Source organism: Marmota flaviventris, chromosome 13 (assembly GCF_047511675.1).
Source record: "Marmota flaviventris isolate mMarFla1 chromosome 13, mMarFla1.hap1, whole genome shotgun sequence".
NCBI lineage: Eukaryota > Metazoa > Chordata > Mammalia > Rodentia > Sciuridae > Marmota > Marmota flaviventris.
In genome coordinates this window covers 41,094,603-41,165,017 of record NC_092510.1, presented here as the reverse complement: position 1 = coordinate 41,165,017, position 70,415 = coordinate 41,094,603, and the positions used below count along the sequence as shown (strand labels likewise).

Below are 70,415 nucleotides of genomic sequence, written 5' to 3'. Positions count from 1 at the left end.
TTAATTTTTAAACTTAAAAGTGGGGTAACATCAAATTATTGATGAAAAATGGAGTTTCCATTCCCTGTAATTCATGATTCAGACAATTTTGAGTTTAAAGGTTTTAACCACCTTTTTGATTCGAACAATCTCCCTTTCATTCTGAAATGAGAACTAACAGCTAAAAACCTTCTGTTCCCAGTCAAAAGTGTCATGGGGTTAAATGATAGAGTGCTAATCTCAATTTGTTTTTTCCTTAGAAGACTTAATTTGTGGTCAACAACATTCTGTGGAATATATGTACAAGTCAATGGGTTAGAGATATTGATAGATTGAAATATTATAGGGAGGTTTGTGTAAGTTGATTATGTAATTTTTGTCTTTCATTATGTTATTGTGATTAACACTTACTGATTTATGTATATTGAACCATCCTGAATCTGTGAATGACCTTTTGTATAGGCTTGTAGATTTGATTTGATTTTCTAGTATTTTGTTGAGATAAGGATGGGTATCAGGGATACTGGCCTATAGTTCTTTTTTGTTTGTTGTGTTCTCGTCTCCTATTGGTATCAGGGGGATGATGTTCTAGTATAATGAGTTTGGAAGGTTTTTCTTTGTTTTAATTTTTTGGAACTAAAAAATAGTTTGCGAAGAATGGGCATTCTTAAAATTTGGTTAAGGTGTTGTGGCACATGCCTATTATTTCAGTTTCTAGAGAGGCTGAGGCAGGAGGATTACAGGTTCAAGTCCAGCCTGAGCAAATTAGCAAGACATAGTTATCTCAGCAGAGGCATTAAATGCATTAGATAAAATTCAACATCTCTTCATGATAACATCCCTGAATAAATTAAATATAGAAAGAATGTACAACAACATAAGGAAGGCTATATATGACAAAATCATAGGCAACTACATAGTGAATGGGAAAAGCTGCAAGCCTTTCCTTTAAGATCAGGAAAAATACAAGGATGTCTACTCTCACTACTCTTAATCAATAGAGTACTGGAAGATTTAGCCAGAGCAATTGGAGTACAGAAAGAAATAAAAGAAATATGATTAGGAGGGCAGGAGGTTAAATTATCTATTGTGGATGATATGATATAGGTATGGAAAAACCTGAAGACTAAAAAACTACAAGAAGTGATAAACAATTTCAGTAAAGAATACAATATCAACAAAAATCAGTAGCATTTTTATAAACTGGTCACAAATTTGCTAATGAGAAATCATGAAAATGACCCCATTATGTCAGCAACAAAAATACAAAAACAAAACTAAAAGAACCTAGGAATCAATTTATCTAAGGAAACAAAAGTCTTCTACAACAAAAATTACTGATGAAAGAAAGTGAAGATACCAAAAAGAAAAAAAAAAAAGAAAGAAGAAAAAAGTGATAAGTCCACCTATGTTCATGGATTGGAGGAATTAATACTGTTAAAATGTCCATACTACACTAAATGATTTAAGGTTCAATGCAATCTTCATTAGAAAACCAGTGGCATTCTTCACAGAACTAGAGAAAACAATCCTAAAATTCATATGGAAGCACAAATAGCTAAAGCAATCTCAAAAAAAAAAAAAAAAAAGGACAAAGCTGGAGGCATTGTAGTATCTGATTTTAAGACATACTACAGAACCACAGTAACCAAAATAGCACAGTGTTTGCATGAAAACAGACACATAGACCAACTGAATAGAATATATATCCCAGAAATATATAACCACCTCTATGTACAACTGATTCTTGATAACAGTGCCAAGAACATACATTGGAAAACAGCCAGTCTCTTCAATAAATGTGCTGGGGAAACAACACAAGCTGAAGTTTTAAACTTGACCATTTTCTCACCTTCTTCAAAATTCAACTCAAAATGTATCAACTCCTAAGGCTGGGGATGTGGCTCAAGCGGTAGCACGCTTGCCTGGCATGCGTGGGGCCCAGGTTCGATCCTCAGCACCACATACAAACAAAGATGTTGTGTCCGCCGAAAACTAAAAAATAAATATTAAAAAATTTCTCTCAAAATGTATCAACTCCTAAAAATGAGACCAGTAACTATGAAACTACTATAAGAAAACATGGAGGGAATACTTCAAGACATTGGTATAATTAGTGATTTTTCAGATATGACCCCAAAACACAGGAAATAAAAGTAAAATAAACACATAATTATCAAACTAAGAAGCTTCTTTTCAGCAAAGGGAATACTCTTCACAGTTAAAAAAGAAGTAATAGAATGGGAAAATATTTTGCAAAGTATTCTTATGACCAGGGATTAATAGCCAGGAGACAAAGAAACTCAAAAAAGTCAGTACCAGTGAAACCATCCATTTAAAAATGGGCATGTGATCTGGATAAGTATTTCTCAAAATAAGAAATGCAAATGACCAGCAAATATATGAAAATGCCCAATATCATTAGTCATCAGAGAAATGGAGATAAAAACTACAATGAGATATCATCTTACCCCTGTCAGAATGGCAATGATCAAAAAGACAAACAAACAAACAAAAACCAAGAAAACAAAAACATAAATGCTGGCAAGGGTGTGAAGTAAAAGAACTCTTATACATTGTTGTTGGGAATGTAAATTATATCCAGAAAAGTATGGAGGGTCCTGAAATAACTAGAATTGGATCTACTGTATAATCCAGCTATCCCAAAAGAATAAAAAAGGAGAGGAGATCAGCATACCAAAAAGACTTCCAATCCAATGTTGACTGAGGGCCGATTTATAATAGCCTAGAAAAATCCTAACCTATGTGGCCACTGACTGATGAATGGACACACAGTAGAATATTTTTCCACCATAAAGATGAATGAAATCCTGTAATTTGTAGGAAACAGTGAGACTCGACAACCTCAATTTTTTTTTTTTTTGGTCCAGGGATTGAATTCAGGGACACTCAACCTCTGAGCTACATCCACAGCCATATTTTGCATTTTATTTAGAGACAGGGTCTCACTAAGTTGCTTAGTACTTTGGTGAACTCATGATCCTCCTGCCTCAGCCTCCCTAGCCGTTGAGATTTCAGGCATGTGACACTGTGCTGGCCTCCACACCATGAATTTTATTTAGTCAAGGATATACAGATTGAGGTTATACTCTCAGGTGAACTGTTCTGAGAGATAAAAATGAAAAAAAAAGAGCAAAAATTTTTTAGAATATTTTATATTTATTATTATATGATTTATATATATTGTATAATATTGATTTTAACATTATAATAACACATGTATAGGCTATTGATCACACATATTTATTAGCATTCTATATCTCTGAAGTATAGATTTCTTTTTTCAAATTAATTTTTTAAATTTATATATGACAGCAGAATGCATTATAATTTTTACTACACATATAGCACAATTTTTCATATCTCTGGTTGTATACAAAGTATATTCACACCAATTTGTGTCTTCATACATGAACTCTGAATAATAATGTCCATCATATTCCACCATCATTTCCAACCCCATGCCCCCCTCCCTTACCCTCCCACCCCTCTCCTCTATCTAGAGTTTGTGTATTCCTCCAATGCTCCCCCTCCCTACCCAACTACGAATCAGCCTCCTTATATCAGAGAAAACATTTGGTGTTTGTTTTTTGGGGGGATTGGCTAACTTCACTTAGCATTATCTTCTCTAATTCCATCCATTTACCTACAAATGCCATGATTTTATTCTCTTTTATTGCTGAGTAATATTCCATTGAGTATATATGCCACATGTTTTTTTATCCTTTCATCTATTGAAGGGCATCTAGGTTGGTTCCACAGTTTACCTATTGTGAATTGTGCTGCTATAAACATTGATGTGGCTGTGTCCCTGTAGTATGCTGTTTTTAAGTCCTTTGGGTATAGACTGAGGAGTGGGATAGCTTGGTCAAATGGTGGTTCCATTCCCAATTTTCCAAGAAATCTCCATACTGCTTTCCATATTGACTACACCAATTTTCAGTCCTACCAGCAATGTATGAGTGTACCTTTTCCCCCACATCCTAATAGACATATAAGAAGAGGATAAACAACTCAGTGTCATGTATGTCTGCAATCAGAATTTAAAGGGATTAAGATAGAAATTCCTATATTTCATGACTGATCCTAACAAAACCTCCAGGATTGGCTAACTCCTCTCACAGCTGTCTTGCACAGCTTCATAAATGGCTGTAAGACCATGAAATGCCTTGGACAAAGCCAGGGAGAGTGCTATCTAAAATGGCGCCTTCAACCTAAAAGAATGAGGACAATGCCAAGGAAACTTACAGGCCAGACAGAACAAAGGGCCACTACCCAGAAGTACATGTCTTCAGCCTTGTCCTGGTCCATGTCCTACATCTTGTCCTCCACACAATCCACGGAGGCAGTCTTCCTGGAATCAGTGTGTATTTACTGCTTCTCATGATATGGCCACTGTTCTTTTAATGTGATGCCTTCAATCTCTTTTATGTCCCACTTTGATTAGGCTCTTATAGGTAAAAAATATTTCCCACTACTTGAGTAATAATGCAAGTAAAATGACAAATGATAATTAATATTTTCTCTTTCCCCATCATCCTCCCTCCCCATATTCTCTTTCTTCTACTCTACTGATCTGTCTTTAATTTTGGTGAGATCCACCCCCAATTTTCTTTTCCACTTTATTTTCTAATTTCCACATTTCAGAAGTCATGTGACCCTGAACTTTCCAGTTATTTTAACATAATGTGTTCCATCCATTTTCCTGTAAATCATGTAATTTTAAAAAATTTTTGTCACATTTTATTTCATGATTCACTTTTTCTAGTCTGCTAATTTTGTTCTTTCTTTCTCACTCTTGGTTTTAAAAGTGTGATTTTAATTTATATAACTACAGTGTTTAGATTTGCCTCTATTCTATTTAGATACTAAGAGCTTAGAGAAACAGGAAATTTTTGAATGAAGATATCCTGAAATAATTATACTGGTGCTAGTTTTTATGTTTCCCCATAAACTTTCTCCAAGAAGGTAAATTAGTAAAATCAAATTATTATATCTAGCAATGAAATGATGTAGCTATAATTTGAGAGTGATGTCTTAGTTTAAGAAGTTCAGTTTTGTGAATATAGAAAACAATTTTATTTCCACATTATTTTATTCTAGAAGGTAGAGTTATCTCTTATGTTAGCTAATTGGTAGAAAATTCAGTTATAAATAAAATTATGTTTATTACTGCAAAGTATTTGATAGCCATAAAGCTATATTAAAATTATTTGAAGATTAATTATAACACTATTTTAGTAGGAAAGAAATTTAATGGATGATGTGGATTATTTTGATTTTCTAAGAAATTCTTTTTTTTCTATTTTTTTTCCATTGGTTCTTGTACATGGCAGTAGAATCAATTTTGATAAAATTATACAAGCATGGAATATATCACATTCTAATTAGGACCTCATTCTTGTCAGTAGACATGATGGTGGGATTCACTTAGGTATTTTCATATGTGTATATAGAAAAATTATGTTAGATTCATTCTACTGTCTTTCCTATTCTTTTCCTCCCATCCTTCCCTTTGTTATCCTTTGTGTAATCTACTGAACTTCTCTTCTTCCCCTCCCCTCTTATACTGTAGTTTAGCTTCCATGTCAACTTTTGTTTTTTTTGGGATTGGCTTATTTCACTTAGAAAGATAGTCTTCAGATCCATCCATTTACTGCAAAATTTCATAAAGTCGTTCTGCTTGTGGCTGAGTAATATTCTATTGTGTAAATATACCACAGTTTCTTCATCCATCCACCCATCTGTTAATGGGAATCTAGGATGGTTCCATATCTTAGCTTGTAGGGAAAACAAAAAGAGACACATAGACAAGATGCAGAGGCAGGAAAGATGGCTGAATGGCAGAATGGCCAAGCTGCCAGCTTTATTTATATCAATAGGTTACATTAGGTCATTGGTATCAGTAATACATTATAGTTCATTGTGCAATTAGGTATGTTACAGAGTTAGCAACATTATGCAGTTTATTCCTCAGTTACATACTATAGTTGCAATGTGTAATGTTAGGAGCTTTGTGTAGCTCTCAAGAAAGTCCATTGTTTAAAGTTACTATTACCTGAAGAGGTTCAGGAGCAGCAGAGCTTGTTGAAACATTGTGATTGTCTAACAAGAGTGTTTCTTTATTCTCAGGAACTGTGTGCCTGAGATTAAGGTCAAGGCTGATAAGACTCTAGCACAGAGCCTCCTCATGCAGGGAGGGCATTGCTACAGCAGCCTGGCATTTCCTATCAGCCAGGCATTCTGTGTCTTTGCACAGAAACTTCCTTAGCCACCAAGCATGCCACAGTCATGAAGCTATCAGAGACCCCAATCCCAAACACAGAACCCCTACATTAGCTATTGTAAATTGTGCTGCTATAAACGTTGATGTGCTGTGCCACTGTAATATGCTGATTTTAATATACTGAGAAGTGGGATAACTGGGTCAAATAATGGTCCAATTTCTGGATTTTGAGGAATCTCCATACTGATTTCCATAGTGGATGCACCAATTTGCAGTCCCACCAACAATGTATGAGTGTTCCCTTTTGTCCACATCATTGCCAACATTTGTTATTACTTGTATTCTTGATAGCTGCCATTCTGACTGGAGTGAGATGAACTCTCAGTGTAGTTTTAATGTGCATTTCTCTAATTGCTAGTGATGTTAAACATTTTTTATGTGTGTGTTGACCATTTGTATTTCTTCTTGAGAAGGATCTATTCAGTGGCTTTGCCTATTTATTGATTGGGCTATTTATTTATTCATTTTGTGTTAAGTTTTTTGAGTTGTTTATATATCCTGGAAATTAACACCCTGTCTGATGTGCAGGTGACAAAGATTTTCTCACATTCTGTGGGCTTTCTCTTTATACTCTTGATTGTTTCTTTTGCTAATAAGCTTTTTAGTTTGATGCCATTCCATTTATTGATTTTTAAATTTTATTTTTTTTGTACTTTAGGACTCTTGTTAAGAAAGTCAGTTCCTGAGCCAATATTTTGAAATGTTGGGCCTATATTTTCTTCTAGTATGTGTAGGGTTTCTGGTCTAAGTGCTAGGTCTTTGATCCATTTAGACATTATTTTTGTGCAGGGTGAGAGATGGTGGTTAAATTTTTACTCTATTACATATGAATTTCCAGTTTTCTCAGCACCATTTGAAGAGGCTATCTCGTATGTGTGTGTGCGCGCACGCACGCGTGCATGTCTTTATTCAGTATGAAGTAACTGAATTTATGTGGGTTTGTCTCTTGTCTTCTATTTTGTTCCAGGGATCTTCTTGCCTATTTTGGTGCCAATACCATGCTGTTTTTGTTACTATAGCTCTCTAGTATAATTTAAGGTCTGGTATTGTGATGAATCCTACTTCATTTTTCTCATTTAGGATTGCTTTAGTTTTTCTAGACCTCTTATTTTTCCAAATAAATATCATGACAGTTTTTCTATTTCTATGAAGAACATCATTGGAATTTTGATGGAAATTGCATTGAATCTGTATTGTGCTTTTGGTAGTATGGCCATTTTAACAATATTAATTCTGCCTATCCAAGAACATGGGTGATCTTTCCATCTTCTAAGGTCTTCTTCAATATCTTTTTTTAATGTTCTTTAGTTTTAATTGTAGGAAACCTTCCCCTCTTTTGTTAGATTAATTTCTAAGTACTTTTTTTGAGGCTAATGTGAATGGGATGGTTTTCCTAATTTCTCTTTCAACTGCTTCATCATTATAGTATAGGAATGCAATTGATTTATGAGTGTTAATTTTGTATCCTGCTACTATTCTTAATTCATTTATAAGTTCTGGAATTTTACTGGTGATGGAGTTTTTTGGGTCTTCTAAATATACAACTTTATTACCAGATAATAGGGGTAGTTTGAGCTCTTCTTTTCCTAATTGTATCCATTTAATTTCTTTCTTTTGACTAATTACTTTGGCTAAATTTTCAAGGAATATGTTGAAGGAAAGTGGTGAAAAAAGTCATCCCTGTCTTGTTCCTGTTTTTAGAGGGACTTCTTTCAATTTTTCTCTGTTTAGAATAATGTTGGCTTTGGGTTTATTATATATAGCTTTTACAATATTGAGGTATGTTCATTCTAAGATTTTCTAGTGTTTTGAATATGAACAGATGCTCTATTTTGTCAAATGCTTTTTTTGAATCTATTAAGATCATCATGTGCTTCTCATCTTTAAGTCTATTTATGTGATGTATTACATTTATTGATTTCCATACATTGAACCAACTTTGCATCTGTGGGATAAAACTCACTTGATCATGGTGCACTTTCTTTATAGTGTGTTTTGTATGTGATTTGCCAGTAATTTCACTCTCTTTATGACTGAATAAAACTCTATTGTGTATATATACTACATTTTCTTTATCCATACATCCATTGAAGGATATCTATGCTGGTTCCATAGTTTTGTTATTGTAAATTGTGCTCCTATAAACATGATGATTAATCATGATGATTAATTCTTTTAAGATATGTTGAACTTCAGTTGCTAATATTTTGTTGAAGATTTTTGCCTTTATGTTCACCAGGAATATTGGCCCACAATTTTCTTTTCTTGTAGTATCCTTGTCTGGCTTTGGGTGTTATTGTATTGCTATAGTATGCTGACCTTAGTTCTTTAATATACTGGGAAGTGATATATATTGGTAATATGGTGGTTCCATCCCTAGTCTTTTGAAAAGCTTTCATACTGATTCCCATAGTGCTTGTACTAATTTACAGTCCCACCAATAGTGTAAACATGTTACTTTTTCTCCATAAACTCTCCAGCATTTATTATCATTTGTGTTCTTGATGGCTCTCATTCTGACTGGAGTGAGATAAATCTTAGTGTAGTTTTGATTTGCATAGAAGAGATATTTGTACTATATTAACTCTTCCAATCTGGAAGATGGCTTGTCTTTCCATTTATCTATGTTTTCTTCAATCTCATCAGTGTTTTATTTAAGTAGATGGTTCCTTCTTAGTTATATGTACACCTCGGCACTTCATTTTTCTTGCTACTATAGAATTCGTTTTCAGATAGCTCATTATTAGTATATAGAAATGCTATGGATTTTTGTATTTTGCATTTCTATCCTCCAACTTTACTGAATTGGTTTATCAGTTCAACCAGTTGTCATCTTTTATTTTTGTTTTTGGTGGATTTCTTAGGGTTTTCTATAATTGGCACATCATGTCATCTGCATATAGGAACAATTTCATTCCTATTAAGGTGCCTTTTCTTTCTTTCTTTTTCATAAGTGTTCTGGCAAGGACTTCCAATACTGTGTTGAATAGAAGTGGTGAAGTGAACATCATCATCTTGCTCCTGATCTTAGAGAAAATGCTTTCAAGTTTTTGACATTGAGAATAATTTCAGCTATGGGTTTGTCATCTACAGCATTCATTGTATTGAGGCACAGCACCTCCATACCTAATTAGATGACAGTTTGTATCTTAAAAGCATGGTGAATTCTCTTAAATGATTTGCTGCATGTATTGGGATAATAGTATGATTTTTATCCTTCATTCTGTTAATGCAGTGTATCACATTTAACTATTAGTGTATGTTGAAACATTCTTACATCCCTGGGATAGAATCCACTTGATCATGATGATTTATTCTTTTAAGATATGTTGAACTTCAGTTGCTAATATTTTGTTGAAGATGTTTGCCTTTATGTTCACCAGGAATATTGGCCCACAATTTTATTTTCTTGTAGTGTCTTTGTCTGGCTTTGGGATCAGAATAATCCTGGCCTTATCTAAAGAGTTTAGATGTACTCCCTCCATTTTGTTTTTCTGTATGAGTTTGAGAATGACTGGCATTAGTTCTTTAAATGGTTTTTGAAGTAGCAGTGAGGCCATCTCTTCTGGGCTTTTCTTTGACAGGAGATATTTTATTACTGATTCAATCTCCTTACTCACTATTGTGTGTTCGTATTTTTCTATTTCTTCATTGTTTAAACTTGGTATATTGTATATAGCTAAGAATTTGTCCATTTCTCACAGATTATTCAATCTGTTGATATATAATTTTTCATAGTAGTCTCTTACAAACTTTTGTATTTCTGTGGTATTTGTGGTAATGTCTCTGTTAATTCCCGCTTTTATTTATTTAACTCTTTTTCTCTCACCCATTATTTTAGCTAACGCCTTGTCAATTTTATTTATCTTTTTAAAAACACAATTCCTGACTTTGTTGAATTTTTCTATAGTTTTCTAGCCTCTATTTTATTTATTGCAGTTATAATCTTTATTTTTCTTTTATTCTGCTTACTTTCAGCTTAGATTTCTTCCTATTTACTTGAAAGATAATGCTATGTTGTTAATTTGAGAACTTCATTCATTTATAATGTAGGTGTTTATTGCTGCTATTAAAAACTCTTGGAAATACTTTTGCTGCATCCCATAAAATGTTTCCATTTTTACTTTTCTCCAGTATTTTTTAAAATTTTAATATCCTCTGTTACCTTTTGGTCATTTGGAAGAATGTTTTGTAATTTGCACACATTTGTATGTTTTCCAAAATGTCAACTGTTATTGATTTATAGTTTCCACTGGAGTTCAAATAGATATTTAATATAATTTTAGTCCTCATATATTTAAGAGGAAGCATATGGTTGGATTTTGATTTTTAAATTTTTAAATCTGTTCAGACACTATAATTTTTGACTGAAAATTTTAAGACATATAAATGCAAGGTAATTGGTAGGTAAGTACATGATACTGCCATTTTTAAATTTATTTTTTGAATGTTTTATAGGTCATGTTTCTTTTTGTCTTGTGTTTATACTGTGTAATTCAATAGCTTTCTGTAGTAATATGCTTTAAATCCTTATACTTTATGTAACTTCTGTATGTTTATAGTTACCACAGATCTTACATTAAACATATTATCCTTTTAATAAGCCAGCTTAAACTAATAAAAACTTTACACACAAAATTCTACATCTTTATTGCCATCCCCCCAATTTTTATGATTTTCTTTTGAAAACTTGTAATTTTTCTAATTTGCAACCTTATCAATTTATTTATATGTTCCTATTTTTAATAGTTTTGTCCTTGTTATGGTTTATGTCTTTGTGGTATCCCCCAAAAAGCTCACATGTGAGACAATACAAAAAGGTTTGGAGGAAAGCTGATTGGGTCATAGGCTTAATCTAGTCAGTGAATTAATTCCTATGGGAGTAACTGAGTGGTAGCTGGAGGAAGGTGGGGTGTGGCTGGAGGAAGTGAATCACAGGAGGCATGGCTATGGAGTATGTATTTAATTCTGAAGAGTGGAGTCTCTCTTGGCCTCCTGATCACCATGAGAACTGCTTCTCTATTCCGTACTCTTCCACCTGCCTTACCTCCAGCCCCAAGGAATGGTGCCAGCTTTCTATGGACTAAGACCCCTGAAACTGTGAGCCCTCTAATACACTTTTCCTCCTCTGTAATTCTGCTGGTTGGATCTGTTAGTCACAGCAGTAAAATAGCTGACTGAAACAGTCTTCTAACCTTCATAGTTTGACAGCATTTCAATGCACATTACACTAAATATTGGAAGATTTCTGAATATGACTGTTATGACATATCTTTAAGGATTTTTTCTTTCATGTGGTTTGTGTTATTAACCTTTCATTTCAGTTTAAATATCTTCCGTCATCAATTCCTACAAAGCATTACCAGTGATGATGAATTCTTTTAGTTTTTATTTGTCTGGGAGAACTTTTATGCATTTCTCACTTCTGAAGAATAGCTTTGCTAGATAAAAGGTTCTTGGGTTGCAGTGTTTTGTTTGTTTGTTTATTTGCCTCAACATACTGAATATATCATCCTCTTCTCTCCTGGCCTGTAGTGTTTCTGATGAGAAATCTGCTGAAAGCCATAATAGAGTTCCCTTGAATGTGATGTTTTCTTTCCTTCTTGCTGCTTTCACTTGTCCTTCTTTGTCTTTGTTGGTAATTTGATTATGGAGTCTTTGGTGAACTGTTCTGTGGTTAAATTTCATTGGAGATCTTGTGGCTTACTTTACCTGGATATTGTTTTTCAGCAGATTTGGAGATTTTTTAAATTATTTTCTTAAATTTCTTTTGGAATGCTCCCTCACCCCATTCTTCTGGAACTTCAATTATGCAAAAATGTTTCATGTGCTTGATGACATATTATAAATTAATTATTTTTCATTCTTATTTTTTTTTGTGTGTGTGTGTTAGTTCCTTTGATAAGGTAATGTCACATGTCCAATGAATGAACCCACTGATTCTTTCTTCTACTTGTCAAGCCTGCTGTTCAAACTTGCTATTGAATTTTCATTTTGGTTATTACCTAATCTCCAATATTTCTTTTTCATTGTTTCTATTTCTTTGTTAAACTTCTCATTTTGTTCATGAACTGTTTTCCAATTTTTATTTAACTCTCTACCCATATTCTTTTTTTTGTTTGTTTGTTTTACCTAAATTCTTTCAAAAGATTATTCTGAATCCGTTGTTAATCATTTATAGATCCCTATTTCTTACAGGTCCATTATTGAAGCTTTGTTAGTTACTATAGTGATGCCATAGTTCCCTTATTTTTCACAATCCGTCTTTTGGTGCCTTTGCATTGAGGATATGACCATCTCTTTTGGTCTTTGAAAATGTTTTTGTCAGTGACAGATGCTAGATATTTACTCTAGCCTAGGATTCTGGATGGACCAGCTAGTATTGACCCCACACAGGTAGAACTTGGGTTAGGTTCTCTGATTCTACTGAGACTCTGTGCTCTGAGGTCAGAAGGTAATCCTACTTCTACTCTGAAGTCTGGAGATATCACTGACTAGACTCTGGACAGGCAGAGTTATTTACTGGTCTTTGTGATAATCTCAATCATCTCTCATTGTATAGTGTTGCACGTGTCTGCCCTAACTGGGCAATACTAACGTTTGGGTTCTGTGGTTGAGAAGTGCTGTGTGCTTCAAGGATGTGTGAGAACTGTGTGTCATTTATCAGCCACACAGTGCAGCCAGGGTCAGATGCTATACTCCACAGATATCTCCAGACCTAGGCTTGAGTTGTGCACAAGGATAAGCTTCAACAGTGTGCTGAGGCTTGAAAATTTGCCACTAGGCTACTGAGGTTGGGCTGGGCATGATGCTCCTTCCATTGGCAAACACAGAATAAAACTTGCCTCTTGGCCTGGGGTTAGTTTTATAAGAATACCAAGGCTTAGTTCAACAACCCTGGGTTTGGGAAAGGCCAGCTGCTCCCCTACAGGTTAATGTTGATCTCTACTTGTGTTCCTGCCTAGGGAAGGCTTAAGGAGAATTCTGAATCTAACTGGAAAGCTGCCTAGGGACTTTTGCCTGGCAGATTTATGAACCACCCTTCCTGCAGTACTATGTTATTAGCTGGTCTCTCTGGTGTTGTGCCCCCTATTAGACAAAATGCAGAGCAACCACCCAGATATGCATGGTACTCACTAAGAACCCCATCTTTGCTCTTTGCTTCTAACTGACCACAGGTGAGGAGGCCAAGGTTTTCCCATGAAATGAGACAAAAGAGAACTCCCTCCAAAGAGTACCAGAATGGTGGGGAACAAATGCCCTCTAGCTCTCTTTTTGGAAGGTAGGAACCATGGGCCCAGTAGACTCTACTGAGTGTGGCATTGTGCCCTCTTGTGATAGGGGTATACAGTTAAAAAGAAATCATTCCTCTTATCAGTCAAACATGTTTTTGTCAATTCTACTGTGTAACAGGTGCCTTAGCCTCAATTCTGAGTTCTGGGATATCAACAAAGATATTATTGGCTGTGAGTATTTGATACTTTGATTCTGTGGGTTAGGGGTAGTGGGACTATAGAACTATATCAACCTCATTACTTCTTGCTGACATCACTCTCCTGCTCCCCATTTGTTTGCATATCCCTTCTGAGATATATCTCTTTTCACATGCTTATTGGCCATCTTCTCTGGAGTAATTCTGGTTTAAATCACTTGCCTAGTTTTGAGTTGGCTTATTCATTTTTATGTTGTTAATAAGTAGTTTTGAATGTGTTCTCAATGTTAGTAGTTGGTATGGTATACAATTTTCAGCTAACTTCTTCCATTTTTGGATTTGAATTTCCCCTCTCTTGACAGTGTGTCTTTTGATGCTCCAAAGGTTTTCATTTTGATGTAGTAAAATTTACCTATATTTTCTGTCTGCTGGGATTTTTGGTGCCTTATTCAAGAAGTCATTACCAAATTCATTCAGCAAACTTTCCCCTGTGTTTCTTTATAAATTTCCTCTAAAGTTTTATAGTTTTAGAAACAGATTAAAGTTTAAGTTTTCCTGCCCTGGGCTTGCTCCAGCAGCAGGTTTTTGTTCCTGGACTTTTGTTCCAGTTTTCTGAGATTCACTTTATCTTCTTATCTATCCAACTTGAGGAAGCTGTCTTTTCTTGGACTTCAATTCTCTAATGAATCTAAAGGGTTGTTGGTTTTTCAGGTACTCAGTCAATATTTTGTTGTGAGAATTGGAAAGGCAACTTGGCAGCTCCTTATATGTCTTCACAGAAGGGTGAGCCCATATCTGGCACAACCAGCCACTGTTGTATGGAAGAAGTATATAACCATTTTCAACATGTGTTCTTTCTCTGTGAAAAGGAAAAATGGCTACTTGACTAGACAGTATGAAGACAGCTATAAGACTATCCATGGAGCCAGGCATGGTGGTGGACACTTGTAATCTCAGTGACTCAAGAGGCTGAGGCAGGAGGAACCTGAGTTCAAACCCAGCTTCAGCAATTTAGCAAGGGACCCTGAGCAACTCAGCAAGACTCTGTCTCTGATAAAATATTTTAAAATGGGCTAGGGATGTGGCTGGGTTGTTAAAAGCACATGTGGGTTCAATCCCTGGTACAAACAAACAAACAAAACCCCCACTATCCATGGAAAGTGTCTGGTGCAAATGAATACTCAGGGAATGTGTACTCTTTCCCCTTCTTTCTCTCTGTGTTACTTTCTGCTTAGAGGTGCTCCGAGATCTATTTGGTTTTCATGTATAAATAGTCAAGGCACAGGATGTATGTCTAAATAGAATCTATGGCTCTTGAATTGAGACCTAACTTTTATCTTCTGAGAATCCAGGCATATATGAAGTTTGTCACTTTGTCCAATTATCTGCCTGAACAAATAATTCTTGGTACTTTGTTCAATTGTTTCTCATCTACAGCTATGTTGGTATTAAAATAATTTACTTATCTAAGACAAGCAACAATCACTTGTAAAAAATTTAAACATTATGCTAAAGTCAAAAAGAAAAACATCTATTTTTATTAAGTAGTGATATGTAATTATTTGAGTCCTCTCTCCCCTATTCTTAGTCTACCTCAGGGTTTGCAATTTTGTTTTTTCTTTTTGTACAATGAGCTCTTTATTTCATTGATCCTTTGTGTTATTTTTAGTCTCCATTTCACTTATTTCTGCTCTCATCTTTATGATTTCATTCTGCTAAGTTTAGATCTAGTTCATCTTTGTTTTTCTAGTTGCTTAAGATGTAGTAACAAATTGTTTATTTGAGATAATTCTAATATTTGGTGTGGTTGTTGGTTGTTATAAACTTCCCTCTCAGTCCTTCTTTTGCTGTATTCCATTGGTTTTGGTGTGTTGTGTTCCATTTTCATTTGTTTTTAAATTTTTAAACTTCCTTCTTGATTTCTTCCTCTATCCATTGGTTGTTCACAAATAAATTGTTTAATTTTCATACATTTGTATACTTTCCAAAAATGTTCACATTTTTGACTTCTGGTTTTATTACATGTGATAAAAACATAATCAATATGATTTTAGTTTTCTTAAATTTGTTAAGACTTGTTTTGTGTCCCATCGTATGATCTACCTTGGAGAATGTTCCATGTGTTGATGGAATGCCACTGTTGGAAGGAATGTTCTGTAGATGTCTGTTAGGTACATTTGCTCTAGAGTGCAATTGAAATTTGCTTATTCATTTGTTGATTTTCTGCCTGGATGATCTTTCCATATCTGAAAATGGGATGTTAAAGTCTCCAACTATGATTCATTGGCTTGTCCTCTCTCATTAGTCCTATGAAGAGTTGTTTATATATTTATGTACTTAAATAGTAGAGGTGTATATATTTAGAATTGTTATTTCTTCTTGCTGAGTTGATCCTTTTATAATTCTATGATAACCTTTTCGTCTCTTTTTACTGCATTTGTGTTAAAGTCTATTTTCTATAATATAAGTATGGTCACTCCAGCTTTCTTTTGGTTTCCATTTGCATGGAATATCATTCCATCACTTTGATTTCAGTCTTTATGTGTTCTAGATATGAAATAAGTTTCTTGGGTTGCTGTTATTTATCCATTCAGTTACTGTATATCTTTTTTTAAGAGATAGAGAGAGTTTTTTAATATTATTTTTTTAGTTTTTGGTGGACACATGCCAGGCGAGCGCATTACCGCTTGAGCCACCTCCCCAGCCCAACTTTATGTCTTTTAATTGGAAAATTCAAGCTATTTACCTTCAGGGTAACTGTTTATAAGTAATGCCACATAACAGCCATTTTATAAGTTTTTTTTTCTGGTTTTGCTGTAGTTTCTTTCTGTCTCTTTTTTTCTTTCTCTTCTTGAGAAACAAATTGCTCTAGAAGTGTTTTGATTCCTTGCTTATTATATTTTGATATCCTATGATATATTATTGCTTTGTGGTTATCATAAGGTTCACAAAAACATCATTTGATTGTAACTAGCTATTTCAAGATAATAGCAACTTAACATAATTGTAAAAATAAGAACAGAAACAAAACAATGCATAAAAGAAAACACATGAAGACAATTCTCCAGTTGTGTTCCATTTCTTCCTGCATTTTGAATTTTTCATATTTCATTTTACATCTTTCTAGATTGCCTATGGCTTACAATATTAATGTAATTATTATTTTTAATTCTATTTTGGTCTTCATACTAAATATATGAACAATTTATAATATTAGAGCATTCTAAGTTTGTATAATTATTCTTACCAATGAGGTTATACCTTCCTATGTTTTCTTACTTTTAACATCTTTTTCTTTCCATTTGCTTTAGCACTTCTTGTGAAACAAGTCTGATAAATGCATATTCTCTCAGCTTCTTTGTTTGTTTGTTTGGGGGGATGTCTTTATCACCTCTTCCATTCTAAAGAATAACTTTGCCGAATACAATTTTTGGGGGTGATAGATTTTTTTCCCTTAACTTCTATGAAAATTTCCAGGATTTGAAGATGGCAGATTAGAGGAAGGCTGCATTCCTAGTTGCCCAATAACCTGGGATTCAAGCAATACAAGTATTGTTTCAAAGTGAGGTGGGTGAAAGAGGGATTTCATTAAATTCAATTTTGGTCAGAGTGTCTTAGAGACTCAGAAATTCAGTTGAATTGAACAAACAAGAAAGTATTGGATCCAAGCCAGAGGCTGTAGCAGCAATAGCACTAGTCTACTAGACAAGGGAGAGAGAGAGAACACAAAAAGAAACACAATGATCAGATTTGTTATGTAAAAACCTGAGATGAGAAAAGCAATTTGAATTTATCTAATCCAGAAGCTACACTGCAATCTGGTGTTTGAAAAATGCTCTGTATTTCTCAACTGGCAAACTGAGAGCTGACACAGGAGCTATCTTAAGGTGGCGACTCTATAGATGCTACTGTGAGGTCAGAGATTGTACTGCCCTGGCAAGCATCTACCACATGGCCTAGGGTGTACCTGGAAGTATGTGAGTGAAAGAGATACAGAGAAAATTTTACCCAGGGGGATTCAAGTCATAAAAAAGAAGAAGAACCTAACGTGGCTTTTCCTTTGACTCTGCATCTCTAGTGTCCAGGGAAGAGGGTGGTGAATCAATCTGAACAGGCAGGGGTGAATACTCTAAGGGATTAAGGCTTGGAAGGTTGTGTTCATGGGCAGCGGAGTGTGTGGAGGACTGACTCCCTTGCCCCACAAGTAGAATTCCTGGGAAGCTCTAGAGATTCAGACTACCAACAGAGATCAGTATCTTCCTGGCCCTAGGGTTTGTTGAGCTAATCTCTTCAGAGCAGACACCACACAACAAACCCTCTAGGGCCTTATTAGACATAAGACACAACCATTGGAACTCCCCTCATAGAACTCTGTAGCAGTCCCACCCTGGGGGTGCCTTGATCTGGTCTGTGCACGCAAAACTCCTTTGGCAGTACTCTGCACTCTAACCTATCTTAACCTGGTAAGAAGGGAAGCTGAGAGCTGTTTCAACCAGCTTCAATCTTAGGCCACTCCAACTGGCAGCTCAGTGAATAACATGAAAGGAGGACTGTATTACCAACCTCTAGTTCTTGTTCTGCCTTTCTGTTTCTTTCAGTTCAGGGCCTATTAGAAATGGAAAGAAGGACGGTTGGGCATAGACAATAAATATCCAATTTTGTATTTTTTTTTTAAATTAAGAATCCCTTCCTTTTTGATTTGTTTGATTTTTTTTGTCTGTGTTTTGGTGTTCTTGCTGTGTTTATTTGTTCATACATATATATGTTTGTTTATATTTTCTCATTTTTAGCATTTTAAAAAATGTATTTTCCTTACTTTATCTTTTAGGGTTTTTATTTTTTATTTCTTTATTTTTTATGCATGCTTTAATTTTTTTGTTCTCTCTTTCACTCTACTTTTGCTTGTTTTTTTCCTATTTTTTTCATTTCTTTTCTTGTAGATCATCTATGACATCTCTTCTGCATTCTCTCTGCTCACATATGTACATTGTAAACTCTCTTCTACCTTCCTATTACATTGTCAGTTCTCTTAACTGTGATTATAACATCTTTTATAACTCATTGGTTTACATAACTTCTACCTCCACCACTCATTTGGTTGCAATTATTATGCTGTGTATAACATTGAGAAACATGATGTTGCTTTAAAACCAGATCCACTACATGGTTATTTATTGTTTTTGCTGTTTCCACATAATGATCTCAATATTCCTGTTTTTGTGGTGATTAATGTTGTAGCTGTCATAGCAGAAATGGGTACTCTTTTTAATGCTGTATATTGTTTGCATTTTTTGTTGCTATTGTTTGTTTCTCATTGTCCTGTAAATTGCTGGGAACATACCAGGAACACAACAGATTACTATGGCAGAGACTATTCTACTGTCCTAAGCTCAGCCAAAATATAGCACACTCCCAAATTAATGACATTCAAACTTCACCTATATATAGGTGACCTTATATAAGCAGATAGAGATTTAGAAAAACACCCACACAGAAATGGTGGAACTAAAAGATACCATAATCAAATGAAATGTTCAGTTGCAATTCCTGCTAACAGAGTAGACCATGCTGAAAACAGAAGCTCAGAGCTGGAGGACAATTTTTTAGATTAAACATTCAGACAGTATTAAAGAAAAGAAAATAAGTAACCATGATATGAACATACAAGAACACTGGGACAACAATAAGAGACCAATTTAAGAATCATGGGAATTAAGGAGGGTTGTGAGATGCAGGCTAATGGAATAAGTAACCTCTTAATGGAAATAATAATAAAAAATCCCCAAAACCTTCAGAATGAGATGGATATCAATATGGAGGAGAAATCAGAATCTCAAATAGACAAGATCAAAAAATAACTTCTCCATGACACATTGTAATTAAAATGCCTAACATACAGAACAAGGATAGAATTTTAAATGCCCCAAGAGAAAATCATGGTTCACATTTAGAAGCAAACCAGTCAGAATCACTCCTCATTTTGGAGCATAAATGCTACAAGCTAGGAGGGCTCAATGTTGTGTTCCAAGTACTGAAAGAAAATAATTGTTGACCAAGATTGCTTGATCCTCTAAAGCTGTGTTCCAAGATCAAACTGGAAATAAAAACCTTCCAAGGTAAGCAGAAACTAAAACAATTCACGACTACAAAGCAGGCACAACAGAACTTTATTAAAGAAATACACTACACAGAAGAAAAAAAAACCTCCCAGAGCTCATAAATGTAGAAATCTCATTTGAAGAGTATCTGAGCAAATGAGAAACAGAAACAAGTTAAACATCAGAAATAAATTTAAACTGTAGGAATTAATAAATATCTCTATATAATAACACTAAAGATAAATCTTCTCAACTCTCAAATTAAAGGACATTTGCTGGCACATGGATTCAAAAACAAGAGCTAACTATATGTTGTTTGTAGGAGATTAACCCTACAGGCAAAGATAGCAACAGAATGAAAGTGAAAGGATGGAAGTTGATATCCCATGCAAATAAAGTTTGAAATAAGAAAGAGTAGATTCTCACATGAATGAAAAAGCAGACTTCAAAGCAAAATAATTCAGAAGAGACAATGAAGGTAACTTCATACTGATAAAAGGACCATTCCACGAGGATATGATAATAATAAATATTTATGCCCTAAGCTTGGGTGTAACAAATCACATACAAGAGATACTACACAAATTGAAGCCTCAGATAGACCCCAGTAAAATAATACTGGATGATTTCAATACCCCTCTCTCACCATTAGATATATCATCCAGCTATAAACTCAGTAAATACACTTTGGACCTGAAAAATATTATAAACTTAATAGTCATCTACAGAATATTTCATTCAACAACAGCTGAATATCCTTTCTTCTCAGCTGCTCTGGGAATGTTTTCTGAAATAGATAATATTTTAAGTCACAAACCAACTCTTAGCAAATAAAAAAAAGAGTTGTAATGCTTTGTACCTTATCAGAACATAATGGAATTAAATTAGAAATCAACATGTCAAAATCCTAAAGGAATTATATAAACATATGGAGATTGAATAGTACACTTTTGAATGATGAATGACATAAGAAATCAGAGGAGAAAGTTAACAAATCTTAGACTCAAATGAGAATGGTGATACAACATACCAGAACCTCTGGGACACTATGAAGGCAGTACTAAGAGGAAAGTTTATAACTATGAATATCTATATAAGAAAATCATATAGAACCCAAGTAAAATCTAAGGCTGCATCTCAAGGTCCTTGAAAAAGAACAAACCAATTCTAAAACCAGTAGAAGGAAGTAAATAATTAAGATCACAGCAAATATCAATGAAATAGAGAATAAAAAATTACAAGTGATGACCGAAACAAAGAATTGTTTTTTTAAAAAATATTTTATTAGTTGATGATGAACCCTTATTCACTTATACGTGGTGCTGGAATCAAACTCATTGCCTCACACATGCCAGGCAAGCACTCTACCACTGAACCACAATCCCAGCTCCAAGAAATGGTTGTTTGCAAAGATAAAGAGGATTGATTAAGCCCTTAGCCAAAAATACCTAAAGAAAAAGAGAGGAGACAAATATGAATAAAACTAGGGTGAAAAAGAAGTAACCACAGACATCATAGAAACCCAGGAGCTGATTAGGTACTATTTAGAAAACTTATACCTCAATAAAATGGAAAACCTAGAAGAAATAAATACATTTCTAGACAGATACAATCTGCCAAAATTGAATCAAGAGATCATAGAAAACCTAAAAAGACTAATATCTTGCCATGAGAAAGAATCATTAATAGAAAGCTTTCCAAAAAATAAAAGTCCCAAACTAGAAGAATTTGCAACTGAATTCTACCAGATATCTAAAGAAGAACTAATGCCAATGTTCCTCAAATTATTCCATGAAATAGAAAGGGATGGAACACTTCCAAATTCATTCTATGAAGCCAGTATCACACTCATACCAAAACCAGGTAAGAACACATCATGGAAAGAACACTACAGACCAAATCCCTGAAGAGCCTAGATGCTTAAACCCTTAATAATATACTAGCAAATCATGTTCAACAACATATTAAGATGATTGTATATCATGACCAAGCTGGTTTTATCCCAGAGATGCAAGGATAGATCAATATATACTAATCAAGAAATGTAATTCATCACATAAATAAAATTAAGGACAAAAATAATTATTCATTTCAATAAATGCAGTGAAAGTCTTTGACAAAATTTGGGATGCATTCCCAGTAAAAGAACTGAAGAAACTAGTGATAGAATAATCCCACCTCAACATCATAAAGGCTACATATAAAAAACCCCCACACCAAACTCATCGTAAATGGAAAAAATTGAAAGCATCCTGGATTTGCACTCTTACCACTCTTATTTAATATAGGGCTAGAAATTCTAGACAGAATAATTAGGCAAAAGAAGGAAATAGAAGGATAAAAATAGGAGAGGAAGTGTTCAAATTATCACTGCAGATAATATGATTCTATACTTATAGGATCCAAACAGCCTCACAAAAGACTGATAAAGCAAATTCAGCAAGGTATCAATTACAAAAACAATGTACAAAAATTAAGTATTTCACATATACCAGCAATGAATCTGCTGGGAAATATTAGCAAAATAATCCCATTCAAAATGCCTTATAAAATAATACATAGGAATAAATCTAATCAAGGAGCAGAAAGACCTCTACAATGTGAACTATAGAACATTGAAGAAATAACTTGAAGATCTCAGAAGATGGAAAGACCTCCCATGCTCATGCATAGGCATAATAAATATTGTTAAAATGGCCATACTACCAAAAGCAATATGCAGATTCAATGCAATCTCCATGAAAATACCAATGACATTCTTCCTGGAACTAGAAAAAGCAGTCCTAAAATTCATTTGGAAAAACAAAACACCCAGAATAACCAAAGAAATTGTAAGTCAAAAAAAATCACAATACCTGACTTCAAATTATACTAGTGGTATAAGTTGGTACCAGCATAAAACATAGACCAATAGTATAGGATAGAAGCCACTTAGACAAACCCATCCATTTACACTCATGATCCTTGACAAATGTGCCAAAATTATAACTTGAATAAAATAATGTCTTTTAGACAAATTGACTATGAAATCTGGGAATCCATATGCAGAAGAATTAAACTATACTGTTAACTCTCACCCTGCATAAAAGTGGAATGAAGCTTAACTCATGATGAATCAAGTCTTAAGAATTAGACCAGAAAGTATGAAACTCTGAAGAAAATGGACAGTCAACACTCCAGCATATAAGTACAGGCACCAACTTTCTCAGTAGAAGTCCTAAAGCTCAGGAAATAATGCTAAGAGTTAATGAATGGAATAGCATCAAATTAAAAAGCTTCTGCACAGAAAAGGAAACTATTAGGGATGTCAAGAGAGAATTTACAGAAAATCATTGCTAGCTAATAATCTACAAAGCATTAATTCCTAGAATGTTTTAAAAAAAACTCAAAGCAGTTAACATCAAAAACCCCAATAACCCAATTAATAAGTGGGAAAATGAATTAAATAGACACTCTAAGGAGACAAAGTACAAATGGCCAACAAACATATGAAAAAAATGTTCAAAAACATTGGCAATTAGGGAAATTCCGATCAAAATTACATCAAGATTTCATACCACATTAGAATGGCAGCCATCGATTCAGCAAATAATAATAAATGCTGGAGAGTATGTGAAGTAAAAGGAAGCTTTTCACGCTGTTGGTAGGATTACAAATTATAGACCCAGATACACATGGTGGGTCTATAATACAATGGAAAGTACTATGGAGGTTGCCAAAAATAAACAAACAAACAAAACTATGCATATAAAAATACATATGAAGATAGATATGAAATTATATATCAAGATAATATATATGAAAAAATATATATGTAAAGCTATACATATATACATATATATGTAAAGCTATACATATATATGTTCATATATTTATTCATAAATATATGAACATATATATTTGAATAAATATATGAACATATATATGAATATACATATATAAATAATTATACTCAGCTGTATCACTTCCAGGTATTTATCCTAAAGAATTTAAACCATCATACTATAGTTATATGTGTATACCTATGTTTATAGTAGTACAATTCACAAAAACCAAACTATGGAACCAGTCTAGGTGACCATCAATATAGATGAATGGATAAAGAAAAAGCAATATACATACACAATGGAGTTTTATCCAGTCATAAAAAATGAGATTATGTCATTTGCCTGGAAATGGCTGGAACTTGAGAACATTATGTTAAGTGAAATAGGCCAAAGTCAGAAGATCATATCTTTTCTCTCATATGTGAGGCCAAGGCATATCTTTTCTCTCATATTGAAGGTCAGAGAGTAAAAGTGAAAAGAAAGGTGGGGAGTGATTACATGGAAAGCAAAAGTGAGATCATTAGAATAGAGGAATAGTACCAGGAGGTGGAAGAGAGGAGGGAGGAGGAAAGCACTAGGGAGGGGTATTGTCTGAATTACATATTATATTGTGTGCATCTACTAATATGTAACAACAAATCTTTACATTATGTACAACTATAATGCACCAATATAAAAGAAAAATACAAGAGAAAATCTCAAATCACTCTTTCCTGCCCTATAAAGTTCCGGCTAAGAAGTGTGCTGTCAAGTGAACTGAGATACCCCTATTATTATTTGTTTCTTTTCTGCTGCAGCCTTGCAGAACATATTTTTAACCCTTTCTTAACCTTTGACTTTTCTTTCCCTGGATACTTATGTCCTCTCTAAGTCTGCAAAGTTTTCTGTCATATGTCTTTGAATAAACTCTCTACCCTTTTGCATTATTTTTGCCTATCTCTCCAAGAAATTGTAAGCAAGCTGGTTATTTTCTGTGATGCTATAGTCATTTCCACTGTTTCAGCAATGGGTGGTGCACAAATCCAGCTTTGCCTGGAGTATGTTGTTAATGTGATTTATTGTTTCAGTACTGGACGATAACCCAAGCATGGATTTGTCACAAATGTACAGTTGGTGTATCATTCAGAAAGAAACAAAGAAGACCTAGAAAAAGTAGGCTGTCCCCATAATCCTCTCTCTGGGGCCAGGGTAGGCCCAAGTGCCTTTCCACCACAGTTATCGGCATGTGGTCAGATACTGCATAAATCTGCTGTACTCTGAGCACAGTCACTGTGGATGGACAAGCTCTAGGCTCCTGTGTCACACCTATGACCACCAAAGCCATATAGCTATGTCATTTTCTAAGCCCACATCCCACAAAGACTAACACAACACTGGGTTAGAACCAAGGCCTACTTAGGTGGAATGCTGGTCTAAGACCATGCAATCAAGCACAAATGATGCCACCTGGAATTGGCAGAGGAATAGAAGGAAAGTAGGAAATTGGTAGGAAGTAATAGCATGTAATTTCTCACAACTGTTGAAGGACCTCAAACCAGTGTTTTCCCCTGACTGTCCAGGAAACCAAAGGATTCTTTGTGATTTCTCATCCTCATCAGGAGCTCTGGAAGTCACACATAAGTATAGGCCCATTCTGTAGTTTCTCTTCATTCTATTTCTTGTGTCTTTTGCTGTGCAGAAGCTTCTTAGTTAGATATAATTCCATTTGCCAATTTTTGTTCTTGTTTCCTGCACTTTTGGGGTTCCATCCAGAAAAACCACTGCCTGTCCCAATGTCTTGAAATTTTTCCTTTATATTTTCTTCTAATAGTTCCTGGCCTTATATTTAGGTCTTTGATCCATTTTAAGTTGGTTTTTAGGGGTGGGTTTTCTTCAATTTATAGTAATTTAATGTGCCTGAGACTTTTTGAAAAAGTGTGTCATCTTTCATTATAAATGTACATAACATACTTTGGAAAAAGCTACTTGTGACCAACTTTCCTGATAAGAAAATTTTCACATATATAAATATGCAGCATAACCTAATTTCTATTGACTGGAGTTTTTTTTTTATTAATCCCTTCCAGCCTCCAAAAAAATTTGAAAGACATGCAATCAACATTTGTCTTCCTTGGCCACTATATTATCCAGAAAATATATTCTTAGAAAGTAGTTTCCTTGGTTCCGATTTACCCATAATTTCATTCTTAAGTTTCTCTCATCCTTAACCACATTTTGTTGTTTATTTTGATTTGTTTTTTTGAATATTGCCTACAAATACAAATATTAAAATGATATTCAGTAATCATAAATACAAAGAAATTTAGATGATATTTCAGTTCACAGTGGCTCAAATTCCTGAAAACAGAAAGGAAGAGGGAGTCTTAGCTTATGATATAAAGAAAATGATAAAATTCCTTGTTTTGTCAATGCTGTGAGCACACCCTTAGGTGGATACATAATTTAACCAGATATTAGCAGGCAAACACTTAAGCATCTCACTCTTGTTTAAATAACAGATTGAGCTCATTGTACCAATCCTTTTGTGACAGGTTTGTTAGAGCAACAGTCAAAATTGCTCCTTTTGTCTTCTTATCCTTCCAACCAGGTTCTTTCTGCTTATGCTCCCCAGAAGTAAAAGCTGCTAGCAAGTTCTGTTTTCTGGTGTGTTTTAATGCTGCTGAATTTATTATTTTGAAAAGATGACAGAGTAGAGGAAATTTACATTCCAAATCATGCCGTAGTTTGAAACCCAAGCAGCGTGTGTATAGAGTCTCAGCAAGGTGGTTGAAAGGCACATTTCATTAAAATTCAATATTGGACATTCAAAGTGGCTTAAGGACTCAGAAATTTGGGCAGAGATAGTCTGATATCAAACAGCTTCAACTGTAGGCTGTTCCAACTGACAACTCAGAGAGCAATACAAAAACAGGAAGGGGTGAACAACTCCCACCTTTTGCTTTCTCTATCAGTAGATAATTAAAGAAGAAACAAAAAGAAAGATGGTTGGGCATAGACAGTGACCAGCAAACAGAAATGATTTGAGTTCTTTTTTTCCTGTTTGTATTTCTTCAATTTCTTTTTCTTTCCTGATTGCTCTGGCTAGATTTTCAAGGACCATGTTGAATAGGAGTGGTGAAAGTGGGCATCTTTGTTTTGTTCCTGTTTTTAGAGGACACTTTTCAGTTTTTCTCCATTAAATATATTGTTGGCCTTAAGTTTGTCATATACAGGTTTTCCAATGTTGAGGTAAGTTCCTTCTATCCTTAATGTCTCTAGTATATTAAACATGAAGGGATGCTGTATGTTAGGCATTTTGATTATGATATGTCTTGGAGAGCTTCTCACTTGAATAGGTCTAGTTAGGGTCTTGTATGCCTCCTGTATGTGTATGTCTATCTCATTTCTGATATGGGAAATTTTTTCTATAACTAATTTATTGAAAATGTTCTTTATGCCTTTTATTTTTATCTCCATCTTCTCTTCTATCCCAATGATTCTCATATTTGGTCTTTTAACGTTGTTTCATAGTTCTTCTGTATTCTGGTCATGTCGTATGATTTTTTCCCTTTATTGCATTCTGTGTACTCAAGGTCATATCCCCTGTCTTCAAGGCCTGAAGTTCTGTCTTCAAGTGATGAGGTTCTATTTTCTACACAATCTAATCTGTTAGTGATGCTTTCAGTTGAATTTTTAGTTTGATGAATTGTGTCCATCATTTCTAGGAGTTCTGCTTGGTTTCTTTTCATTGTTTCCATTTCTTTATTAAAGTGGCATTCCTCTCCTATCTTTGTTCTCTGTTCTGTGTTTTTCTGTGTTTTCCCTTCTTCTGTGGTGAATCAGCATCGCAATTGACACTGCTTTTGACAATCAATGCAGCAGGAATTGTGGATCAGTGTTTGCCTGCATCAAAAACAATACGTAACCATCAACTGAATCTGGCTTTAAAGCAAACAACAGGTGTCAACTATGTCTTCTACAGCAATAACAATAGCAACAGCATTGATACTTGGGGCAGGAATTATACAAACCAATTCTAAAAGATGATGAAAGCAGTTCATTTAGAGAGAAGAAATGGAGTTTACAAAATTCAAAAAGTAAACAGAGACAATGCAGAAGATATGTTGGATGAATGGTAATAATGAGAGGAGAAAAATAGGAAAAAATACTAGTAAAAGGAGAGAGGATGAGAGAACAAGAGAACTTAGCTGTTAGTAGGACTAGAAAAGAGAAATAAATGAAAGCAAAACAAAATCAAAATAAAGAAACCCAAAAAACAGCCCTCAAAAAAGAAGGTAAAGAAAAATATCTGCATTAAGAAATACTAAAAAATAGAAAAAAATCCCAAATATTTTTGTGTATATATGTACATGAACTAATCAGCATAGAAAAACAGCAAAGAAAAGGGGAAACGTTCTTATTGTAAAATGAGGGAATTGTCTCCACTGAGTTGATCAACATAGTCAATAAAACTCAGTGTTCACTTCCTATGTTCAATTGTCCTTTCCATTTCTAACTGGGTCACACTGAGAGAGAATGGGGTGTGGGAGAGCACACACAAGCATGTGCAAAGGAGGGCACGCAATGGTGGCTGGGGGTTGTTAACTCCTACCTCTTTTCTGTTATTCACTGTCCTGCCAATTGGAGTGGCCTAAAACTGAAGTTTGTTGAAATAAGAAGCTTGGTGAAATAGCTCGTAGCTTTCCTTCTCACCATGAGTAGAGTGGGTAGTATTGTCAACTGGAGTTTTGTCTTAGACCAGATCAATGCACTCCTAGGGTAGGTCTGCTGCAGAGCCTTATGAGTTAAGTTCCAGTGACTCGGTCTTCATTCTAATGTGTTCCTACAGACTTTCTTGGATGGTGTCTGGTCTAGAGAGATTAGATCAACTAATCCCTAGGGCCAGGAAGATACCAATCTCTGTTGAGATTCTGAATGTCCAGAGCCATTGAAGAATTCTACTCATAGAGCAGGAGAGACAATCCTTCACACAATCTGCTACCCATGAACACATCCTTTCCAGTAAGTCACTAAGTGTATTCAAACTACCCTGTTCAATTCATGACCCACTTCATCTTGACAAATGAGTGACCAATCTCAAAAGAAAAGTTAATTGGGATCCCCTTCATTTTTCTGATATTAATCACCCTGGGTACAATTCTCTTTTCACCTATTTCACTCAAATTCTTCTAGTTGTACCCTAGAGCACATAGTAGGTCCTCATTGGGGCAGTCTTTAAATATTTGCTGTGATTTTCCAGTCTCTTGTAGCAGCAAGATACATGTGGATGCCTCAAGATGGCTGCTGCCACAGCTTTCTGTGGCCAGTTGAGAAACACAGATCACTTTTCAAGCAACAGTGCACAGTGCAACCTCTGGATCAGCTAAGTTCTGGATGCTTTTCTGATCTCAGGTTTTTCCATACCAAATTTGTCTGTCACGCTTCTCTTCATGTTCTTCTTTCCCTCTGTGGTGAATCAGCACTACTACCATAGCTGTTGCCACAAAGGCTTGAATCCAATGGACTCTTTCTTCTTTTTTCAATGTACCAAAATTTCTGAGTCTCTAAAACACTCTGACTGACCAATTTTAGTGAAATACCTCTTTCTCTCAACTTGCTGAGAAGTAGTACACCTGATGTTTGAATTCCGAGCCATGGAGCAACTAAAAATGCAGATTTCCTCTAATCCATCTTCTACTCTAGTCCTAATAAGTGATTCTAAAAAACAGTCACATATGGTCTTGGGATATAGTTAAGTGGTACAGCACTTGCCTAGCATGCACAGGGCCCTGGTATTGATCTCAGCACTATAAATAAAACAAAATAGTCATATATACAGCCCTGTCGTCATAAAATATCTAGAGATGTGGGCAGAAGGTCATGGTTAGAGAGAGAAACCACAACAGAGAAACCTAAGTCAGGCACAGGACATGTGAAGAGGTAAAGAATTGAGAAAGAAAAGAGCAGTGAAAATCACTATGTATTATTTTGGATGCCTCTTTGACATAATCATATGATTACTTGATTGAGAAACTCCTATATGATAGAAGTTGTTCTCTATCATTAATGAACTTACAATTAAACAAAGGGATAGACTGGGAGAGGTGAAGTAATTTGGAAACAGTATAAGACAATACATGATTTAATGCTAAGTCAAGGCCTGTGTAATGTACTGTTGGTATTCAGTGAGGGGATAAAGGAACCTTGAAATGTTTGATAATTTTGTGTGAGAGGTGAGATTTCAGTAAGACTTGGGTCAGATCTGCAAAAAATGGAGGTGAAAGGAAACCCCATATTTACTAAGTATGTACTTTGAGGTACTCAGTGTGGTCATATATATTTGTATATATTTTGCTTTATTTGATCCTGAAAACAAGTCTATAATGGTGTTGATCCATGTTTATGTCTATTTTATGAAAGAAGTTAAGACCAGATTAGTAAAAGTAAAGTAACCCACCCCAAAACTGAGCTGGAAAGAAATGGGCCCAAGGTTTGAATTGACATCTCTGTCTCCAGATTCTAACCATGTGTCATGAAAGATAGAAATTCCTGGGGGCTGGAAAAGAGAAAATACTAGGAAAGTTGCAGGATAGAAATAATAATGAGAGGAAAGAAATCCTTTTGGGGAATAGTGGAAAACTAGGTTGCTGATAAATTTGTTGAGTTTGGAATTTTTGCAGAGCAATTTGGCTTGTTGTACAGAACATAGAGAGATTTTCAGCAGGGCAGGAGATGCAAAGAAAATGCTTATGGACTATTAGCTTAGAAGCAGTAGGTATAGGGGATATGGGTTGGGAAAACCCACATAAGAAGGTTATGATTATCTCCAGGTTTAGGTTGGTATGAATGGAACAATTCAAAAACACATGTGACAGATTTGAGATCAATTCAGAGGAAGAAGGATGACTGTGAAGTGTCAAACTTGAGTGCATAGGAAATGGTGTACTTTGTTAAGGAAGGTGGAAAGGGAAGTGACCAATTTTAGTGAAATACCTCTTTCTCCCAACTTGCTGAGAAATAGTATACCTGCCTATGCTTTTGGGATTCTTATTTGGCATAGTTGCTTAGGTACTTTCAGGAACCCTGAAACATTTGAGAGGTACACTAGGAAAGATCATCTCCAGAACAACATACAGGCAGGGGCCCATTAGAACATCTCCCTTTGTTTGATGAGGAGAATGGGTAATTGATGGAAGACTTTTAGGATGATGATCTCTCTTGAGTATTGTCCAGCCCTGTTCTGTGACACCATGGACTAGCCATGCAAGGCTAATGCTGAGCTGAAAAACAGAGAACTAGATGATATTACCTAATAGCAAAGATCTTTCTCCTCCACACTTTCCATCCCCTTGCCCTTTGGTCATGGGGAGAATTTGACATTTATTCATTGCTTAGTGCTCCCAAGGGACCTGGTACTTGTTAGGAAACCTAAGATTCCCCTAGACAGTGATGGCTTTTAACAATGAAGACTCTGAAAATTCTGGGCAGGTCACTGATGTCTCATGGCATCATGTGACAAAAGATTGTCTAAGATGTCTAAAAGCTAAAGAATGTGATGTTCTGTTCTCAGAATTGAATGGAGGCAATGCTACCATTGCTTCCTTGTATTATATTTCTAAGACTGTAAGTGAGACAATATGGTGGCATTAAATAGTATTAAAATGTATCATTTTTTATGATTTTGACTCTAACTAGTAATAGTTTGATTCTACCCAGTGGTAAGAACCATTTAAAAAATTTTAGTACCAGATTGTGTGAGTTTTGGGGCCAAAATGAAAGAAAGAAAAAAATATTTGTAACCAGGAATTTCAAGTTGTAATGGTCAAAAGCCCCAGCAAAGGAGCTGGAAACAAATCCCCCCATTCCTCTCAGTGCCAGTGTGTTTAGAGTTATAGAGTCACACATCATTGATTTCTGGGGTAGGATCACAATGTTATATCACCAAGATGTTAAATAAAACGTATGTGTGTCTGTGTACATGTGCACATGTATGTGTATGTGTGCATAAGTGTGCTATTGGATTTTGAGTTACTGCTAACTCCAGAACAGATTTTGATACTTTACATTTGGTTTATAACATTGTTGACTAATTTGGGATCTTTTGTTCCTTGGCACCCATTTTCATTAAATTGATGGTTTGCCATGAAATGCACTATATTGTATACTAGTTTAAAAGACACTGGCCATTCAGAGAAGTATGGTGGAACTGAACAATACAGAGTTCAGCAAGGCTGAAGCCCTGATGGCTTGGTTTATTTGTGTTCCCAAGTAGTGAGGTAAGATCATGGCTGAGGGAGGAAGAAGATGGTATGAAGAATTACCTTGCCCGTGTTTAATCCTTCTAAAGAATTTAATGGGGGCAGTTTACACCAGTTCAAAATGATCAACTGGGAATTTTTAAGGAGCTTAAAGTCTGGTCAGTCATTTTGCTTGCAAATGGAGCGAGAGGGTTTTCTGCAGATCAAGCAGAAGAAGTGGTGGCTGTTAGCACAAACCCACCAGGAAGCGAAGAGAGCCACAGCAGTTCTTGCTTAGTGGTTTTTGCAATCATGCCAGAAAGATTTCTTTCTTCCTTCCTCCATCCTTCTCTCCCTTCCTTCTTTCCTTTCTTCTTTCTTTGTTTCTGATAGATTTCTGATGTCACTAAAAGTAGCAGGCATGAGTTTGTTAAAAAGGAAGGAGAAGAAAAATGGGGACACTGTAAATGAAAAAAAGTGCATCCTCTTAGAGAGGACAGAGTCAACTCCTACTGCCAAGCAGTTTTACTGGAAGTTCCAGGGAAGTTTCCAGAGAGCCTTGACCAGGTGCTTCTCTTGACTATTGACTGACAGCAGGATTGCATCAGACTTCCATGTCTCCACTGCACATGGTAAATATCCAAGGCAACTCTGAGTCACTTTGGCCCACCCTGATAAGCTCTAATTTTCCTGTGTTTCTGAATTCTGTGTGGTCTATCTAAGAGTCATTAAAGTCTCATCTGGTGCTCTCCTTTAGGATAAATTGTGCAGTACTTATTGTCAGGAAGGAGCATTACAGGTCTGCAGATAATAGGTTTATTGCTAAGGAATTTAGCATGTTCTATTGACTTAAGGTAGGCAGGGCTGCAGGTGAATTGCTTTTTAAAAGAAAATGTGAAATCAGCACAGTAGACCCATTTCATAGAATTATCCCCTTAACTTATGTTCCCCTATTCACATCCGTTTGTTTCCTATTGGTGTTGATGCCTACAAATCCGGAACAGCTAAATCCAAACCTTAAGCAACACACATAACAATACATAACAAGCCTTATGCCTTAAGTTGGGTGAATGATTGAGAACTGCTCCTCTGGGGAGATTTCCACAGTTGTGATCTGGTTCCCTGGTCCACTGCAGAGCACAGCTCCTTCACTAAGCAAGACTTTTGTAACTAAGTCCTAGACCAGAGGCTTGATTCTGGGGATCCAATAAATCAGGTCTCGCCCCTTGCCTTAAAACAGAACTAAATAGAAAATTAATGGTGGAAAAAAGAAAAGGAGCTTGGATCAATATAGCTATACTGGGGAGACAAGGGGGACCCATGTCTAAACCCTGAGTTTGAGGGGATGACAATAAGTTGGAGGTTTGATTGAAAGGGGATTGAGGGAAAAGGTTGGGGTTTGCATAGCTGGATGGTTTGCAGAGCTACCAAAGCAGGTGATCTTGTTTAGGTGTGGTCTGATTCATCATTATCTCAGGGTTTGTCAGGAGGAGTCTTGTCACATGGGGCCTTGTTACCACAGGAAAGTTGCCATTATTTTGCACATAGTTTTGACTTATGTCACAAGATGTTTGTTAGAGCTTTTTTTTTTTTTTTTTTGTCCCTGGAATCCAACATCACTCTAGAAGAGAATGGCTCAGGAGAACTCAGAAGGAGAGATAAAAAGAGTTACAAAGATAAGATGGAGTCAAAATGAAGTTAGTTCAGTGACTGGGTTCTCCTTCCCTTTCATTGCTTTGGAAAAGAGGACTGGGCTGGTTATTGCAGACCATAAAGTGTCACTTTGTCTTCATCACCTTCAAGGGGACAGAGCCTAGGCAGGATTTGATTCTAATTTTGACAATAAGTCTTGAGGAAACAGTGGAGGAAAGGATACTTATTACCACACATAGAAGTAGGGAAATGGTGCTGCATGAGTAGACCTGGCAACCCTCAAATGCATATGGCAGGGCTACTAAGTGTCAACTGCAGTGAATGACACTTTATTTTTTGGCTTATTATTTAGCACTGAAAAGCATGTAGTGGAGATGATTACAGTAGCACTTTGGGAGACTGAGGTACTCTCTGGCCCATGCTTTGGAGAGATACTATGCGTGGTCTTCCACCAGGCTAAACAGGAAACCTCCAAAATCCATATTGCCCCAGAGAAGGATGACCAGCCCTGAAAAAGTCCACTGTCCAATAAGGTGATACTTTCTTGGCGTTTTTAAAGCTGCCTTTTGGATTTTCTGGACCAAATAGCCCACTTTTTCTTTTGAAGAAAATGAGAGTTTTTTTTTTTTTTTTTAAATATGGGAGTGGAGGGAGTAAGCTAGTGTGGTAGTACAGTGGGTAAATAAGGAGAAGACTTGGACACTTATATTGCAAACTCTCCTGGAGGTTTCAAGTAGCATCATTAAAGGAGCTTCATTTTTAACTTCATCTTCTTTGTTATCACCTAATCCTCCTGAAGTTATGGCAGAGACTCTGCGATAATACCTGACCCTGGAAAGGCCAACCTGCCAAGAGAGTGGATAAGCAAATTGGTCTAGATAGCATGTTGACTTTTGTATTAATGCAATGGTTTTTCTTTGTTTTAAGGGATATTTATTACAGTGTTAAATAAAAGTGTAACATAATAAATGTGTAGAATAAATGTGCAATAACAAAAGAAAACTCTTGGTATAAACTTCAGTTTCTGTACTCCTTTTTTATACTACCTGGCTTTTCCCATAATATTATTACAGCAAGACTGTGTTAATTGTGCATCTTTTTAAGAAATGTGACTTTGGTTAAGTAAGTCTTAGCATAGTTTTGAATAGTTTGGTTTGGTTTTATAGAGTGTTCTCTATAAATATTTGAATGCACAAATACCAGATGTGCTATTTAGAAAAATCATATTAATGTTTTAGTTTTTAAAAGGAGGACACAGGTTAGAAAGGATGGGGAATGTGCAGACTCATATTGCAAAAATAATCTACAACCAATATAATCTAAGTATGAACAGTATAAAATTAGCAATTTAATTTATAGACTTCAACAGTTTCAATACATGCATGTTCAAATGTGCTAACCTACTGAAACTAGCTAGAGCCTAGATATTTTTTCTCTTCCACCATTTCAGGTAAGGAAGAAACTCTTCCTGAGAAAATAGTATTGAAGTGTCTTATTTGGCAGTGTGGTATCTTTTGGCCTTGGTATGTGTCTATTCTATAATAGGATAAGTAGTTCTCCCTAGAGTTTGGTCATGTGGATGCCCACAGGAGATTTCAGAAATATCGTGTATATCACCAATTGTCTAATTTGAAGAAAGCATTTTTAGTATATCCCTCAAGGCTGACTATTTAGCACTTCCACTGTTTTTTCTTCTGGCAAATTTGGGTCAGTACCTGTGGTTTATGAAGACTGGAGCACACTTGGGCTCCAGGTATACCAGGAATCCAAGAGTGGTTGGGAGCTGGGGGAGTGAGACAGGTCTAGAAAGTAAGAATGGAGTCAAGGAAGAACAATTTTCATGAAGGGAGTGAGCTGACTCAAGTACTACCAGTGGTAGATAGATCAAATTTGTTGCCAAGTTTCATTTACCGACTTGTTGAATTTGAACCTCCTATTTCTGCTCCAAATACCAAGGTTAGCAGTGGGATGTTCTTACAGGTAGTACAGACTTGTTAATTTGTTTTGTTAACTTGTTCTTCTGGCGGCTACTTTAATGACAGTTGATTTGGCTCATCACAAATCATTATGCCTAGAATAAAAGCAACTGGAAACCTATATTCCACTGATAGGGACTCAGTGGCATCACTAATTCTGAGGCTTGCACGATAGTTCTAGTCCACAACTGCTAGTTTAATAGTGTCATGGGGTTGAATGATGGAGTGCTAACCTTGGTTAATTTATTTTATGTTATTATTTTTTTTTTCTTTAGAGTACTTCTCACCTGTAGTCAGCAAAATCCTGTGGGCAAATTGATATTCTGTGCAGGCAGAATAGATCCTGACCTTGAGTTGGCCTAGGTGTGTTTTTTACTGTTAAGAGAACATAATTCAGGATGAAAGCTTGTCCTAGGAAGAAATGGAAATCTAGGTAGCTTGGTGAAGTTTTCAAAAAATGATAAGAAATTCCTGTGGAATATATACAACTCAATGGTTTAGAGATATTGGCAGTTTGAAATATGATAAGGAAGGTTTGTGAAAGCTGATCATATGAGTTTTTTCCTTTATTCTGTTGATTCAGTTAATACTGATTTATGTATATTGAAACATCCTTACATCCTTGCAATAAATCTATTTTAGAAATGATGAATTACATTTTTGATAGGCCTTTAGATTTGATTTGTTAGTATTTTGTTGAGACAAGGACAGAACATACAAAAACTATAAGCCAATATTTCTGATAAACATAGATATTGGCCTATAGTTCTTTTTTTTGTTGGTTGTGTTCTTGTCTCCTATTGATATCAGAAGGATGCTGGTCTGGTAGAATGAGTTTGGAAGATTTCCCTTTGTTTTAATTCTTTGGAATAGTTTGAGAAGAATGGACACTCATTCTTAAAATTTGTTTAACCAGGTATGGTGGCACATGTCTGTAATCCTAGTTTCTTGGGAGGCTAGAGCAGAAGGATTACAAATTCAAGGCCAGCCTGTTAGTGAGATTTTATCTCAACAGAGGCAGAAAAGGCATCAGATAAAATTAAACATCTCTTCATGATAACATCCCTGAATAAATTAAGTATAGAAAGAATATATAACAACACAAGGAAGGCTATATGTGACAAAATCATAGACAGGTACAGAGTGAATGGGAAAAGCTGCAAACCTTTCCTTTAATATCTGGAAAAATACAAGGATATCCACTCTCACTACTCAACAGAGTACTGGAAGATTTAGCCAGAGCAATTTGACTACAGAAGAATTAAAGGAATTTGATTAGGAGGGCAAGAGGTTAAATTATATGTTTGTAGATGATATGATTCTAGGTATAGAAAAACCTAAAGACTCCACTGAAAGACTATAAGAAGTGAAACAATTTCAGTAAAAGATACAAAATCAATATGCAAAAATCAGTAGTATTTTTATATACCGATAACAAATTTGCTGATGAGAAATCATGAAAACATTTACCCCATTTATGTCAGCAACGAAAATACAAAAACAAAAATTAAGAATCTAGGAATCACTATATCTAAGGAAGCAAAAGTCTTTTACAATGAAAATTACAAAATACTGACAAAAGAAAGTGAAGATACAAAAAAAAAAAAAAAAGTAGAAAGTCCTCCCATGCTCATGGACTAAAGGAATTAATATTGTTAAAATGTCCATACTACACTAAGTGATTTAAGATTTGATGCAATCTCCATCAGAAGACCAATGGCATTCTTCACAGAACTAGAAAATACAATCCTAAAATTCACATGGAAGCACAAATAGCTAAAGCAATCTTAAACAAAAAGAATAAAGCTGGAGGCATTGCAGTATCTGATTTTATGACATACTACAAAACCACAGTAACCAAAACAGCACAGTGCTTGCATGAAAACAGACACATAGACCAACTGAATAGAATAGATATCCCGGAAATAAACACTTACACCTATGGAGATCTGATTCTTGATAACAGGGCCAAAAACACACATTGAAAAAAAGCCAGTCTCTTCAATAAATGGTACTGGGGAAACAGCACATGTAGAAGATTGAAACTTGGCACTTCTTTTACCCATATAAATATCAAATCAAGATGGACTGTTAAGCACCTCTTCTAAAAAATGCACATTAAAAATTAAAACATTAGTCAAAATTATATTATGCAATGAGTGATTCCTTTGGAAGACAGATTTGAAAATGGATTATTCTTGCAAGAACTCTTAACCCCTGTCCCCCTAAAATATCTTTGAACTTCAATTTTGAGAAGACTCTCTTTAATGCTTGTCTTCATGAAACCCCCTTTTAAAACAGCAATGCCTCTAACCATTCCACAGCTTTCATTAGGTATGATCTTAATAATTGTACAGTGCACATTTGACCAATGCTAATTGGGCCCTGTTGAAATTGTAATTGAGCTAATACAGCTGAGTAGGTTATGCATGCAAGCATATGAATTGTTGGAAAAAACAAACAAACCTATTTGCACATAAAAGTTCCCTGGACATCTATCAGAGTTGTTTAATGAGCATATGACCAGAAACTCTGTTGAATATTTTTAAAGTTAAAATAAAGTTCTAAAAAGTCAACTCTTACCAAATGCAGCAAATATAGATTACAGTAAGAAAAAAGCACATTTTTTTGTGTGTGCTAAAACATGTTACCAACATTTTTTTTTTAGATTGTGGGATTCAATTTCTTCTTCATTTCTTTTTTCTTTGTTCATTCTCCACCCCCACCTCCCACCCCCCTCTCTCTCTCTCTTCTCCAATCTATAAAAATACAGAATATAATCTCACATTACAATATTCATATTACAATATTGTTTACAATCAAGATGTCTCCCAGAGGAGAAGGCAAGTACCATGAAGAATGTCTGTTATAAAGTTAAGATTTGACTGTACAAACCTATTGTGTGTGTGTTTTAACTAGGATTCACAGTAAGATCCAGTTTTTTTTCTCCTGTCAACAATTTATCCATCAATGCATCATATCTTTTATGGGTTGATATACCAGACTCTATACTATTTTATCCAACTTATCTTGTTTAGGCTAGAAGATAGTGTGGCAAATATGCATGCTGGAAAACTTTGGGTTCTAAGAAGATACTACTTTATTTTTGGTGATGGAATTCAATGTAACAGTCATTTCTTGCTCTATATAAAGGAAAGGCTGCAAATGGAGAATGACTTTAGTACACCAATGGTTTGAAGGTAAGAAAAGAGAAGAAAAATTCAATGTAAAAAGGCCCAGGGCAAAAGAATGGGGTAATGGAGGGAAGATGGGGAGGGTGAACAAGAGCTGAGTAAATTCCATGGAGGTGGGTGGGGAAAGGGTGGAGCTGGGACCATTGGCTCAAGAGCTGAGCAAGAGCCCAGAGAATATAAAAGGCTGGTTGAGCCAGGTAGGAAAAGCAGGCTGAAGCCAGGGAAGCCACACAGGCTCAGGTCTGTGGGTGAGATCTGTTGCATTCTCTAGAGAAAGGCTGCCAGTGCCAAGAAAAAAGGCCCAGATGTCTCACCTGTTCTTGGTCCACCTCCTAGGAATCTGGCTGCTGCTCAGCCAAGTTTCCACAGCACCCCAACCAGGATGGTGGGAAGAGGTTGTTCAGATGTGTGGTCGCCAATTAGTCCGAGAAGTGATCAACATTTGTGGCCATGCCACCTGGAACAGGCCAGTGAGATATCCCCATCGGAGATCTGCAGGTGAGAGCTTTGGTTTGCCTAGGCTTCCCCCATCCGCCACCAGTGGTCCATCACTTCCCATTGGTTGCTATGGGCCTGCCAACCTATCCAAAGGGGACTCAGGAAGTCTGAGATGTCATCCTGCTAGTGGTGTTTGTTGCCCAGCTTGAACCTTTCCTTTATAACTTGCTTTTATTGAAAGAACCTCGAAGGGAATCTTGCCAGAGGGAGGAGAAATGCAAGAATAGCAAAAAGCCTCATCTAAGAGATACTTGGTATTCTTTTCACCTGGTACCATGTCAACACTGTGGGGACATGGGGGAAGCCACAGAAGAGGTGATGCTGCACAATTTCCAGCAGGAGATAGGTACAGTCCTGGACCCCAGAGGAAAAGCTGAGTAGGTCAGGTGGCAGGCATGATGGTAACCTAGCTCCTAGGTGGAGCATCTCCTATTCAAAGGAAAGGGGGCAAAAATTGAGCTGGTTATCTTCTAGTTTCTGTACCAAAGGATACATTGCAGCATGGTGAGACCTCTGCTGGGGTCCTGAAAAGTGAGATAGCAAGTGTCTTAGAATTAGTGACTATCCTTCTTGTCAAAAACTGGCAGTGGCCTATGCCACGAAGATTACCTCCACTCCCTTTGAATGTACCTTGTGGTGGGAGCCTGGCCTCCCCACCTTTTGAATTGGGTCTCGTACTTCAACTGTGACAGAGGTGATGGAAGAGAAACAAAAATGACTCGATGAGTAAAGAAAAAACATAAAGGACACCAGGGAAATGGGAAGCTTGCTTCTTAGACCAGGAAAGCTGAAGACTTTATTGTTGCTTTCTAAAGTTTTAGAAATTGCAATGAATACATTTTTTAAAAGCAAAATCTCAGAACTAGGAGCAGTTCAAATATGGATTGGTTTTTAAAAAATATGTTTATTATTTCTAAAGCATTTAGGAAGATTAAATGGAAGCCAAGTTAAAGAAGCAGTGAAAACCCATAGAGGGTTCTATTAAATCCAGAGAAAGCAAGCTCAATTACCAACAATTAAGTGTTTTATATTTTATATGGTGTATGTAACTTATCACAAACTTATCACAAAGTAGATTTGTGATACCATTTGCATATAGTATACATAAGTGATCCTCATGTAGAATCAATGTGTAAAATAAATACATTTACTTTTCTTTCTTTTTTGAGCATGAAAATGATTTATTGATTAGACATTTGATTGTTTTAAGCAGTAGGCCTATTGAAGATAGAATTACATAGCTCATGGAATAGAAAAAAAGTTCCATCCAGCACCTGCATAATTTCATATTTCCTGGGGACAATTTATGCATTCTGTATCATAGCCTCACCCTAAAACATCTACAGTGCTTGATGTTGATGAACTTGAATAGGATATAAGAAACTTCACGGATGCTCAGTTTGGCAAGTATCATTAGTGATATGACTTTCAGAAACATTCTTATGCACTAGAAATAGCACTACCTGCAGTGAGTCTTTGAAAATTAAAGAAAAGAATGCCATTAAATATAATCTTCAAAACAGGAAGGAAAAAATATATATCAGAAACAATGTTGCAATGGGATTTTCTTTCTAGGAAATTAAAAATGTAACTTTTAATTAATAGGTGATTTGTTGGTATTAAAAATCAGAGAAAAAAACAATTTAACATAAATGGAATTTAAGAAAGAATGCAGGACTATTAATATGGAACAAGAGCTTAACTTCTTTGGCTAACTTATTAAAAACTGCCAATTGAACATTTTTAGTCAAATTTTATTTAAAAACTACAGCAGATCAACATTACAATTCAATAATCTAATCTAAGTATGCACTTGACAATGAAGCACATCTGAGTATGGAGAGAGAGAGGGAGAGAGAGAGAGAGAGAGAGAGAGAGAGAGAGAGAGAGAGAGAGAGAAAGCTAGAGAATATGAGAGAGAAAAGGGAGGAAGGAGAGACAGAAGACTTGGATTGTCAGCCTGTTGACCCAAGAAGAACTGAGATGTCTAATTTGTTCAGTTGAGACCAGGCATCATGTCAAATCTCCATTTTTTTAGAAGGCAATTAAAAATCACAATTTCAACAGCCCACAAATCAAACAAAAATATTATAGAAAGAAATTAAAACTATGTTCAAAGAGTTTTTTCTCCCAGCTTGTTTTCAGCACCCCAAGGAAAATAAAAGCATCCATGACTATCACAGATGAAAACAAATGTATGTCATTGGAATCAGTTATTTTTCTCTGAGGTATTATTTTCCTGAGGTATAAAATCTATATAGAAATTTGATACCATACTGTAACAAATTGTATTCTCTCTCTCTCTCTCTCTCTCTCTCTCTCTCTCTCTCTGTGTGTGTGTGTGTGTTGGATATTGAACTGAGGGCCTTGTGCATGCTAGGCAAGCGCTCCACCAACTGAGCTATATCCCCCAGCCTCAAATTGTACTTCTCATAGTTCTGTTTTAATTTTATTTAAACCCTGTTTAATATAATTTTTTCAATGTTGTTTTAATGATCTGGTTCCAGTTCTTTTATATTTGCTTTTATGTCAATAATTAATATACTGGCTACCAGTTCTAATCAGGAAAAAAAATCTTGATAATCTCTTCATTGACAGCACCCAGCAGAAATTACTGATGTGCAAGCAAACCATAAAAGATGCAGCTCTCTAGAAAGCACATTGTGTTGACTATTTCCTTGTCTGAATATTCTTTTCCATGATTCTTGATGAGAGACTGTTTCAATCTTGTAAACATCAGTGTGCGAGTCTCACTACTATGCAGTTTCACGTTCTTGGACAGGAAGTGAAAAGCTAGAGAAGTCTGAGTTTTAATGGCTGATAAACCTTATATCCTGTAGAGGAGGAAAACACTTTTCCTTTTTTGCTACTTAAGAATGTGGCAGAAACGCATGCTGAGGTAGTCCATTCAATCCTTATTTTTTTCTTTTCTAAAAAATTTGGTCTCAGAATATTTCGGGAAGGGTGACATTTTGAAGAAGACACTGCTGGGACCAGCTTCCATTGAAGTCTAATGCTGGGCACCTAGCTGTCCTCTTCTGTTGCTTTATCCAGGCACAGATTACTATTCACATGCCACAGGGTTAATTTCACTGGATCATATTCCTGGAGCTGGTTGCTTTTTAGGTGGTGGCATTTGAGCATGGTAACTGGGCCATTAAGTTTGGATACATCCAAGCAAAAGTCATCTGTTCTAATTTCTTTATTGGCAGTATAAGAGAAAACCTGATTGCCTCCCATACCATGAAAATTAAAAATTCCAACTTTTTCATTTTCTCTTTTAGCCATGTTATCTAAACACTAATTTGTTTCCACATTTCATATCTCTCCCAACGAAAAATAGTGATGTGGAATCTGAGAATCAGGGTAAATATTCTCTAAGTACCAAGAAAAATGTTTGTATTGTAGTTTGTGTCTTAGACCAAGTCTTGAAGATATATCCCCATAATCTATCTTTGTCACACCTGGAGAAATTAGATAGAAAATATTTTTGAGTTCATCCATTTATACTTCTGCAAGTTGTTTATTATTTTTATTGATAATTTGCCCTGTGCCTCCTGGAAATGTGTATGGATCAGGTAACTTTCCAAAACACATGTTCAACATGTGAGAAAGTGACAATTTCCAAAGTTCCTCCACATTGCCAAATCTTAAAGGAGATTTCTAGTTTTTCCTCCTCTCCAAATATGCATTCTAGCATCATATGTTCCAATTTCCTGACCGTAATCTCTGTCTATTGGAAAAAGGTCTCCTGCCATTGTAGGTGATCTACCAGGAAGAGTCTAATCATCTTTCCTTCTGTTCATTTCTCTCTGGGAAACAGGATACCAGCAAAAATTGAGCTTCCAGTTGAATCCACCATAGGTCATATCAGAGCTTGCCATGTACTCAAAAGTATCATCAGTGATCACGTCAATGATAGGACATATCACTGTTCTCCTGTCATGTTTGATCCTTGCTAAGAGAGGCTCCAACCACCCCACTGTGCACTGGTGATGAACATCTAAGAAGGTGATCACCTGGCCTTTGGTCACTGTAGCTCCTTTCAATCTAGCTCTGATCAATCCAGAATGCTGTTCCATTCAAATTACATGATCTGGCACTTTTATTTATTTATTTTGTATTTTTTGTGGTGCTAGGGACTGAACCAGGGCCTTGTGCATGTGAGGCAAGCACTCTACCAACTAGCTATATCCCCAGCCTGCACTTTTAGTTTCTTCACATAATTCTCTAGAGGTCTTTTCAAAAAGTCTCTTTCATTGGCATCATTTACTAGAACAGTATCTTCTATCATGAGCTTGGTGAGCGATTAAGGACACTATGGACAGTTCACAGAAGTGTCCTCCAAGCCTCATTATGGAAAACAATCACCACACTTGTGTAGGAAGATTATATGGATACACCTTTGTTTTACACCCTTCTAACCTAACATCTGGTAAAGATCTGTTGTTTGCAATCATCTCACTTGCCATTAAATTGAACTGATTGATTTTAAACATCTCTTTCATCTTTTCTTGATCCTCTTTAGGAATGACAACTGGTTTCCCCATTTCTCCAGGACCTTCATGAGCTTTTTATGCTGGCTGTAGAACATTCCTAGCAGGAAGTCCTCTCTCATTTTTCTCATCACATTTGTTGCATTCATTGAAGTAAAGCAGCAAGAACGTATCCAACAGTACCCAAATTAAGGAGGTGGCTAGGACCACCCTGCAATATACAAATTTACTCATGGCACTTTAAGTCAAATGCAAAATTTAAAAAGAAAACACACACACACACATACACACACACACACACACACACACTATGAAAATTATTCCAATCCAGTTTCATCAGAAATCACATTCACACCCCCAAAGCGGTTTTTCACATGAATTTCAAATCCATGTGTCCCACATCTTCCTGTTCCGTGTGCAGCAGTGGTGGCTGCAAGCGATCCTCTGGGCAGTCTCTGGCAGTCACAGCGCAGTTCCAATGTGCTGCAGAGAAGGCGCTACTCTGGGGCTGCAGTCCGCAGCACTGCACATTTACTTTTCTTTATGGGATTTAAAGTATGATTTAAATTTATTTTCTACATTGTCAGAGATTGATATAATGCCATTCATTTCATAATTCTTGTATAATAGTTATAAAGAATACCACAGAATCTTGGAATTTACTAATTCAAACTAGGAAAGATGAGATTGCTTTGTATTTGCTTTTTGTTTGTGTTCTTCTAACCTGTTTCTCTTTTCAATATCAAAGTCTATTGACTTGGAGTAAATAGTCTGGGGAAAAGTGATTGCTAAAGAGATTTGTGAGAGACATATCCTCAGCTAATTATATCAGAGCTCTTGGAAATTCCTCATTTTAAACTTTATTCTGAAGCAGTAGCTTGCCACCATGAGTTTGGATAGGTTAAGGTTATTATGGTCCTCTTTAAGGGTTACTATCATAAGTAAAATTTTTTTAGTAATGGAAAAGATTAAAAAATCAAAATCCAGCATGGAGCACTGGCATCGACAGTTGTACTCCCAGCAGCTAGGGAGGCTGAGGCAGGAGGATCACCAGTTCAAAGCCAGCCTGAGTATCATAGCAAGGCCCTAAGCAATTTAATGAGACTCTGCCTCAATGCAAATTTTCTTTCAGTGTGGTACCTCCAATCCATCTTTTCTGTCCCACTTTGATTAGGCTCTTATGTATAAAATATATTTTCCACTGCTTGAACAACAAAGGTTAAAGTAAGATGACAAACAGTAACTAATATGTGACCATGGCAATGGGGTGAGAGTAAAAAGCTGGTGGAGGCTGCAGTGAGCTGCAGGTGCCTTCAATATGATGTTGGGATGCAGTTTAGTGGTTAAGTGCCTCTGGATGCAATCTCTAGTACCAAAGGAAAAAAAAATTCCATCTTTTGTTTAAATTAGTGATTCAATGAACAGCATGACATCAGAAAGATGAGAGATGAATGTCAAAGCAAAGAGGGGATGACGAGAAAAAGAGGTGACAGAGGACCAAGTGGAGTAAAGCAGAACTTTGACAAGATTATATTACTTTAAGCTACTCAAATATAAGGAAACTGGGTTGCTTAGATAGCAGGATACTTGCTGCTTCTTGTTCACTGTTCAAGTATATTGAGGAAATGCCTTCGTTTTTGTCTCTTCTTACTTTTACAGTTTTCCTGATGATTCTTGACATCAATATTTTCTCCCCCTCCCCACTTATTTTTTTAAACTTAATAGATATCATGCCGTCCTCCCTCAATGAAGATGCAGGTGCCTTCAATATGATGTTGGGATTCAGTCCTAATTTGCCACAACAGCTGAGGGCAACACCATCTGAGAGGCTGCCATTGTCACTAGAGCTACAACGACAAGAACCTGCAATAGAGGATTCAAAGCCTAGTCCTGAAGAGTTGAAGGATATTATTCACAATAGACAAGGGGAAGCAGAAAATAGCCTTTCAAAATTAGAATACTTAAGCTTGAATACTCATTCCCGAAAAAAGCGACAGATCAATGAAGATTCGCTGACTGAGAAATGTTGCCAACGTAAATGTACCAGAAGATTTATGCTTAAATTTTGCTAAGATGAAGCTAATTGTGCACATCTTACCTGATGCTCACATGTATTCTTGATGAGATTTTTACTGATATCTCTTTCTGGCTGCATGATTATTAGAATATGAGAAATGACTATATTGTTTGATTTTTTTCATTTGATGTGAAAGGAAATGTACTTTCTGTTTTGTAGTTTCTGTGAATAAAACTTCTTGTGCTGAAAGTCTTTTTGTCTTTTTTTTTTCACAATCTGATTACATTATTGCTTTTTAGTGCTATTAGTTAATTTTTTTTTTCAATCTTTGTCACTTTACCCACACATAACTCATTTTAATGCAATGCCTAACAGAAGTTACATAAAGTGGACCAAATGCTTTTATTTACATTAATTCTTAGATTAGATATGCCTGAAACCACAAAGATTTGACTCTTTTAATTTTTAAACATTTTTATGTCTTATTGAATAATTCATTAGAAGCAGTCAGATTGAACACTCACCTTTGTTTAATTAAGGACATATAAACTAAGGTTATATTCTCAGGTGTAGGTTTTGAGAGACAAAAATAATTTTTAAAGGAGATAAATGGATAGACATATATAGAAGAGAATAAGCAACTCAGTATCATATATATTACAGAACTAACTCAGTAAGGAAAGACAGTTTATGCTTAATGTTTTATAACTTACAAACCATTCTTTTAACCAAAACAATTGTAGAGTAATATGAAAACTTGTTAGAAAAGTAAATAACATAGCTGCAATCTTCGTTTTTTGCCAGTTCCTTCAAATTACGTATACGTACATGTTAGCCAGCATTTAAATGGGAAGGTAATATATTACATCAAATGTCTGGAAACAGAATTTAAATGGATTAAGACAGAAATTTGCATTTTGAATTCCATACACACCTAATGACAATGATACTTCTAGAATTGATTAAATCCTCACAAAGCCACTTTGCACAGCTTCATAAATGACTAAAAACCTTGGAGACCACGAACCACTTTGGATGAAGTCAGGAAGATTACAGTCTAAAATGGAGCTTTCAATGAGGTTAATGCCAGGAAACTTACAGAAACTTACATACCAGAGAGCACAAAGGGCTCCCACCCAGATGCACGAGTCTGCTATTCACTACTGCCCTGATCCATGTCCTACATCTGGTCCTCCACACAATCCATGGAGGCAGGGTTTCTGGAACAGTGTGTATTTACTGCTTTATGACAATGCCAATTTTCTTTCAATGTGGTGCCTTCAATCCGTCTTTTCTGTCCCACTTTGATTAGGCTCTTATGTATAAAACATATTTTCCATTGTTTAATAACAAAGGTTAAAGTAAGATGACAAATGGTAACTAATATGTGACCATGGCAATGGAGTGAGAGTAAAAAGCTGGTGGAGGCTGCAGTGAGATGGAGAGTTTTTACCCATCAATTCCTTGTATAGCAGCAAAAGACAATCTGTGGTTAGCCATCTACTACCAATACTCAACCAGCTAGTATCTTTAGTACATCCAGTGCTTATGCTACTAAAGTCTACCTAAACACCACGAGAAACCGATCACATTCGCTCAATGCAATTCTTACATAAAAATTACTGTTCTTGTACATGTATCAGTTTGAATGGTATTCTCAGTGAATTACAGAACACACTAAAGCAGTGGTTTAAACAATGCCTATGGAATAAGCATCCAACTCTGGTTAGCCTCTGAATGATGCAGGAAGATCCATGCTTACAAGTCAGCCATGCTTAACAAATAAGGCTCCTTCCTGATACTCTACACCTTTGGTGCCAAGATAGCTGTTTCATCTCCCTCTCTCAGTGTCTGTTTCAGGCAGGTAAGGAGGGGAAATAGGAATGCTTAGTAATGGTTCAGAAGGAAATAAAAAGACTCCGAAGTTGTGTTAATATTGTATTAGCCAGAACTGTGTCACATGGACAGGGCTGCCTGCAAAAGATACTGAGAAATCATATTCAATGCTTGTGAGCTCAAGAGCTGAAGACAAGGGAGAAGGTTCTAGGAAAGCAGACTGGGAGTTAACCTATAGGGTTACACATGTTCTCTGTTCTTGAACCAATAACACCTCATTGAAAGACAATGATGTTCAATTATTTATCTTTGTCAGTAAATTAACTCAAGTGGTAATGGACCAAGTGATACTCAGCAGGGAGGGGGATTTTGGAATCCAGTAGACATGGGTAGGAATCACAGCATATGCACTAACCAACTATAAGCAGGAACAAATTTATTTCCCCTTTACAAAGTGCTTTGTTTTATTTTTGTGGAAAACATTGATTTTTATGTTTAAATGATTAATTAATCAGAAATTATTACATTCTAGTTCATAGAAAAATATAGTGAAAATCGAGATTCCCCAATTCACCCTGAGCTCACCAAAACCAACAGTTTTCTCTGTTATTAAACTCTTGCATTAGTGTGGTACATTTGCACCAACTTATGAACTAACATTGATGGATTTTTATTACTAGTTTATGCTAGCTTCACTCTTTTTGTTGGACTATATGGAGTTTTAGTTCCCTGCCTGTAATTCATTTGGATGAGGATTTTGAAGTAGAATAACTATATCACGTGGCCAATAGTTCTTACATTCTCAAGTTGTTAAGGAATCTTACATTCCCACCAGGAATGAACAAAGCTTTCAGTTTCTCCATATTCTTGACAACATTAGCTTTTTCCCTTTGGAAATGATAGATATCCTAATAAATGTGTAATTCTATCTCATTATACTTTCTTCTTCTTTATTTTTAATTAACAGAGCACGATTGTAGACATTTAGGGGGTACAAGGAGAGGTTTTGACATGTATATATAAATACACACACACAAAAAAAATATAGAATTGCTAAAACAAATTAATTCATGTGCCCATCATCTTGATCACCTGTCCTTTTTTGCAGTGAAGAACTTGAAGTTGACTCTTACTTATTTTGAAAATACCCCAAACATTATTATTATTATTGACTCTGGTCAGCCTACTGTGGAACAGTTCTCAAAACATTTTTTCTCCTATCAGATATTTTATGCTCTGATCAACAACTCCCCATTATTTTTATTCTCAAGCCCCTCTCCTAACCTTGGTACCTATCATTTTTGCTCTGTACTTCTAGGACCTCGACTCATTCGGATGCTATGTATAAGTGAGATTGTATGGAATTTGTCTTTCAGGGCCCACTTTATTTCACTTAATACGGTGTCCTCCAGGATCATTCCTTTTGTAGCAAATGACAGGATATCCTTATTTTGTGAGGCTAAGTAGTATTCCCTTGTGTATACATACGCCACATTTCCTTTTTTGATCCATTGATGGAAACATAGGTTGTTTCCACATCTTGGCTCCTGTGAACAATGCTGCAATGAACATAAAAGTGCAGATATCCTTTGGATTACTGCTTTTCTCCCCATCCTTTCCAACACTTTTTTTGTCTTTTTGATTAAAGTAAATCTAAGATCTAAGACATGGTATTCTGGTTTTATTTTACTTTTTCATTTTGTCTAGTGATGCTTGCCTAACATTTTTTTCTGTGACTGTTGACCATGTAGCATTGTTTGAGAAATATCTATTTAGATTCTATGCTGGTTTAAAAACAAGGTTGTTTATTTTCTTGCTGTGGAGTTGTTCAAACTCCTTATGCGTTTTGGATGTTGACCCCTTATTGGATGGATGGTCTGCAAATATCTTCTTCCATTCTGTGAGTTGCTTCTTCATCTCAATAATAGTTCCCTTTGTTGTGTAGAGCTGTTTTGTTTGATATCATTCATTTGTCTATTTTTATTTTCTTGCCTAAGGTTTCAGGATCATATTGAAATGAATTGTTACTGAACCTCTTTGTGGAACTTTTCCTCAGTTCTTATTCTAAGCTCTTCAATCAATTTTCATTTAGCTTCATTCATTCTGCATGTGGTAGGAAATAGGGTCTACTTTCATTCCTTCTCAGTGGACAGCCACTTTGCCCAGCACTATTTGTTGAAGAGACTGTTCCCTTCCCATATGGTGTTCCTAGTACCTTTGTTGAAAATCAATTGACCATAAATGAATATGCTTCTGTCTGGGCTTTCAATTCTCTTCCAGGAGCCAATGTGTCTGTTTTCAGCCTGTACAGTAGTGTATTGATTATAGTTGCTTTATAATATGGTTTGATGTCATAAATTGTTATGCCTACAAATTTGTTCTTGTTCAGGATTGTCTTGGCTATTTGGGGTCTTCAGTGGCTCAATTAAAAATCAATGACTTTTTTTTCTGAAAAATGATATTAAAAATTTCATCAAGATTTTATCAGATGTGTAGATCCATTTTTCACATTTTTGTGGTGTTTATAAAAGGCTTTATATTTCTCATTTATATATTTTTAATTGGTATTTTATAATTTTACACAATGAAGGGATACTTTGTTACATACTTGTACATGAAAATGATATAACAATATAATTTGACCAACATCATTTCCCAGTCTTTCCCCTCTTCCTTCCTCTTGCCTCCTCTGATCCCTTTTACTTCCTTCAATTTTCAAGAGATTCGCCCACCTGAACTTTTCATTTCCTTTTTACTCTTTTGTTTCCCCATATAAGAGAAAGCATATATCCCTTGTTTGTGAGTTTGGCTTATTTAACTTAACATAATATTCTCAAGTTCCAGCAACTTTCCTGTAAATGATGTAATTTCTCTCTTCTCTTATGGCTGAATAAAGGAAAACTCATTTGTGTTTACAGATCTCATTTTCTATCCATTAATTCTGTTGATGAATACCTAGGATTTTTTCATAGTTTGCCTATTATGATTTGCTGCTATAAACATGAATATGCATGTATCAATATAGTATGGTGCCTTTAGTTCTTAAGAATAAATACAGAGGAGGGGTACAGATGAGTCATATGGTGGTTTCAGGCCTACTCTTTTGAGAAATCTTCATACTGCTTCCATAGTGGATATATAAATTTAAAGTCCCACCAACAGTGTAAATGTTTCCCTTATTCTCCATAAACTCTCCAGCATTTATTATCATTTGTATTCTTGATGGCTCCCATTCTGACTGGGGTGAGATAAAACTCAGTGTAGTTTTGATTTGCATAGAAGAGACATTTGTACTATGTTAATTCTTCCAATCTGTGAAGATGGCTTGTCTTTCCATTTATCTGCATTTTCTTCAATTTCATCAGTGTTTTGTTTAAGCAGGTATTTCCTTCTTAGTTATATGTACACCTAAGCACTTCATTTTTCTTGCTACTAAAGAATTTATTTTCAGATTTTCTTTTGAGATTGCTCATTATTAGTATATAGAAATGTTACTGATTTTTGTATTTTATATTTCTAATCTCCAACTTTACTGCATTGGTTTATCAGTTCAACCAGTTGCCTTCTGTTCTTTTTGTTCTTTGGTGGATTTCTTAGGGTTTTCTATAGTTGGCACAACATGTCATCTGCATATAGGAACAATTTCGCCTTTTTATTCTTATTAGGGTGGCTTTTCTTTCTTTCTTTTTCTTAAGTGTTCTAGAAAAGATTTCCAATACTGTGTTGAATAGAAGTGATGGGGTGGACCTCCCCTTCTTGCTCCTGATCTTACAGAAAAAGCTTTCATATTTTTGATGTTGAGAATAATTTCAGCTATGGGTTTGTTATCTGCAGCCTTCATTGTATTGAGGCACAGCACCTTCATACCTAATTAGATGACAGTTTGTATCTTGGAAGCATGGTGAATTCTCTTAAGTGATTTGCTGCATGTATTGGAATAATCTTATGATTTTTATCCCTTATTCTGTTCATGCAGTGTATCACACTTAACTATGAAGGTATGTTCAAACATCCTTGTGTCCCTGGGATAGAATCCACTTATGATGATTAATTCTTTTATGGATTGTTAAATTTCCATTGTTAATATTTTGTTGAAGATTTTTGCCTGTATGTTCACCAGGAATATTGATCCACAACTTTCTTTTCTTGGAGTGTCCTTGTCTGGTTTTGGGATCAGAATAATCCTGGTCTCATTCAAAGAGATTGAAAGTACTCTCTCCATTTTGTTTTTCTGTATGAGTTGGAGAAGGACTGGAATTAGTTCTTTAAATGATTTTTCAAGTAGCATTGAGGCCATCTCTTCTGGGCTTTTCTTTGACAGGAGATATTTCATTACTGATTCAAACTCCTCACTATTGTGTTTCATATTTTCTATTTCCTTATCGTTCAATCTTGGTAGATGGTATATATCTAGGAATTTGTCCATTCATTACAGACTATTCAATCTCTTGATACATAATTCTTCATCACACTCTCTTAAGAATTTTTGTATCTCTGTCACATTTTGTGGTAACGTCTTTTTCTATTCCTGCTTTTATTTACTTAACTCTTTTTCTCTTACCCATTAGTTTGGCTAACACCTTGTCAATTTTATTAATCTTTTTAAAAACTCAATTCCTGGTTTTGATGAATTTTTCTATACTTTTCTTGCCTCTATTTCATTTATTGCAGTTATAATCTTTATTTTTCCCATCTTCTGCTCACTTTCAGCTTAATTTTCTTTCTATTTACTTGAAAAATAAAGTTAGTTTGTTATTTGATAAATTCCTTCATTTACAATGTAGGTGTTTATTGCTGCTATTAAAGATTCTTGGAAATACGTTTGCTGCATTCCATAAATTTTTACATATTATGTTTCTGTTTTCACTTTTCTTTATTAATTTTTAAAATTTTAATATCCTCTGTGACTTTTTGATAATTTGGAAAAATGATGTTTAATTCACACTTATTTGTATATTTCTCAAAATGTCAACTGGTATTGGTGCATAGATTCCACTGGAATTCAAAGTTATTTTTTATGATTTTAGTCACCCTATAATTAAGACTTATTTGAAACTGTGTGTAAAAAGCATATGGTTGGATCCTCTTTATTTTTAAATTTGCTCAAGCAAAACTCTATAATCTTTGGAGAATTTAACATATTTACATTATTGGTAGGCGAGGAAATAATACTGTCATTATATAATTCATTTATTGAATATTTCTTAGGTCCTTCACTTCCTTTTTCCCCATCTTGCTTTTATGTTCTGTAATTCAGCATTTTTCTGTGGGAACATGCTTTGACTCCTTCTTGAATTTTTTTTAACCATTGTTTTTACATTTTCAGTTACCATGAGTCTTACATAAAACCTTTTATTCATGTAAGTGGCCATTTTAAACAGACAAAACACTTTAATTACACACAAAATTCTACATCTTCACTAACCACACCCAAATTTTTATGATTTTTATGTAAAAATGTTTTTGTATACTTTGCATCTGTAACATTTTACTTTAGCTGTTCTTGTTTTTTCACTTTTGTATTCATACCTTCATGTTTTGACAAAATTGCATCACACACCTCTCTGGAGTTACACTGGTCATGTATTCATAGCAACAGAAAGTTATGTCCAATTCATTCTGGTACTTCCTATTCCCATTCCCTCTCCCTTTCCTTATACTCTTTTTCTAATCCAATGAACTTCTATTCTTACCCTCTCTACCCTCTCTTGTTCTGGGTTAGCATCCACATATCAGACAGAAAATTTTTCCTTTCTTTTCTGGGGACTGGATTATTTCACTTAGCATGATAGTCTCCAGTTCCATCCATTTACCAGCAAATGCCATGATTTCATTCTTCTTTATGGATAAGTAATATTTCATTTTGTATATATATACCACATTTTCTTTATCCATTCATCTGTTGAAGGGCACCAAGTTTGGTTTCACAGTTTAGCTATTGTGAATTGAGCTGCTGTAAACATTGATGTTCCTGCATCACTGTAGTATGCTGATTTAAAATCCTTTGGGTATGAACTGAGGAGTGGGAGAACTGGGTCAAAAGGTGGTACTATTCTAAGTCTTCTGAGGAATTGCCATACTGTTTTCCAGAGTGGTTACACCAATTTGCAGTTCCACCAGAAATATATGAGTGAACCCTGTTTCCTTCATCCTTATTGCTACTTGCATTCTTGATAATTGCCATTCTGTCTGGAGTGAGATGGAATCTCAGTGTAGTTTTAAAGTTCATTTCTCAAATTGTTAGAGATATTGAACATGTTTTTCATTTATTTGTTGATCAATTGTATTTCTTCTCCTGTGAAGTGTGTTCAGTTCCTTTGCTCACTTATTGGTTGGGTTCTTTCTCTTTTGGTGTTAAATTTTTTGAGTTTTTTGCATATCCTGGTTTTTAATATTCTAAGGTGAAGGTAATGAAGATTTTCTCCCATTCTGTAGGCTCCCTGTTCATGTTGTTGGTTGTTTCCTTTGCTAGGAGCTTTTTAGTTTGACACCATCCCATTTATTGATTCTTAACTTCCACAGTCTTATTGAGTTAGAGTCTCAGGCAATATGATGCAAATTTGGGCCTATTTTTTTTCTTCTAGTACGCACAAGATCTCTGGTCTATGTATCTGTTCTCATCTGTAAAGAAGTGTTTTGCCAAGTAAAAAGTTCTTGGGTGTCTGGGTTTTAATCTTTTATTTACTTTTTCCACTAGCACACTGAATATGTCATCCTCTTCTCCCCTGACCTGCAGGGTTTCTGCTGAGAAATCTGCTGAATGCCATATTGGAGTTCCCTCGAATGAGATGTTTTCCTTTTCTATGAGAGCTTTCAGCATTCTTTCTTTTCTTTGATTGTTGGTAATTTGATTATGGAGTCTTTGGAAAACTCCTCTGCAGGCTATATTTGATTATAGATCTCTTAGCTATATTCAACTGTATTTTGTCTTTCACCAGATTTGGGAATTTTTCAGCCATTATTTGCTTAAATATGATTGTTGTTACTCTCCCTACTTCATTCTTCTAAAATTCCCATAATGCAAAGGTTCTTACATGTGCTTGATGGTTCTTATAGACATTCTGCATTATTTTTCATTCTTTTTTGTGTTTCTTTCTTTGACAGGATAAGTTCAAATGGCCAATGTATGAGCCCACTGATTTTTCCTCTGTTTAATCAAGTCTGCTATTGAAGCTATTGAAATTTTAGTTTGATGATTACTTTTTTTGTGATCAACACTTCTTTTTTTATTGTTTGTACTTTTCTCTGTCAACCTTTTCATTTTTGTTCATGAATTGTTTTCTAATTTTAATTTAACTTTATATCCATATTCTTTTGGTTTCCCCTAAATTCTCTCAAAGGATTATTCTGAATCTATTGCCCAACATTTATAGATCTCTGTCTCTTCCAGGTCCATTGTTGGAGCTTTATTAGTTTTCTTAGTAATGCCATATGTCCCTGGTTTTTCATAATCTTTTTGTTAGTGCCTTTACAATGATACAATGGCCATCTCTTCTGGCCTTTGCAGATGTTTTTTGTGAGTGACAAACACTAACTATTCAGTCTGGCCTGATATACTGGATGAACCAGCTGATATTGATGCTGCATAGGATAAACCTTGTGTTAGCTTCTCTAGTTGGGCTGAGTGTCCTTCTGTGCTCATATGTCAAATGGTAAAGCTCCCTCTACTCTACAGTCTGAAGATGTCACTGACAGGACTCTGACAAGCAGAATTGCTGATTGTTCTTTGTGGTCGTCTCTCATAAGGTAGGGTTGCAATTGTTTTCCTTAACTGGACAATGGTTGAGCTCTGTAGTTGATCAGGGTTGTGTACTGGGCTTCAAGGCTGGGTTAGACAATAGGGTCATTCTGCACCCACATAGAGTAAGAAGCCTTGAGTTGTGTCCCAGGAGAAACTTCAACATATTTACTGAGGCTTGAAGAAATTGCCCGTCAGCTACTGGGGTTTGGCAGCACCCAGTGCTTAATGCTTAATCCATAGGCGAATACAGAATGGAACTAGCCTCTTGGGGAATATTTTAATAGAGTACCAAGCTTAGTTGGATCACTTCCTAACACCAGGTATTATGGTTTGGATATGAATTGTCCTGTAGAATCTCATGTATGAGACAATGAAAGAAGTTTAAGAGGAGAAATATTAGGGTTGTCTTAAACAACCAGTGAATTAATCCCCTGATAGGGATTAACTGAGTGGTAACTGAAGTGGTAGGTGTGGCTGGAGGAGGTGGGAGTTAGGACATTGTCTTGGTGTATAGATTTGTATTTAAAGAGTAGAGTCTCCTTCTTCTTCCTGATGTGAGCTGCTTCCCTCTGCCACTCTCCCACCATAATGCACTGTGTCACTTCAAGCCCTGAGGAAAGGAGCTGATCTTCTATGGACTGAGACCTCTGAAACCATGAGCCCTTAAATAAATGTTTTCTTCTCTATAATTGTCCTGGTTAAATCTTTTAGGCACAGCAGGCAAAATGGTGACTAATCAGATATTGGTATCGAGAAGTGGGGTCATTGCAGTGACTAACCTGACCATGTGGTTCAGAAGGTTTTGAGCTTTTTGGAATTGGTGGGAGAATTTGGCGTAGTCCGGCTAGGCTGCCCAAGTCTGGCTAGGCAAAATAACCGAGAGGTGACAAGCAACTTGAAGGTTGAAGCAGGAACTACTTTATTGCCAGTGAACTCAGCAGGAACTGAGAACTCAAAGTAGCAGGCACCCAGGGTAGCAGGAGCCGCCTCTCTGCTGGACTGTAGAGGTACATATACCCAACTAATTACACACAGCTTAACTTAATTGACATCATCTTGACACAGCAGTCAGTCATTAAGGAATCCTCATCATCTTAATGGCTTGCTGGCATTACTTCACAAACCACTCCTCTTGGCATAATGCCAGGCGCCATCTTAATTTGATTGTGGCCCTCATAATCTCCCCCTTTTTGTTTTTAAACAATAAGTATATGGCTTAGGGACCGTGCCTGTCTTAGGTTGTCCAATAATACATATGGTCCTTACCCGTAATCAGATGAGCTGACCTCAAGGCGTCAGCCTCCTATCTTAGGTTGGTACCATTGCAATTGGATCTTACCCATCATTGACTACCGGCCCAGCATTATTTAGCCATACTTGTGGATAACCTGCTACAAACATAAGGGGGAGGATTCAAAACGCCACGATACCAAGCCAATTGACGGCTCCTTTTGGAAAAATTGTACCACCGATGACACCATCAGCAAAGATACCCTGGTACTAATTACAATTTGTTGTATCAGTTCATAATGCATATAATGATACATAGTCAGGTAAGTTCCGCAAGCAGCTTAAAGCAGAGGAATCCATTAATATGTCTATTTCTTCTTGAAGTAAATATTAATGCAACAGTTTGTACAGTTTGTGTGACAGCCATCGCAGAAGCTGTAGTAGCAACAGCAGAAACAGCAACAGTTGTGATGATGGCAGCTGTAATTCTGAAGTCTCATTTGGTTTTTCAGTAATACTGGAAATTATTTACATTATCCTGAACAGGATTATCAAATATAGTGAAAAGAAAAGGTGATAGTAAATAAACAGATCTGTTAACCTCATTATTTGTTCATTTTTAAAAACAATACCCAATTTAAAGTAAACTGTTTAAGTCATGTGAATAAAAAAAAATATTTGGATCCATTTTTTCATGAGTGCTCCTAATATATGGACATACGCACATACAGACATACAACACATAACACAAGTGTGCACACATATCACAACAGTAAAGGCCTTGTAGCTTTTCACAGATGAAATCTCCATTGCAATGTTTAAAAAACTGCACAGTTGATTAAAAAAAATAAAATTGATCAGAAAAACATTAACCTAGATCTATATGACCTCAAAAAATAAAATAGAAAAATTCTTTTTGTAACTTGCATATGGGTTTGAAGGTATTCCCACAAGTAAGTCTCAAGGTTTTTTACATTTGAAATAAGCCTTAATGGTCCTCATTAGCCTCCAGGTGTAGGCAAACCATTATCGCAGATGTAAGAATAGCTAAACTGGGGTTCTGAATATCAGGTGTTATGGATTTTGAGCCAGATCATCTTCTTTTTGGTCTGTAGATATCGCTTTAGTTAGTCTCTCTGGAATCCAAATCGGCTGCTGTACTCTCTGTGGAAACACACAAACACACCCCCAACTCCATACAATCACTGGGTCAGGACCTTTCCATTGTCCAGTTAGAATATCCTTCCAAAGTACCTTTGGCTTATGTACATTTTTTGGACACATGTGCCTTTCTGCAGCACTAAGTCCTGATGAATCCAAATTTAAAAAGTTTAACAAAAAAGGGTTATGTTAAGTTTATCTTTGGGGGATTTATATCCCTTCCCAATTCCTTCTTTTTGTTTTAATAAGTACATCTTAGTAGTTTGATGAGCTCTTTCAACTATGCCTTGTCCCTATGGATTATACGGGATTCCTGTTATGTGAGTAATGCCAAATGATGAGCAAAATTGCTTGAAAGAAGTAGAAGTATAACCAGGGCCATTATCTGTTTTTAACTGTTTTGGAATGCCCACAGTGGCAAAATTTTGTAAGCAATGAGATATAATATCTTTAGTTTTTTCTCCGGTGTAAAGGGAGCCCATTAAATATTCGGAAGAAGTATCAACTGTAACATGTAGATATTTTAATTTTCCAAATTCTGGCAAGTGTGTGATGTCCATTTGCCATATATGATTAGGTATCAGTCCTCTAGGATTGATTCCAAGATTAACTTATGGTATAAAAGTCACACAATTTGACATTGTTTTATTATATGTCTAGCTTGTTCTTTAGTTATTTTAAAACGCTTTCGTAAAGTATTAGCATTAACGTGGAAGGATTTGTGAAAATTTGTAGCTTCTTCTAGTGTAGAAAAATATGTATCTCATGTGTGATTTTATCTGCTAAATCATTGCCCAAACTAAGGGCTCCAGGTAATCCTGTATGTGCCCTGATATGTCCTATAAAAAATGGATCTTTTCTGTCTCAGATTAAACTTTGTATAGCAGAAAACAAAGAGAAAACAGTAGAGGAAGGGGAAATCCTACCAGCATATTCATGGGAATTTATAGCATTAATTATATACAAATGGTCAGAAAATAAATATGGAATCTTTAAACATCAAAAAAACTTGTAATACTGCATTAAGCTCTACCATTTGAGCTGATTGTTCGGGTACTAAAAATGTAAAACTTGATCAGGGGTAATTACTGCTGCTGAACCATTATTTGACCCATCAGTGAATATATTTGGAGCATTCATGATAGGTGTTTTTCTTGTCATTTTTGGAAAAACTACAGGATGCGAAGACCAAAAAGACAACAAAGGATTGGACGGTAGGTGATTATCAAATGAACAAATAGATTTGCACACAATTATTGCCCAAGTATTTAACTCATTAGCTAACTCGTTAATTTGATCCATAGTATATGGAGTGATAATTTTGTTAGGAGAAATTCCAAACACTCCCTTTGCTGCTTTTATTCCTTTGAGTATTAATTGTCCTACAGTCTCAGGATACCTAGTAAGAATAGTGTTAGGAGAATAAGATAAATGTATCCATAATAATGGACCTTCTTGCCAAAATACTCCTGTAGGAATATTTTTTGTTGGTAGTACAATATATAATAAAGGCAAACTTATATCAATTCTATTCAAATGCATATTTTCCATATATGTTTCAATAAGTTTTAATGTCTGTCTTGCTTCAGGTGTTAACATGTGGGGTGAATTTGGATCCGATGGACCTTTTAAGATATCAAATAAAGGTCCCAACTCTCCTGTTGGTATGCCTAGATGAGGCCTTATCCAATTTATGTCTCCTAACAACTTTTGAAAGTCGTTAAGTGTTTTAAGTTGATCTACTCGTATTTGAATTTTTGGTGGACGGACCATGGTTGAGGATAATTGAACTCCTAAATAATTAATCGGAAAATTCAATTGTACTTTATCTATTGCTATCTCTAGATTATAATTTTTTAATAAGTTTGTAAGTGTGGCATAACATTCTAACAATGTGTTTTTATCTTTGTGTGCTAATAATACATCGTCCATATAGTGAAATATTTGTAGTTCAGGATTTTGATTTATAAGTGGCTGGATTGCTTTGTTAACATAAATTTGACACATAGTTGGACTGTTAGCCATCCCTTGAGGGAGTACTTTCCATTCATATCTCTGATCAGGACCTTCATGATTCAGCGCAGGGATAGTAAATGCAAAACGTGGACTATCCTCAGGAAGAATTGGGATGGAAAAAAAAAAACAATCTTTAATATCTATAACTAAAACATACCAGGTTTTTGGCAAAGCAGACAATTGAGGAATCCCCGATTGAGCAGGTCCCATGATAACCATCTCATTATTAATAGCTCTTAAATCTTGCAATAATCTCCATTTACCATATTTCTTTTTGATGACAAAAATAGGAGTATTATGGGGAGACACAGAAGGTTGTATATGTCCCTCTGCTAATTGTTGTTTGATCAAGTCATGGGCTGCTTGTATCTTTTCTTTAGTCAGGGGCCACTGAGGAACCCATACTGGCCTTTCTGATTTCCAAGTAATTTTTATTGTCTCAGTGACCCCTCCTGAAAACCCAATCCATGTCTATCTGTTTTTTGATCTATTTGTATTGGTGCCACTATACCTTGTCCTTGTTCTCCTAATACTTTTTCTTTCCTATAACCTTGTCTAGCCATAATAGTGGGCGCATTTGAATTGATGTTATTTGTTAATGTCAAACCTAATTGATCTAGGACATCTCGTCCCCATAAATTTATAGGAAGATGATCCAATACATATGGCTGTATAGTTCCTTCACATCCTTCAGGATCCTTCCAATCTAATACCATTGCACTTCTCTGGGGATTAGTTGCCACTTCTAAGCCTCAAAGCGTTTGAGTGGCTTGTTGTAATGGCCAATATTTTGGCCATTCTTGATGAGAGATGATGCTAAGGTCTACACCGTATCCAGTAGCCCATTAAATTCATGCCCTTGTATATTTAGCCTCAACATAGGGAGAGAATCCAAATTCAAAGAAAGCATAGCCCAATCTACACCTGTGGAGCCTAATCCCCTGGAACCTCTTTCTATAGTACAACTGGAAAATTTATCATGTAGGCTGGGTATTATTAATAATTGTGTGATTCTGTCTCCTGGTGAAATTACTGATATACCCCTTGGAGAACTGGCTATAATTTTTATTTCCCCTTCAAAATCAGGATCAATTACCCCAGGACTTATCATAAGTCCTTTTAGAGTAGAAGAACTGCGTCCTAATAACAAGCCTACTGTTCCTTGGGGAAGAGGTCCACTTACCCCTGTGGGAATGATTTGAACTCCCATCTCTGGAGTTAGTACTGTTCTAGTGGAGGCACAGATGTCCAATCCTGCGCTTCCTCTGGTTTGTCTAGTGAGGGATCTAATGGATAATGTGTCCTGGGCACTACCATGATGGTGTTGCTGGGTTCCTCCAGTGCCCCATATATTTGTGTTCATGGGCCCCGGAGCATTGGGCCCCCCTGTCCATTTTTTGGCAATGGAGTCCAATTTTTTCCTCCACGATATCGTGGGTAAATACCTGGTCCTTGTCCATTTTTTGATATGGAGTACCCTCTACAGTGGTTTGAGAATGGCATTCATTAGCCCAATGTCTCCCTTTATGGCATCGTGGGCAAATACCCGGTATTCTACCCCTTTGATACCTAGTTTTGTTAAACCCTCCTCCTATGGGGAAACTCCTTCTAAAATGTTCCATTTGTCCACAATTGAAGCTTGTTTTTGGCCTGGCTCCTAATGCCTGTTGTATTGCAGCTGTCAAGACTTGCCCCTGTTCATTAATGGCTCTACATAGATTAATATATGTGTTTAAATCTGTATTTCTCCATGGTCTAATGGCCTCCCTACACCATCTATTGGCTTGTTCATAGGCTAGCTGTTTAATTAATGGCCTTGCTTGTTCTGCATCCCCCAAAACTCTGGTTGCTGTTTGTATAAGCCTATCTACAAATTCCACATAAGGTTCATTAGTTCCTTGTATTACTTTAGATAATTGACCTTGCAAATCTCCATGCCCTTGTAAAGTTTTCCATGCCCTAACCGCAGCTGAAGCGATTTGTGAATAAATGGCAGGATCATATTGAATTTGTTGTTGCTGACCATCATAAGGACCCTCTCCTAGCAACGTCTCTATATTTATCTGAGGATAACCAGCATTTCACCTAGCTGTTTCCATACAAAATTCTTGATTGGCAACCTTCCACAGCAAAAATTGTCCTCCATTTAGCACAGCTCTGCGCATACTAGCCCAATCTGCTGGTGTCAAGTTTAAACTTGCAATGGATTCAACCATACTTACAGTGAAAGGGGCTTAAGGGCCATAGGTTGATACAGCCTCTTTTAACTTTTTCACAGTTTTGAAATCCAAAGTGTGGTGAATTCATTGCCCTCCCTCATTCTGAAATACAGGGCATGCTAATCTTTGAGGTCCTGTCTTAGGATATCATCTATCAACTATGGGGGTTGAGGGCCACTCCAGCATATGTTGTCTCCGTATATGTAGGTGGAGCTGTTGGTTGAATACTTATGCCCTCTGGTGATAGAAATAGGTTAGTGGAAACCTCCTGTTGTAATTTCTCCCCTGATAGCCCTTCTTCCTCTAAACTTTTTTCCCTTGTCTGACTAACTAAGATGTCTTCTCCTAGACTAAGCAAACAGGATTGTACCAACGTCCATAGTGGTAATGTGCCAACTGGCAGAGTTCCTGGGCTTTCCTTTTGTATCTTTTTAAAATCTTCACCATGATGGTTCCATTGTGATATATTTAACAATCCGTCTTTAATGAACCATGGGCTACACCTTTGTATCGTCTTAACGTATGCCCTAACTGTTCTTGATTTTACTGAGTTGCCTCCTTCCTCTAGCACTTTACTTAATGCCCTTTCAGTTTGGTTCTTATTAATTTTTAATTCCATATTTCCGTGACAAAGATACCCCTCACTAAGATAATGCAAAACAAAACCGAGATAAAATGAGGCAAAAATGGAACAAAAATTCATTATATCAACCTTTCTATCCTCTTGAAATGTCCATCCGTCCTTTCTCCCTATCTGTTCCTCAGATGCAAATAGTTTTTCCTCAGATTTGAGTGGTTTTTCTTCCATCCCACCTATCTCCAGGGACAGGCAACTTAAAACAAAAGCGAAACAAAATGAAAGAAGAATCTTTAAATGGTTAACCATCCTCTCACACTGCCCTCAGGGGCAAGCAGTTTACCTTATCACTTACCCTTAGGCGTTCTTCATATGGGCCACCATATGCCGTAGTCCAGCTAGGCTGCCCAAGTCCGGCTAGGCAAAATAACCGAGAGGTGACAAGCAACTTGAAGGTTGAAGCAGGAACTACTTTATTGCCAGTGAACTCAGCAGGAACTGAGAACTCAAAGTAGTGGGCACCCAGGGTAGCAGGAGCCACCTCTCTGCCGGACTGTAGAGGTACATATACCCAACTAATTACACACAGCTTGACTTAATTGACTTCATCTTGACACAGCAGTCAGTCATTAAGGAATCTTCATCATCTTAATGGCTTGCTGGTGTTACTTCACAAACCACTCTTCTTGGCATACTGCCAGGCACCATCTTAACTTGGTTGTGGACCTCATCAGGAATTTTTGAGATATTTAGCAGTGTGAACTGGAAATGCTTTAGGATATTGTAAGTAGTTCTTGGTAGGTGATTCTCATGGGAGCTCGGAATAGAGGCCATTCATGTTGTGTTCTGACTGAGAAGATTTCATCGTTTTGCCTATTTCTAGAGAGTTTCTGCGAGGCTCATTTTAAAAGCAATGGACTTCTTAATCTTGTTGAAAAAATGTTCAGGCAGCATAGCATTTGGTTGTCAGCATGGATATTGCTGGCCACTTTCAGCCAAATTTATTGTGATAATCTGAGGGAGAAAGATATGAAAAACTCGGACTTGAAAGGCCAGAGTAAAACTAGGGCCAAGGAAGTTGCAATTATTAAAGATATTACCACCACCACAGAAATGCTGAAGACTTTGCTCAGAGACAATAAGAAAGGTGACTTGAGGGCATTCCAGGAGCTGGCAAGACCATACCCATCTCAAGCTCAAGGGAGTAAAGGTGAAAATTCTCTTGAGAAGAGACCAGTGGGGCATCCTTCTTGCATAAGGGGGTCTAGAAAGTATTTTCAATATACTGTACTACCCAGGCACTCAGAGGGTGCTACAGCCAGGATCTGGGGAGGATTGAAAACTGCTCAACATGGTTGCAGACATTGGCATTAACCACGTGGTGCTGGTTCTGTAGGAATGCAGGATGCTGGAGTTATGGGGTCATGTAGGATTCCAACAAGATTTCCAAAGAAGGTCTGCAATTCCAGACAAAGTACAGCAGGGTCAGAGTCCCTGTGGGCACCCCCTGAGAAGGCAAAGTGTAGATATGTGAGGAGGAAACTAAAGCTGAGACCCCTGAGATTTTGAAATGCTAGTAATGTGGGACCTCGTTCCAGGGAAGCTGCAGGAATCAAGCAGAGGAAAGCCAACAAGAAGGTCACTTGGGCTGCAATCAACAAGGCCACAGGGGCAGAACTACACATGCCCTTTTGATAGAACATCAAGATGCCATGCGCCCTAGGTGTCAGATATGGAATTACAGGACTTATTTGCCCAGCTGCATTTTGGTCTTGCTTTGGTCCTACCCCTTCTTTCCATGCCCCTATTTTTGTAAATGGAAATGTTTACTCAGTACCTTTATATGCTGGATATTTGTAAATCACTTTTAATTTTACAGGAGCTCCCAATGTGAGATTGGTGTGAGCCTCAGAAAAGACTTTGCATTTGGATTTTGAACAATCTCACAACTGTTGACTATGGGGACACTGGAAGGGACTAAATGTATTTTGCATCATCAGATAATTGTTAGATTTCATGGGGCCGAGGCTGAATTTTATGGTTTGGATATGAGGTATTCCCCAGAAGCTTATATACGGGACAGTGCAAGAAGTTTCAAAGGAGAAATGATTGGGTTGTAAGAGACTTAGCCACTCAGTGATTTGATCCCCTGATAGGGATTAACTGAGTGGTAACTGGAGTGGTAGGGTGTGGGTGGAGGAGGAGGGAATTAGGGCAAGGCTTTGGTGTATATATAGTTCAACATGTTAATGATATCACTCACCTACACTTAACCATTCCCCTGACTTTTTTTTTTTTGTTTCTCTACTGATCCAGTTTTTGCATGCTTATTGGTCATACTCTTTGTAGTAATTCAGGTTCAAATCACTTACTATTTTGGGGGTGGCTTATTCATTTTTATGTTGTGAATAAGTCATTTTCAATGTGTTCTCAATGTTAGTAGTTGCTCTTGTATATAATTTTCAGCTGACTTCTACCATTTTTGGATTTGAATTTTCCCCTCTCTTGACAGTGTATCTTTTGATGCCCCAACAGTTTTTATTTTGATGTAGTAAACTTTCTCTATATTTTGTGTCTCCTAGGATTCTTGGTGCCTTATCCAAGAAGTCATTACCCAATTGATTCTGAAAGCTTTTCTCTGTGTTTCTTTCTAAATTTCCTCTAAAGATTTATAGTTTTAGTGGTTACACTTAGAAACAGATAAAGTTTAAGTTTTTCTGCCCTGGGCTTGCCCTAGCAGCAGGTTTTTGTTCCAGTATTCTGAGATTCACTTTATCCTCCTCTCTCTCCAACTTGAGGGAGCTGTCTTTTCTTGGCTTCAATTCTCTGATGGATCTAAAGGATGTTGATTGTTCAGGTACTCAGTCCTTATTTTGTTGTGAGAATTGGAAAGGCAACTTGGCAGCTCCTTATATGTCTTCACAGAAGGGTGAGCCCATATCTGGCACAATTTGCCACTGTTGCACTGAAGAAGCATATGACCATTTTCAACATGTGTCCTTTCTCTGTGAAATGGAAAAGGGCCACTTGACTAGACAGTGTGAATATTTAAGACTGTCTATGGAAAGTGTCTGATGCAAATGAGTGCTCAAGGAATGTGCATTCTTTCCCCCATTTTTCTCTCTATGTTATGGTCTGCTTAGAGGTGCTCCAGCATCCATTGGACTTTCATGCATCAAGAGTCAAAACATAGGATGTATGTCTAAATAGAATTTGTGTCTATTGAATTGAAACCTATCTTACTTTTATCTTCTAAGAGAATTCAAGCATATGTGAGATATATTCAGAAATTGTTGCCTGAACAAATAATTCTTGTTCCTTTGTTCAATTGTCTCTTATATACAACTACATTAATCTTAAAATAATTTGCTTATCCAATGCAAACAAGAATCATATATAAAAATTTAAAACATTATGTTAAATTCAAAAAGACAATTTTCCATTTCCAGCAGTAATATTATTTGAGTCTTCTCTTTCCTATTTTTGGTCAAGTTTAGAGATTGCCTATTTTGTTTGTCTTTTTCAAAAATAGCTGTTTTTTTCATTGATCTGTTGTTTTAGCCTCCATTTCACTTATTTCTTCTCTGATTTTCATGTTTTGTTTTCTTCTACTAATTTTGGATATAGTTCATCCTTACTTTTCTAGTTGCTTGAAATGCAACTAGTAACAAGTAGTTTATTTGAGAGTATTCTACTTTTGATGTGGGCAGTGATTGCTACAAAATTCTTTCTTTGTACTTCTTTTGCTGTATCCCATAGGTGGTTTTGTGTCTTCATTTTCTTTCTTTTTTTTTGTTGAGAAATTTAAAAATTTCCTTCTTGGTTTCTTCCTCTACTTGTTGGTTATTTGCAAATAAGTTAATTATCATGTGCTTGTATACTTTTCCCAAAATGTTCATGTTATTGATTTCTGGTTTTGTTGCATTGTGATCAGAAAAGTTGCTATACAATTTTAGTTTTCTTAAAGTTGTTAAGACTTGTTTTGTGGCCCATCATATGATCAACTCTGTATTGATGGAATGCTGCTGTTCTATGGAATGTTCAGTAGATGTCTGTTTAGGTCTATTTTCTCCAGGGTGCAATTGAAACTGTTATTTCTTTGTTGATTTCCTGTCTGGATGATCTGTCCATTGCTGAAAGTGCATTGTTAAATTCTCCAGCTATGATTCATTGGTTTGCTCCCTCCCATGAGGCCAGAAATATCTGCTTTTATATCTAGGTGTACTTGACTATTAGAGGCATATTTGTGATTGTCATATCCTCTTGCTGAATTGAACCCTTTGTCATTACATATGACCTTCCCTTTCTATTTTTATTGCCTTTGTTTTACAGCTTATTTTTCTTATATAAGTACGATCACTTCTGCTTTCTTTTGGTTTCCATTTGCATGGATTATTATTTCATGTCTTCACATTCAGTGTCCTAGAAATGAAGCACATTTCCTGTAAGCATCGCAGAGTCAAATCTTGTTATTTTACCCATTCAGTCAAGGTATATCTTTAATTAGAGAATTTAACCTATTTACATCTATTTAATTCATGGTAATAGATTTTAGGTAAAGTCTTACTATACCTATTATGTAACTTGTTTTCTAATTTTGTTGTAATTTTTTGATTTCTTTCTTTCCTTCTCCCCTTGCAACATTCCTTGCTGGTTGAAGAGATTAATACTGGTTATTACTTTGGAATTCTCTATTAAAGATTTTTGGTATTTTTGCTTACCATAAGATTTACAAATACAAATTTTGATTGTAATTAGCTGTTTTGAGATAATGGCAACATGAGAGTATACATAAAAATGAAAAAAAAAAAAAAACAAAGGATAAAAGAAAATATAGGGGGAAAACCCTCCTATTTGCATTCCATTCTTTGCCCTTTTTGAATTTTTAACATCATGTCTTACATCTCTCTACAATGTCTATAGATTACAATATTAAAATAATTATCATTTTTATTTCTACTGCTTGGTCTTCATACTAAAGATATCAACAATTTATGCACTAAACTTAAGATATTAGAGCATTCTAACTCTCTATGATCACTCTTAGCAGTAAGTTTTATACCTTTTATATTTTCTTACTCTTAACCTTTCCATTTGAATAACATCTTTTAGACTTTCTTGTAGAAGAGGTCTGAAGGAGGCATATTCTGTCAGCTTTTGTTTGTTTGGGAATGTCTATCACATCTTCATTTATAAAAGATAGTTTTCCTGGATACAATTTCTTTTGTTTTGACAGATTTTAGGGACATGGAAATGAAAGATGAGAGGAAGGCTGCATTCCTATTTTCTCTCTGGCTTGGGATTCAAGCATTGCAAATACTATTTCATATTAAAGTGGGTGAAAGAGGGATTTCATTAAATTCAATTTTGGATGGAGTGTTCTTAGAGACTAAAAAATTCAGGTGATTTAATAGAGAAAATGTATATTGAATCCAAGCTGGTGGTGGTAGCAGCATTGCAGCAGAATCAGCAATACCTCTAGTCTGAGACACAGGAGAGAGAGAGAGAGAGAGAGAGAGAGAGAGAGAGAGAGAGAGAGAGAGAGAGAGAGAACATAGAAAAAACCATCATGAGCAGATTTGGTAGAAAACTCTGAAATCAAAAAGGAAATTGAATTTTTCTGATCCAGAAACTGCACTGCAATCTGGTGTTTGAAAAGTACTCTGTATTTCTCAACTGGCATGCTAATTGCTGATGTGGGAGCCATCTTGAGGTGGTCACTTTACAGCAGCTGCTGTGGAGGTTAGAGATTGTATTGCCCTGGTAAGCACCTACTATGTGGCCTAGGGTGTACTCTTTAGTTTGTGAGTGAAAGAGGTACAGAAAAAATTGTACCCAAGGGGAGCCAAGTCATAAATATAAAAGAGAGCTTCACATGGCTTTTGCTTTGACTCTGGCATCTCTCCAGTGTTCAGGGGAAGAGTGTGGTGAATCTGAACAGGCAGGAGTGAATACTCTCAGGGATTAAGCCTTGCAAGGTTGTGTTTGTAGGCAACAGAATGTGTAGAGAGCTGGTTCACTTGCCCCACAAGTAGGAATCTCAGGTGGTTCCAGAGATTAAGACTCCCAGAGATCAGTATCTTCCTGGTCCTAGGGTTTATTGATCTAATCTCTTCAGAGCAGATACCACCCAACAAACCCCTAGGGCCTTATTAGACATAAGCCACAGCCACTGGAACTCCCCTCATAGAACTCTGTAGCATACCCACCATGGGAATGCATTGATCTGGTCTGTGCACAAAAAACTGCTTTGGCAGTACTATGCACTGGAATCTATCTTAGCCTGGTAAGAAAGGAAGCTGGGAGCTGTTTCAACCAGCTTCAGTCTTAGGCCACTCCAACTGGCAGCTCAGTGAATAACATGAAAGGAGGACGATATTACCAACCTCTAGTCCTTGTTCTGTCTTTCTGTTTCTTTCAGTTCAGGCCCATTAGAAATGAAAAGAAGGACAATTTTTCATAGACAATAAATATCCAATTTTGCTGACTATTTTGACCACCTCAGTAGAGATGATGCCGTCATTTTTTTCATTAAGAATCCTTTCTGGTTTGTTTTGTTTTGTTTTTTGTCTGTGTTTTGGTGTTCTTGCTGTGTTGATTTGTTCATAGACATACATATATATGTATCTTTGCTTTTATTTTCTAATTTTTAGCCTTTTAAAAAATATATTTTTTACTTTATCTTTTGGGGGTTTTATTTTTTAAATTTCTTTATTTTTGTGTGTGCGTTTTATTCTGTTTTTTTTTTTCTGTTTGCTCATTCAGTCTACTTTTACTTGCTTTTTTCCCTATTTGTTTTCACTTTTTTTTTGTAGATCATCTACTACATCTCTTCTGCATTCTCTCTGCTTCTGACTTCCTATTACATTGTCAGTTCTCTTAATTGTGTTTATAACATCTTTTATAACTCATTCGTTTATGTAACTCCTACCCTCATCACTCATCTCATTGCAATTATTACTGCTGTGGATAACATTGAGAAGACTGTGCTTTGCTTTAAAACCAGATCTACTACATGGTTATTTATTGTTTTTGGTGTTGCCACATGCTGATCTCAATATTCCTGTTTTTGTGGTGATTAATGTTGTAGCTATCATAGCTGCAAAGGGTGCTCATTTCATTGCTGTATGTTGTTTGCTTTGGTTGTTGCTATTGTTGCTATTGTTTATTTCCCCTTATCCTGTGCAGTTCTGAGAACTTACAGGGATACTATAAATTTGTAGTGTAGAGACTGTGCTGATGAACAAAACTCAGCCAAAAGACAGCAAACCTTGCTCCATATACAAATTACTAACAGTAAATCTTCAGTTATCATACAAAGAATAGAAGAGACAAAACCCCCAAATAATTACCAGGCCCCCAGTAAGAATAGCTAAGTTTGAGCCCTTGGTTCTCATTCATGGATATCCAGTGCTACAACAAAAAACAGAATAAATATAAAGGCTATGGATACAACTATGTGTGGGTCTCAAATCTAGATTATTGTAAGATACTTTTTAGTGCAGTGAAAGCTGTGCCCCAATTGACCCACATAATGAAATAACAGATAAAGAATTAAAAGAATAATTATCAAAATGATCAATGAATTCTAAGAGAACACAGAAAAACAAGTCGATAAACTAAGGAAGTCAGGATATGAATTAGAATTTCTATAATTAGGTAGAGATTTAGAAAAAGAATCAAACAGAAATCTTGGAAATGAAAGACACCATAAATCAAATAAAATGTTCAGTTAAAAGTCCTTTTTACATGGTAGTCCATGTTGGAAACAAGCTCAGAACTGGAAGATAAAGTTTTCAGGCTTGAACATGCAGGTAGTATTAAATAAAACAATATATATATATATATATATATATATATATATATATATATATATATATATATATATATATAACCATGATATGATCATACAAAAACACTGGAATATCATGGAGATCAAATT

General features: G+C 35.9%; 1 protein-coding gene and 1 pseudogene across 8 annotated transcripts; one reads left to right on the top strand and one right to left on the bottom strand.

The window, feature by feature from the left end:
* The first annotated feature begins 11,312 nt into the window (after positions 1–11,312).
* Positions 11,313–45,942, top strand: LOC114098856 (prorelaxin H2-like). 8 transcript variants are annotated; one of them, XM_071600431.1, is made up of 4 exons: positions 11,313–11,386; positions 38,642–38,688; positions 39,019–39,180; positions 45,402–45,942. In XM_071600431.1, exons 1-4 carry the CDS (start codon positions 11,349–11,351, stop codon positions 45,746–45,748), a joined length of 594 nt encoding a protein of 197 aa, XP_071456532.1. In that variant the 5' UTR covers positions 11,313–11,348; the 3' UTR covers positions 45,749–45,942. The 8 variants fall into 8 exon arrangements, with proteins under 8 accessions (XP_071456532.1, XP_027798885.1, XP_027798887.1 ...); XM_027943084.3 differs by lacking the exon at positions 11,313–11,386 and adding an exon at positions 26,642–26,871; XM_027943086.3 differs by lacking the exon at positions 11,313–11,386 and adding an exon at positions 26,642–26,871 and having other exon boundaries at positions 38,527–38,688.
* LOC114098855 (polypeptide N-acetylgalactosaminyltransferase 1-like) lies at positions 42,126–43,910 on the bottom strand (annotated as a pseudogene).
* Positions 45,943–70,415: the final 24,473 nt, after the last annotated feature.

Coding starts and splice junctions, on each gene's coding strand:
- LOC114098856 (XM_071600431.1), top strand. CDS start 11,349: ATGGTGCCAGCTTTCTATGGACTAAGACCCCTGAAACT. Junction 11,387..38,641: donor GGACTAAGACCCCTGAAACT/GTGAGCCCTCTA, acceptor CTCTATATAAAG/GAAAGGCTGCAAATGGAGAA. Junction 39,181..45,401: donor TCCCCATCGGAGATCTGCAG/GTGAGAGCTTTG, acceptor TAAACTTAATAG/ATATCATGCCGTCCTCCCTC.